Source organism: Salvelinus fontinalis, chromosome 4 (assembly GCF_029448725.1).
Source record: "Salvelinus fontinalis isolate EN_2023a chromosome 4, ASM2944872v1, whole genome shotgun sequence".
In the NCBI taxonomy this organism is placed as follows: Eukaryota; Metazoa; Chordata; class Actinopteri; order Salmoniformes; family Salmonidae; genus Salvelinus; species Salvelinus fontinalis.
The window spans coordinates 1,807,810-1,879,898 of record NC_074668.1 but is presented as its reverse complement, the minus strand read 5'-3'; the positions used below and the strand labels follow the sequence as shown (position 1 = coordinate 1,879,898).

The following is a 72,089-nucleotide window of genomic DNA, read 5'->3' as shown; positions in this document are numbered from 1 at the left end:
TAGTTACCAGGGCGTATACCACCCCCCCCCCCTTCCTTCACCCAGTTTAAATAGTTACCTGGGCGTATACCACCACCCCCCCCCCCCCCTTCCTTCACCCAGTTTAAATAGTTACCAGGGTGTATACCACCCCCCCCCTTTCCTTCACCCAGTTTAAATAGTTACCAGGGCGTATACCACCACCCCCCCCCCTTTCCTTCACCCAGTTTAAATAGTTACCAGGGCGTATACCACCACCCCCCCCCCCCCCTTCCTTCACCCAGTTTAAATAGTTACCAGGGCGTATACCACCCCCCCCCCCCCCTTTCCTTCACCCAGTTTAAATAGTTACCAGGGCGTATACCACCCCCCCCCCCCCTTCCTTCACCCAGTTTAAATAGTTACCAGGGCGTATACCACCCCCCCCCCTTTCCTTCACCCAGTTTAAATAGTTACCAGGGCGTATACCACCACCCCCCCCCCTTTCCTTCACCCAGTTTAAATAGTTACCAGGGCGTATACCACCACCCCCCCCTTTCCTTCACCCAGTTTAAATAGTTACCAGGGTGTATACCACCACCCCCCCTTTCCTTCACCCAGTTTAAATAGTTACCAGGGCGTATACCACCACCCCCCCCCCCCCTTCCTTCACCCAGTTTAAATAGTTACCAGGGCGTATACCACCACCCCCCCCCCCCCTTCCTTCACCCAGTTTAAATAGTTACCAGGGCGTATACCACCCCCCCCCCCCTTTCCTTCACCCAGTTTAAATAGTTACCAGGGCGTATACCACCCCCCCCCCCCCCCCCTTTCCTTCACCCAGTTTAAATAGTTACCAGGGCGTATACCACCCCCCCCCCTTTCCTTCACCCAGTTTAAATAGTTACCAGGGCGTATACCACCACCCCCCCTTTCCTTCACCCAGTTTAAATAGTTACCAGGGTGTATACCACCCCCCCCCCCCTTTCCTTCACCCAGTTTAAATAGTTACCAGGGTGTATACCACCCCCCCCCCCTTTCCTTCACCCAGTTTAAATAGTTACCAGGGTGTATACCACCCCCCCCCCCTTTCCTTCACCCAGTTTAAATAGTTACCAGGGTGTATACCACCCCCCCCCCTTTCCTTCACCCAGTTTAAATAGTTACCAGGGTGTATACCACCCCCCCCCCCCCTTTCCTTCACCCAGTTTAAATAGTTACCAGGGCGTATACCACCCCCCCCCCTTTCCTTCACCCAGTTTAAATAGTTACCAGGGCGTATACCACCCCCCCCCCTTTCCTTCACCCAGTTTAAATAGTTACCAGGGTGTATACCACCACCCCCCCCCTTTCCTTCACCCAGTTTAAATAGTTACCAGGGTGTATACCACCCCCCCCCCCCTTTCCTTCACCCAGTTTAAATAGTTACCAGGGCGTATACCACCCCCCCCCTTTCCTTCACCCAGTTTAAATAGTTACCAGGGCGTATACCACCCCCCCTTTCCTTCACCCAGTTTAAATAGTTACCAGGGCGTATACCACCACCCCCCTTTCCTTCACCCAGTTTAAATAGTTACCAGGGCGTATACCACCACCCCCCCTTTCCTTCACCCAGTTTAAATAGTTACCAGGGCGTATACCACCCCCCCCCCCCTTTCCTTCACCCAGTTTAAATATTTACCAGGGCGTGTACCACCACCCCCCCCTTTCCTTCACCCAGTTTAAATAGTTACCAGGGCGTATACCACCACCCCCCCCCTTTCCTTCACCCAGTTTAAATAGTTACCAGGGCGTATACCACCACCCCCCCCCTTTCCTTCACCCAGTTTAAATAGTTACCAGGGCGTATACCACCCCCCCCCCTTTCCTTCACCCAGTTTAAATAGTTACCAGGGCGTATACCACCCCCCCCCTTTCCTTCACCCAGTTTAAATAGTTACCAGGGCGTATACCACCACCCCCCCTTTCCTTCACCCAGTTTAAATAGTTACCAGGGCGTATACCACCCCCCCCCCCCTTCCTTCACCCAGTTTAAATAGTTACCAGGGCGTATTCCACCACCCCCCCCCTTTCCTTCACCCAGTTTAAATAGTTACCAGGGCGTATTCCACCCCCCCCCCCCCCTTCCTTCACCCAGTTTAAATAGTTACCAGGGCGTATTCCACCACCCCCCCCCTTTCCTTCACCCAGTTTAAATAGTTACCAGGGCGTATTCCACCCCCCCCCCCCCCTTCCTTCACCCAGTTTAAATAGTTACCAGGGCGTATACCACCACCCCCCCTTTCCTTCACCCAGTTTAAATAGTTACCAGGGCGTATACCACCCCCCCCCTTTCCTTCACCCAGTTTAAATAGTTACCAGGGCGTATTCCACCCCCCCCCCCCCCTTCCTTCACCCAGTTTAAATAGTTACCTGGGCGTATACCACCACCCCCCCCCCCTTTCCTTCACCCAGTTTAAATAGTTACCAGGGCGTATACCACCACCCCCCCCCCCCTTTCCTTCACCCAGTTTAAATAGTTACCAGGGCGTATACCACCACCCCCCCCCCCCCCTTCCTTCACCCAGTTTAAATAGTTACCAGGGCGTATACCACCCCCCCCCCCCCCCCCCTTTCCTTCACCCAGTTTAAATAGTTACCAGGGCGTATACCACCCCCCCCCCCTTTCCTTCACCCAGTTTAAATAGTTACCAGGGCGTATACCACCCCCCCCCCCCCCTTCCTTCACCCAGTTTAAATAGTTACCAGGGCGTATACCACCACCCCCCCCCTTTCCTTCACCCAGTTTAAATAGTTACCAGGGCGTATACCACCAACCCCCCCCTTTCCTTCACCCAGTTTAAATAGTTACCAGGGCGTATACCACCCCCCCCCCCCCCCTTTCCTTCACCCAGTTTAAATAGTTACCAGGGCGTATACCACCACCCCCCCCCCTTTCCTTCACCCAGTTTAAATAGTTACCAGGGCATATACCACCACCCCCCCCCCCCTTTCCTTCACCCAGTTTAAATAGTTACCAGGGCGTATACCACCAACCCCCCCCTTTCCTTCACCCAGTTTAAATAGTTACCCGGGCGTATACCACCCCCCCCCCCCCCCTTTCCTTCACCCAGTTTAAATAGTTACCAGGGCGTATACCACCCCCCCCCCCCCCCTTTCCTTCACCCAGTTTAAATAGTTACCAGGGCGTATACCACCACCCCCCCTTTCCTTCACCCAGTTTAAATAGTTACCAGGGCGTATACCACCACCCCCCCTTTCCTTCACCCAGTTTAAATAGTTACCAGGGCATATACCACCACCCCCCCCCCCTTCCTTCACCCAGTTTAAATAGTTACCAGGGCGTATACCACCACCCCCCCCCCCCCCTTCCTTCACCCAGTTTAAATAGTTACCAGGGCGTATACCACCCCCCCCCCCCCTTTCCTTCACCCAGTTTAAATAGTTACCAGGGCGTATACCACCCCCCCCCCCCCCCCCCCCTTTCCTTCACCCAGTTTAAATAGTTACCAGGGCGTATACCACCCCCCCCCCCTTTCCTTCACCCAGTTTAAATAGTTACCAGGGCGTATACCACCACCCCCCCTTTCCTTCACCCAGTTTAAATAGTTACCAGGGTGTATACCACCCCCCCCCCCCTTTCCTTCACCCAGTTTAAATAGTTACCAGGGTGTATACCACCCCCCCCCCTTTCCTTCACCCAGTTTAAATAGTTACCAGGGCGTATACCACCCCCCCCCTTTCCTTCACCCAGTTTAAATAGTTACCAGGGCGTATACCACCACCCCCCCCCTTTCCTTCACCCAGTTTAAATAGTTACCAGGGCGTATACCACCCCCCCCCCCCTTTCCTTCACCCAGTTTAAATAGTTACCAGGGCGTATACCACCCCCCCCCCCTTTCCTTCACCCAGTTTAAATAGTTACCAGGGCGTATACCACCACCCCCCCCTTTCCTTCACCCAGTTTAAATAGTTACCAGGGCGTATACCACCCCCCCCCCTTTCCTTCACCCAGTTTAAATAGTTACCAGGGCGTATACCACCACCCCCTCCTTTCCTTCACCCAGTTTAAATAGTTACCAGGGCGTATACCACCACCCCCCCCCCCCCCCCCCTTTCATTCACCCAGTTTAAATAGTTACCAGGGCGTATACCACCACCCCCCCTTTCCTTCACCCGGCACTTATCATTCTAGCGTGTCTTCTTCAGATATCGTTTACAGTTCATTTTCCCAACGGCACATGTAAATTTTACCTGTCACATTTCATGGCCCTTGATAATGTCCCGATTTTAATATCCAAGGAGATACTTCCGTTTCTCCCAGGTACACAAGTCTCTCACCTGAACTTGTTCTCTCTCTCCACACTCACTCCACACGGGCTCTCAGCACTCCGGACCTGGTTTATGGCTCGGACTCAGATAGGAGTGGTAAAAGTCACCGACTCTCATTGCGCGCCTTTGTCGCTCTTTCTTCAGCCGGTTAGGGAGGGTTTTGAGGTTTACACACACTATCTGTGGTCAAATTATTCCTACCATGCATTAAGACACGATCTGACGTCACCTTCCATGATAACCTCAACAAAGCACAGATCACTACAACAGTTAAGTTCATTACATTTCTGTTCCAGGGAATTCAGACAAACATTGACTATATGACAAATTATGACATTAATCTTTTCTTAAAACTTCTTATGACTGGGGGCAGTATTGAGTAGCTTGGATGAATAAGGTGCCCAGATGTTCCCAGAGTAAACGGCCTGCTCCTCAGTCCCAGCTGCTAATATGCATATTATTAGTACATTTGGATAGAAAACACTCTGAAGTTTCTAAAACTGTTTGAATGATGTCTTAGATTTAGATACTTGTCATTAGATTTAAATAATGTTTCCATATCTCAGTATCTTTAGAGTCTCCTGTGAGGCAGATCAAGTTGCACTATGGTCAGGAGGAGAGCAGCTTCTTGAAGGTTTTGGGGGAAACATTCCCCCAGATGAATCCAAATGTAGAGGCCTTTAAGACAGACAGGAGGAGGAGGCTCGTTCTCCTACAGCTGGACAGGATGTGTCCAGCAGCAATCAAATCAGCTGGACTATGGAGGTGCAGACCAGGAGAAGGTATGTATATAATATTATTTGAGTAAATCTGTTCAGATCACATCAACGGCATTCCAACAGGAAACACTTACTTTTTCAGACACAAAACAGATGAATTCAATACTTTATTATTGCCACAGGAGATGAAACGTCGTCGTTTTGAGGAGTGGGAGAGCAGGCGGAGGAAGGTAAGGGATTTCACCAAGTTGATATCATCTGTATATTATGTAAGAGATAAACGCAGACGTTCTGTACATTACCTTGGAGATAATGGACGACGCAGCGGGACAAGGTGGAGCCGAGTCCCTTTGTGGAGTTCATTTTACCAAGGTAATGTACAGAAAGGAGGCGTTTATCCTGCTAATACTACAGTTACCAAAGACAATAATACTAAAGCACACATTTATCTGCAGAAACTCTGCTGCTGCTGCTGCTACTGCTACTATGCACTGTCTTCTTGCTCCCAGCACCACCCCAGACTCCACCTGTTAGGTTCTGGGTTCTTGCTCCCAGAACCACCCCAGACTCCACCTGTTAGGTTCTGTGTTCCTGCCGGGGGCTTTGGTATAGCTTACCACACTCACTGCTGTAGGCTATTTTATATTGATGCTTTTGTTCATCAATTTCTTCAACAGATGATCAGGTCTATCTTATCAGCAGTTAAAAGCTCAGAAGTGGGTTTGACTGAAACTTGACCTTTCATCACAGTATCTGGTCATAACAAGGTGAACGAGTCCAAGCATCTTCTGACAGGTGTCTGTTTTCATCAGGCCTGCTGCAGCCCTGTGTTCTCAGACAACCAGTCGTATTGTCAGAACCTCAGATAGACAGGTGGGGTCCAGACAGGAGGACTATGAACGTAGACTGGTTTCTACCTTCTGATAGTGTCTGAAGGGCACAACACTCAGAACAGGTGTTAATACACACACAGAGGTCCGCTAGAAGAGGAGACCTTACAGTTTATCATAACACCATTTATTAACCCTTTAAAAGGTATGAGACCTTGGTTTAACCCCTTCACTTTGCTTGGGCAGTGAGCCTCCCTGAATGAGCAGAGCCTATATCACCAAGGCATTATTCATTACTAAATAAATGTTTAAATGTATTTCTACGTGCTGTTTTCTTTCTGAACTGGTTTTAATGCCCATTCTAGAATTCAACAATGCTGTGGTATAAATATATTTATAACTCAACACTGACAGTAATGCATATTGTAGTCAATAGAGGAGAGAAGACAGAGGGGGGTCTCTCATCCAGAGCAGCCTGATGGAGGGCCCTTTAAGATCAAATACCAGGATGGGAGGGAGCAGATTAGGAGATTCCTGCTCTCTGAATCCATTCAGGTAAATCATTAATTTACTTGTTGATAAACTCTCTACTATTAATGTACATTTCAGGCTGAATTACAATTGTTAATGTTGGTCTTTTGTTATATAGATGTTGTTTGAGTTTGTGGGGGAGGATGATGCCTGGAGTGAGGTTTTTACCCTCCAGGCAGCAGCGGACTTCACAACCCTGAAGAGCACCATTAATGGGTCATTGGAGGACCATGACATTAGGGAGTCCACAACACATGTCTGTGGAGGATGTACAGGTCACTAGCATGACAATACTTAATAATAATGTATTTGATGTTTGTATCGGACTACATTTGAACTACTTGATAGTTACAACCTTTGTGTCTGGTTGTTTCTGTCCATTTACAGGTAATCCTATCGCCTCATCTCTCACCTGCCCCCTCTCCTCACCTCTCACCTCGCCTGTCCCCTCTCCTCATCTCTCACCTGCCCCCTCTCCTCACCTCTCACCTCGCCTGTCCCCTCTCCTCATCTCTCACCTGCCCCCTCTCCTCACCTCTCACCTCGCCTGTCCCCTCTCCTCATCTCTCACCTGCCCCCTCTCCTCACCTCTCACCTCGCCTGTCCCCTCGCCTCATCTCTCACCTGCCCCCTCTCCTCACCTCTTACCTCGCCTGTCCCCTCTCCTCATCTCTCACCTGCCCCCTCTCCTCACCTCTCACCTCGCCTGTCCCCTCTCATCACCTCTCGCCAGCCTCCTCTCCTCTCCACTCACCTCCTTCATCAGCAACCTTTCCTTCTCATCACCTCTCACCCTGAACGTTCTCACTCTTTTCTTCTTTCCACCCCTCACCTTCTAAATCCTTTCCTCCCTCACCTTCACCTCCCTCATCTCCATCACTTATGTTTTAGTGGTGTGTGTGTTTGGAGTATTCAGGAGTTGTGTTTTAGCTGTGTTTGGAGTATTCAGGAGTTGTGTGTGTGTGCAGGGTAGGGTAGGGTAGGGTAGGGAGGGTAGGGCAGGGCAGGGTAGGGTAGGGGGCATGGTGTAGTAGAGAGCATAGCAGTGCAGACCCCTGGAGGTTGAGTGTTTGAAGGGGTACGGGACGATACAATGTTTGGGAACTACTGGGCTAGATGATTAAAAGACACATTATGATGTGATTGTGATTTTCCTCTACACCTCCGGAGGTAGTCAGACATGCATTGTGTCTGGATATCTAACAAGTGTAGACAGATGTGGAAAAGTAAACTATTTAAATCATCATTATCCTGCCTTTTAAAATCATTGGCAGGTGGCACCATTGACTTATGACGTCAATATGTGTCTTAAATAAATACAGTTTCTGATGTAAAAACAGCCCTCTCAAAGGACAAAGCTCCACTAAATAACCAGAACATTTAAAAGGGGACATCTTACATACATCGTAAATGAAAAGTTACATTATTCACACTATATTGTGAGTATCAAGGTATTTTTGGGGGACAGAAAATGTAATCCAAAGTGTTATTACTACTGTACAACATAACCACTGATATGGTATTTAATGATACTGATTTAATACAATATTGTTGAAGTAACATATACTATGTGTGATACAAAGCAACAAAACATTTTCTATATAGTAAAACAAGCAACATAATACTGATATTTCTCTGTGTGTCTGTTTGGATTTCAAATCAAAAGAGTTGGAATCAAGTATTGGAGTCAGCTGTTGAATGGACAACTGATACTCCTATAGTCCTCATGGTTCCTCCTGATCCTCTGGTGGTGTAACAGAGACATCTGGTGGTCAGAGAAGGTTACTGCATGTCTATTTAATTCCTCACCTATCAGTCATATGGACATCTGCATTCAGACTGATGATCCATCACTTCCTCTGGTCTTCTCAAACTGCTGTCCTTGACTGTTAGTATTACTAGTAGTAGTAGTAGTAGTGTTAGTAGTTGTGGCAGTAGCAGTACTAGTACTAGTAGTAGTAGTAGTAGCAGCAGCAGCACTAGTAGTAGCAGTAGAAGTACGAGTAGTAGCAACAGTAGTAGTATTAGTAGTAGTAGTAGCACCAGTACGTTGTAGTAGTAGTAGTAGTAGTAGTAGTAGTAGTAGTACCAATAGTAGTAGTAGTGGTACCGGCAGTAGTAGTAGTAGTAGTAGCTGTAGCAGTAGTAGTAGCAGCAGTAGTAGTAGTAGTAGTAGTATTAGTAGTTCCAATAGTAGTAGTAGTAGTACCGGTAGTAGCAGTAGTAGTAGTAGCAGTAGTAGCAGTAGTAGCAACAGTAGTAGTAGCAGTAGTAATAGTAGTAGTAGTAGTAGTAGCAGCAGTAGCAGTAGTACCAGTAATAGTAGTACCGGTAGTAGTAGTAGTAGTAGCAGTAGTAGTAGTAGTAGCAGTTGTAGTAGTAGTAGTAGTAGTGGTAGTAGTAGTGGTAGTAGTAGTAGTAGTAGTAGTAGTAGTAGTAGTAGTAGTAGCACCAGTAGTAGTAGCAGTAGTAGCACCAGTAATAGTAGTAGTAGTAGTAGTAGTAGCACCAGTAGTAGTAGCAGTAGTAGCACCAGTAATAGTAGTAGTAGCAGTAGTAGTAGTAGTATTAGTAGCAATAGTAGCAGTAGTAGCAGTAGTAGCACCAGTAGTAGTAGTAGTAGTAGAAGCCTCATGTGGTATCAGAGTTCCATTGGGATAGATTCCCAGCATCAATATGAGACATCACCGTGGTAACTGGAAGCTACATCCAAATTACTCATTACTACCCACTGGGTAATGGGCTCAACTAACAGACCATAATAAACATATGTATCACTCATCAATACATCACTGTGACCTCTGAACCCTGAACCAAATGTTATGTGAGCAGAGCGTTGCCTGTCTGTCCACTAGCGAGAACTGTAGAGATATGTTTAAGTTTTCAACTTGAAACATAACATCACAACAACAGCAGGATCCTGATGAACTTTGATTGATGAAGGTCAGCAAATAGAAAACAACAGTGTGACTGTGGTAAAAAAATAACACTCCTATGTTTCTCTCACAGTGGAGGAAAATACAGTGGGATTCTCTCTAACTAGTCTCCTCTCTAACCCCTACACAAAACAGTTGTCTCTAACTAGTCTCCTCTCTAACCCCTACACAAAACAGTTGTCTCTAACTAGTCTCCTCTCTAACCGCTACACAAAACAGGTGTCTCTAACTAGTCTCCTCTCTAACCCCTACACAAAACAGTTGTCTCTCTAACTAGTCTCCTCTCTAACCCCTACACAAAACAGTTGTCTCTAACTAGTCTCCTCTCTAACCCCTACACAAAACAGTTGTCTCTAACTAGTCTCATCTCTAACCCCTACACAAAACAGTTGTCTCTCTAACTAGTCTCCTCTCTAACCGCTACACAAAACAGTTGTCTCTCTAACTAGTCTCCTCTCTAACCCCTCCACAAAACAGTTGTCTCTAACTAGTCTCCTCTCTAACCGCTACACAAAACAGGTGTCTCTAACTAGTCTCCTCTCTAACCCCTACACAAAACAGTTGTCTCTCTAACTAGTCTCCTCTCTAACCCCTACACAAAACAGTTGTCTCTAACTAGTCTCCTCTCTAACCCCTACACAAAACAGGTGTCTCTCTAACTAGTCTCCTCTCTAACCCCTACACAAAACAGGTGTCTCTCTAACTAGTCTCCTCTCTAACCCCTACACAAAACAGTTGTCTCTCTAACTAGTCTCCTCTCTAACCCCTACACAAAACAGTTGTCTCTAACTAGTCTCCTCTCTAACCCCTACACAAAACAGGTGTCTCTCTAACTAGTCTCCTCTCTAACCCCTACACAAAACAGTTGTCTCTCTAACTAGTCTCCTCTCTAATCCCTACACAAAACAGTTGTCTCTAACTAGTCTCCTCTCTAACCCCTACACAAAACAGGTGTCTCTCTAACTAGTCTCCTCTCTAACCCCTACACAAAACAGTTGTCTCTCTAACTAGTCTCCTCTCTAACCCCTACACAAAACAGTTGTCTCTAACTAGTCTCCTCTCTAACCCCTACACAAAACAGGTGTCTCTCTAACTAGTCTCCTCTCTAACCCCTACACAAAACAGTTGTTTCTCTAACTAGCCTCCTCTCTAACCCCTACACAAAACAGTTGTCTCTCTAACTAGTCTCCGCTCTAACCCCTACACAAAACAGTTGTCTCTCTAACTAGTCTCCTCTCTAATCCCTACACAAAACAGTTGTCTCTAACTAGTCTCCTCTCTAACCAATACACAAAACAGTTGTCTCTCTAACTAGTCTCCTCTCTAACCCCTACACAAAACAGTTGTCTCTATCTGGTCTCCTCTCTAACCCCTACACAAAACAGTTGTCTCTATCTGGTCTCCTCTCTAACCCCTACACAAAACAGTTGTCTCATCCAACTCATCCTTCTTCCTTCTCTTACTCCTCCTCTAATTTCTATCGTCTCTTGATCTACATGTTGCCTGCTCATCTCACTGGTTACCTGCTCTGAGTTCTGTTTCAGTCTCTTTATCTCTCTATCCTTCTCCTCCATCTGTCTATTCTTCTCCTTCATCTGTCTATTCTTCTCCTCCATCTGTCTACTGAACTCTCTCTGTATCTTTGTCCGTGAGATCATGATGTTCCTCTGTAACTCAGGTAGGACTATCTTCATCAGGTTTCTCTCTGCTTCAACTCTGGCCTCTCCTTCATAGTTCTCCATCATCTCCTCTATCTCCTGTTGGTGTCTCTCCTCCATCTCCCTCTTCTCATTCTCTCTCTTCTCTCTAAATCTCTCCATCTCCTCCCTCCTATCATACTCCCTCTTCAGCTCCCTCTCAAGTTCTATTTTCTTCTCCTCATCCCTCTCGTCTTTCAACTGTCTCTCCAGTTCTGTTATTCGTTCTCTGAGAATTCTGATATCTCTCTTGAGCTTCTGGATTTCTCCATCTTTCTCCTTCAGAGAATCCTGCAGCTCTTTCTCAAGCCTCTCTCTCAAGTCTCTCTCCTCCATTTGTTTCCTCTCTACGTTCACTCTCTGGATCTTTCCCTCCATCTCTCTAACCTGGTCCTCTGCCTCCTGGTAGGTCTGACTGCTGTAGAATCTCTCTCTGTTTCCTGCCACCATCTCCTCTACCTGCTCCAGCAGCTCTGATACCTGAGTGCCATGGGCCCTGTCCTTAATGTTGAGGACGTGGTACCTGCTCCCACTTTTCTCTACAAGCTGCTGGAGGTCCTGACTTCCTGCTTGGAGAAACTCCTCAATGCTCTGCTCTTTCAGGACATCATCATGGGTGAATAGAATCACAGTGTGTTCCCAACAACCCTCCCCAAACATCTCCTCTATTCTCTCCAGCACCCCTCTCTCCTCCCCCTTGGAGGGATCAACTGGTATGACCAGGAGAAAGGCGTGGGGTCCCGGGGCAGACAGACGGACACAGAGCCCCACATCCTGTCTTATCTCCTCCAGAGAGAGTCCAGGACAGAACCAGTCTGGAGTGTCCACCAGCACCAGCCGTCTCCCACACACGTCCCCCTCTCTCCTCTTACTCCTCTGGGTCACTGCAGAGGGGCAGGCCTGGGCCCCAAACTCCTCTCTGCCCAGGATGGTGTTTCCTGCTGCACTCCTCCCAGCCCCAGTCCTCCCCAGCAGCACCAGTCTCAGCTCAGACACACTGGGAGACACTGGGGAGTCTGGACTGCTGCTCTCTGCTCCCACTGCAACACAACACACAGCACTGATCAACACACTGACTCTCTGGAGGATGTACAACAGAGTCAAATATAATATAATCTACATCCATAACTCACTATCTGGAGGATGTACAACAGAGTCAAATATAATATAATCTACATCCATAACTCACTATCTGGAGGATGTACAACAGAGTCAAATATAATATAATCTACATCCATAACTCACTATCTGGAGGATGTACAACAGAGTCAAATATAATATAATCTACATCCATAACTCACTATCTGGAGGATGTACAACAGAGTCAAATATAATATAATCTACATCCATAACTCACTATCTGGAGGATGTACAACAGAGTCAAATATAATATAATCTACATCCATAACTCACTATCTGGAGGATGTACAACAGAGTCAAATATAATATAATCTACATCCATAACTCACTATCTGGAGGATGTACAACAGAGTCAAATATAATATAATCTACATCCATAACTCACTAAGTGGAGGATTAAACTCCATGCTGTTTGTCCTCCTCAGTGCAAGTGTGGGGTCTGTATCTGAGGTCTCTCCTCCCACTGTAACACAACATAGAGAACTGGTCAACATACTGACTCATCAGAGACACTTCTTCTTAATAGGGGGGCGCTGTTTCACTTTGGAAAAAATCGTGCCCAAATTAAACGGCCTCGTACTCTGTTCTAGATCTTACAATATGCATATTATTATTACTATTGGATAGAAAACACTCTGAAGTTTCTAAAACTGTTTGAATTATATCTGTGAGTAAAACAGAACTCATTTGGCAGCAAACTTCCATACAGGAAGTGAAAAATCTGAAAATGAGGCTCTGTGTCAGGGCCTGCCTATTCAACTGGCTTTTATTTATGGATCTGTATGCACTTCATACGCCTTCCACTAGATGTCAACAGGCAGTAGAAGGTTGAATGGGGTTTCTAGCTTGATGTGAGGCCGAATAAGAGCTTTTGGAGTGACAGGTCAGCTCTTTTGTCAGTTTTCGACGGCGCGCGGGGAAACTCCACATTGTCTTCTGAAAAGCGTTCGGTATACACGGCGAAATGCTCCGGCTCTGATTTTATTTTATATATATGAGAAAAACATCATAAAGTAGGATTTTTCAACCGAGTTTGACCAGTTTATTCAACGTTTATTGGGAATTTTGGAATTTTTCGTTCCATGCGCTAAGAGCTGATGGGCATGTTCGCGCCACAATGCTAGCCAAAGTTGCTAATTCGACAGAAGAAATGGACATTCTAAAACCAAACAACGATTTATTCTGGAAATAGGACTCCTTGCACAACATTCTGATGGGAGATCAGCAAAAGTAAGAGAATATTTATGATGTTATTTCGTATTTTTGTGTAATATGTTGGCTCCAACACGGCGGAGAATAGGTGAGCGCTGTCTCACAATAATGCATGCTGTATGTTGTAGTAAAGTTATTTTTAAAAATCTAACACAGCGGTTGCATTAAGAACCAGTGTATCTTTCATGTGCTGTACAACATGTATTTTTTAGTAAAGTTTATGATGAGTTCTTTGGTTAGATTAGATGACTGTCCAACAAACTCCGGACAATTTGGTGACTTGTTGCTACGTATTCACAATGTATAACCACGATTTGCAGCTCTAAATATGCACATTTTCGAACAAAACATAAATTTATTGTATAACATGACCCTATAAGACTGTCATCTGATGAAGTTGTCCAAAGGTTAGTGATTAATTGTATCTATATTGCTGGTTTTTGTGAAAGCTATGTTGGCGGTGAATAAATTACTTTGTGTGTTTGGCTATTGTGGTAAGCTAATATAATTCTATATTGTGTTTTCGCTGTAAAACACTTAAAGAATTGCAAATATTGGCTGTATTCACAAGATGTTTATCTTTCATTTGCTGTACACCATGTATTTTTCATAAATGTTTTATGATGAGTATTTATGTATTTCACGTTGCTCTCTGTAATTATTCTGGCTGCTTTGGTGCTATTTGTGATGGTGGCTGCAATGTAAAACTACGATTTATACCTCAAATATGCACATTTTCGAACAAAACATAAATGTATTGTAAAACATGATGTTATAAGACTGTCATCTGATGAAGTTGTTCAAGGTTAGTGATTCATTGTATCTCTATTTGTGGGTTTTGTGAAAGCTACCTTTGTGGTGGAAACATGGTGAAAACATGGCGTTGTGTGTTTGGCTATTGTGGTTAGCTAATATAAATATATATTGTGTTTTCGCTGTAAAACATTTTAAAAATCGGAAATGATGGCTGGATTCACAAGATGTTTATCTTTCATTTGCTGTATTGGACTTGTGATTTCATGAAATTATATTATATGATATCCCTGTCGCGTCAGGCTAGGATATGCTAGTCAGCTTTTTTGATGAGGATGCTCCCGGATCCGGGATGGGTATCACTGAAAGGTTAAAACATAGTATAAACAAACTACAAATACATTACACGTCATAGTGAAATATAGATTATTGGAGAAAATAGAGAATATCAAGAGTGATGACAGTTTGAGAAAACATGTATAACTCACTAAGTGAAGGATGGTCCACTATAGACTAGAAACAGTAGGCGACAACAGGACAATAGTGATAACTCACTAAGTGAAGGATGGTCCACTATAGACTAGAAACAGTAGGAGACAACAGGACAATAGTGATAACTCACTAAGTGAAGGATGGTCCACTATAGACTACAAACAGTAGGAGACAACAGGACAATAGTGATAACTCACTGTCTGGAGGAAGGTTCAAGCTCAGTCTCCTCCTGACTGGGAGTATGGAACCTGTATCTGACGTCTCTCCAGGTTCTAAAATAATAGAAGAACCATTTAGAATGGGAACATTTACCTCAGTGACACATGAAGGCACATAGACCTACTGAAGGGGAGTTCTGGGTTTCTATTGAAATGTTAAGTATCACATATCTCACTCACCAGTCATCTGGGCTGAGATCTCTCTTCTCAGTCTCTCTACCTCAGTCTTCACATCACATATCTGTTGAGCTGAAATAACAAAGGAGGACTAGGATCTGAATTCTGTGTTAAAGACTTTAGACAGAAATATGATGCAGAGGGAAAGTATGAAGTGATGGACAACAATATTCACAACTCAGTGGAGAGTCGACAATAACCTGAGAATTGAGGAAAGTACAGAAGACTAAATGTATTAATGGTGTGAATAATCTTACCCAGTTCAGCATTTTCATTGTTGACATCCTGCAGCTGTTTGTCTCTTTCCTTTAACTGCTTCTCTCTCTCCTCTAGTAGGTTATCTTTCTCTTCTACTTCCTGTCTCCTCTCTTTTAGTTCATTTGCTTTTCCCTCCAGTTGTTTGTCTCTCTCTTCCAGTAGTTTGTCTCTCTCTTCCAGTAGTTTGTCTTTCTCTTCCAGTAGTCTGTCCTGCTCTCCCAGTCTATAGTTTCTGTCCTCTAGTTGAAGTTCTCTTTCCTTTAGTTGGTTCTCTTTCTCTTCCAGTAGTTTGTCTTTCTCTTCCAGTAGTTTGTCTCTCTCTTCCAGTAGTTTGTCTCTGTCTTCCAGTAGTCTGTCCTTCTCTCCCAGTCTGTGGTTTCTGTCCTCTAGTTGAAGGTCTTCTTCCTGCAGTAGGACTCTGAAGTTCTCTACTTGGCTGTTCTTGTCCTGCAGGTTCTTTTTCAGTGCCTCTAGTTGAATGTCTCTATCCTCTAGTTGCTTGTCTTTCTCTTCCAGTTGGTTTTCTTTCTCTTCTAATAGTTTCTCCCTCTGTCCCATTATCTGGTTCTTCTCCTCCAGGAGTCTCTCTTTCTCTCTCACTTCCTGGGTCATATCATCCAGTTGTGTGTATTTATCCTCTAGTTGTTTCATCATCTGTCCTAATGTCTCTTTTAAGACATTATCATTTGATGGAGGTGGTACAATTATTAGTAATTATTTTCTCCAGTCAACAGTTATCTGAGCAGAACCAATCATCAACTGGTCTATTGACTATTTGATACATTACAAATGAATTAGTCTGAAAAACTGAATGACATCACTCATGTTCCCTGATTCAATCCTCTCTCCTCCAGACTCTCTCATACTTACCAAGCTCACCAGCTGATTTCTCCCTCTTCAGCTGGTCCCCATAGGTCTCATTTTGTAAATACCACAAACCTGATCCTATGGTGTAAAACAGAGAGGTGAGTTCTGTGTGGTAGACTAAATCACTATATACAGAACAAACAGACCAATCAGATTTCTCCTGTCACTCAAGCCTCCCTCATGTAGGGACTGTGGGCACCAATGAGATCTGGTTAACTTCATAAATAATGTTGTTTTGTTATTGTCCTATCTCTGATCAAATGATTATGTTCAGTGTTAGTGATAACCAGCATTGGGCTCTATGGCAGATACAGGATATTGTGTCAGGAGGCAGGGTTCTATGGAATATACATTCAGTAGAATCTGAAGAACATCTGACATCATAATCCAACCTACCTTGAGAACATTTGGGGAGAGTATTGATAAATGTAAAGAAACTGATTTAAATTGTAGCCTTGAAGAAGACACACTGCTGTTCACAAGGCCTGTAGTTTTTATAGTATCAGATTAACACTCTGGTCTGTTCTTTGTCTTGTGTTATTGGTTGTCAATAAATAAAACAGACAAATAAGTAATTACCCACCATTTCCTGATCATCCATTATCCAAGATGGAGGGTTATGAATATTGATCATGTAAAACAGAATGCATTAGTTATTATTGTTCATTGAATTTCTGTCTCATTACATAATTTAAAGAAATACCATACATCATATTGGAATGACTGTTCATCACCTTCATTACTAATGTACATCTAGGGAAAGGGATGTAAGCAGCACTACTATGTGAGCAGTCTGAGAATGACTGAATGCTTCATAATAAGACATCAAGATAAATTCAAGCTGATTCTATTTTAATTTTGGTGTGTGAAATGTTGAGCTATATGGCAGATATATTGTGGGAGGTTTATGGTAATGATCCTGATCATCCATTATCCAAGATGGAGAGGAATGAATATTGATAATGTATAACAAAATGTATGAGTTATTACAGTTACATTCAATCTCACTAAAATGTTGACCTCTATGGTAGATATTTTGTGTGAGATCTATGATGTGAAAATTCTTGATAATTTAATGAACATCTATACATCTTAATCCAACCTACCTTGACAACATTTGGGGAGAGTTTTGATAAATGTAAAGAAACTGATTTAATTTGTAGCCTTGAGGAAGACAGACTGCTGTTCACAAGGCCTGTAGTTTTTATAGTATCAGATTAACACTCTGGTCTGTTCTTTGTCTTGTATTATTGGTTGTCAATAAACAAAACAGACAAATAAGTAATTACTCACTTCTTGCTGATCATCCATTATCCAAGAAGGAGAGTCATGAATAATGATCATGTAAAACAGAATACATTAGTTATTATTGTTCATTGAATTTCTGTCTCATTACATAATTTAATGAAATACCATACATCATATTGATATGACTGTCCATCACATTCCTTACTAATGTACATCTAGGGAAAGGGATGTAAGCAGCACTACTATGTGAGCAGTCTGAGAATGTCTTTTGACGCCCTGAATTTGTCTGAACCGTCTCAGTGATTCTCCTTCCAATAGGGCGCTTCCCCTTTAATTACATATTAAATAGCATCAGCTGCTCAAAAGTGGGGTTGTTATGGAGACGCAAATGAGGATGTGTTCAACCCTCAGTTCTGAATCGTCTTTACTCCGTTTGTTTTGTTGTATTTAAAAGTGTGCTTTGTAGCCTAGTCGCAAGTTTAACCAGGATCGGATCCACTCACTGCTTCCTTTAGACTAAACATCTCAGTTGTTCTCTGCTGGAGATCTGTTGGCGGATTGGAAGGTCTGACTGACCGATTGACTAACTGCTACAACTATTTTGCATACGGTATTTCATTAGTTTTAGAGTGATGCATACCGTGATGATTCAAGACTTATTGAGATGTTATTTATCTCATTGAGAAAAAGACATCAGTAATTACTCAACAAATGCTGATCATCCATTATCCAAGATGGAGAGTCATGAATAATGATCATGTAAAACAGAATGTATTAGTTATTATCATTACCTTCAAATCACCATCTGTCACATTATCCTCTCAAATACCATAGTGATGTGATATACATCAGAGGGGTATGAGTGTTCATCACATTCATTACTAATGACAATCAAGGGACGTGACAGTAATGTTGGAATGGTTCTAATGCTTTAGGACCAGCTCAAAGCTCAGAGTGATGGTAATATGCATTGTAACTAGTTGATATTCAGAATGAATCTAGTCTATTCATCTGTAACTCCTACTATGAACTCCTACCTACATGAGAAAGTACAAGTGTTCTGTACAGGGAAAGAGACTGGTTGTTATTGTTGTTGTTTAGGTGTTTAGAAACATTACTGGAGTTCTAGAACACTTACCTCCTCTGACCCATAAAAACACTCCAGCCTCCTCCTTCTGTTCTCCATGGATGACCTGACATATGTAGTCTCCTGTATCTGACTCCCTGAAGTCTCTCAGCCTCAGAGACACGTTGCCTCTCTCCAGCTCCTGGGTGATCAGACTCACTCTGCCCTCATAGCCACTCCTCTCTGTTACCTGGCCATTCTGATACAGGTAAATACACTCTGTCTCTTTAAACCACCTGATCGTCATGGCAACAGCACTGGTGTCAGGTGAGAGGTGACAGGGGAGGGTGACCTCTTCACCAACATCAGCCCACCACTTGTCTTCTGAGGTGAGTTTAAACTGAGCTGTTCAGAAAGAGAGAACATTTCATGTTTAATGACATCATCTGTGTCAGGAACACAAATCCTCTCAGTACATGTATAAACACAGCTGAATTAAAAACTAAAATCGACATACAACAACCAGGACCATGTCAATTCTAAATACAACCCCCACAATCCCAGACAGACATATTCATTTGAAGGAAAGTATATATGTCATAGAAGAATGTGATGCTACAATCTAGAATGATATTATCCCATTTGTTCCCACATCTTTCCCAGACATGCCACTATGCTAATCTTATGTCACTAGTAAGCCTAACATGTCATATAAAACAGGTCTACCCCAGTGTCCAAGCCTCAACATTCATACTAACCAGGTCTACCCCAGTGTCCAAGCCTCAACATTCATACTAACAAGGTCTACCATTGTGCAAGAGACACTAAACAAACCTAATAACATTAAATATCACTTCAATTATTATACTAATTCACTTTATGGGTCTATACACGGCCAATTCCCCCTGAAATAACAACATATGATGTTTTACAGTAAAAATCTCTGATTTAAACATCAGTAAAGGTAATGGATAATGGTAAAATCATCTGTAACATCATTTAGAACAAGTAAATCCTGAACCGAACTCAACTTAAATCTACTGAAGAAAGAAAAGGGATCTGCTATGACTAAATATATAGAATAAATTAGAGGCACTGTATTTTCCTATTAGTCAGACATGTTTGGCAGGTAGCCTAGCGCTTAAGAGCATTGGGCCAGTAACCGAAACGTCGCTGGTTTGAATCCCTGAGGAAACTAGGAAAACATTTGTTGATATGCCCTTGAGCAAGGCACTTAATCCTAATTGCTCTGGATACATATTTTATTTATTTAACCAGGCAAGTCAGTTCAGAACAAGTTCTAATTTAGAATGACAGCCAACCCCAGACGATGCTGGACCAATTGTGCTCCCCCCTTTGGGACTCCCAATCATGGGCGGTTGTGATACAGCCTGGAATTGAACCAGAGTCTGTAGAGACACTTCTTGAGATGCAGTGCCTTAAACCGTTGCGCCACTCAGGAGCCCAACTTACTTGTTGATATGTACAACTTTAACTTCTCTAGATCCAGCAAAGTACAAAAGGTTTATTTTCTTCCGTATTGTGTCCGGCTGGATTAAATGGGTTCTATAATAAAGAGATGTTTGGAGGGAGAGGTCACTGTGGAGCAGTAGAGCTGTTTCTCACAGACACAAACTCAGCTACAACTCCTCATTTTACAAACACATTTCATCCAGACACACATTTACACATAAAGACAAATAAAACCACAAACACATTTCATTTTCAATAGTTGGTTCAGTTCTGTTCTCCCAAATACATGAAAGAAATGTTCATCATTAATTATAGCATGGTGACTTACTATGAACTCTGGACTCTGCCATTTTAACTGCAATAAAAAGAGAAAACATTCATATTTACATCATTACCATTCATCAAATTCTCTCTTTTGCTCAATCACACAGATACAAACATCACTTCCTCTTTCTCCAGTCCTCATTGTTTTAAAACAGGACTTTTGTGTCTAGTTTGGAAAGTGAAATATACTGACATCTCCTCTTACCTTTACTGGACTTCACATCCTCCACTTCACATTCAAAATAGTTGATTTAAATCCATAACCACTCAAATAGTAACTATATGTGCATATCTACACGTTTTTACAGAACAATCTACACCTCAGGCCTAAACTGAGACACAACTTTCACCTTCACCTTTACACAGGTACTTGGAGTAAACTCCTCCCCCCAGCCTCTCTGGTTATTAGAAAACCCAGTCACAAAGTCTAAATTGTCTATAGGCCTATCGTAAAATGTCATGAAAACAAAAATGTATATTTCTGATCTTAATTTAAGTTTAAGGTTAGGCATAAGGTTAGAAGTGTGGTTTAGGGTTAAATCTGTTTTTAAGAATGTAGCTCAGTTGGTAGAGCATAGTGCTTGCAATGCCAGAGTTGTGGTTTCGATTACTAAAAAAGTATGAAAATGAATGACTCACTACAGAGCGTCTGGTAAAATGTAAAAATGGTCAGGGTTTGTGACTTTGTTAACTAGTGACCAACATTAGAGGGTTTATGCTATCGTACAGCATGGTGCTGTCTTCTATCATCATATTTTAGTTAATCATCTCTAAAGTTCTAAAAACTGTTTCAATTCAATTCAGAAGACCGATCCAGCCAGCAGATTGTAGTGATGTTCTTTAATTATAGTCATATTATCCTGAGCTGTAAAGATTTAACAGTGCATATCAATATTAGCTTCTCTTATCTCTTTGGACCCATTCACATGAGTAAATGAGTGAAATTGCTTCCATGACAAATAGTCTCAATGCTTTTCCATCCCCTCCTAATAAAATTAATGTAGCTGACTGGTGGTCATTTACTGTCTGAGAAGAGAGTATCATTGCCACCTGCTGGTACATGTTGGAAACTGCAGTGAATTTACAAATCAGAAAGTCAGACATACCATATATGGGACTGGGAGTAAAGGCTGAGTTTGGGTTAGGGTGTGTAGGGGACAGGGCTGGGGGTAAAGACTGTGTTTGGGTTAGGTGTGCAGGGGACAGGGGACAGGGCTGGGGGTAAATACTGAGTTTGGGTTAGGGTGTGCAGGGGACAGGGCTGGGGGTAAAGACTGAGTTTGGGTTAGGGTGTGCAGGGGACAGGGGACAGGGCTGGGGGTAAATACTGAGTTTGGGTTAGGGTGTGCAGGGGACAGGGCTGGGGGTAAAGACTGAGTTTGGGTTAGGGTGTGCAGGGGACAGGGCTGGGGGTAAAGACTGAGTTTGGGTTAGGGTGTGCTGGGGACAGGGCTGGGGGTAAAGGCTGAGTTTGGGTTAGGGTGTGCAGGGGACAGGGCTGGGGGTAAAGGCTGAGTTTGGGTTAGGGTGTGTAGGGGACAGGGCTGGGGGTAAGGGCTCAGTTTGGGTTAGGGTGTGCAGGGGACAGGGGACAGGGCTGGGGGTATAGACTGAGTTTGGGTTAGGGTGTGCAGGGGACAGGGCTGGGGGTAAGGGCTGAGTTTGGGTTAGGGTGTGCAGGGGACAGGGCTGGGGGTAAAGACTGAGTTTGGGTTAGGGTATGCAGGGGACAGGGGACAGGGCTGGGGGTATAGACTGAGTTTGGGTTAGGGTGTGCAGGGGACAGGGCTGGGGGTAAGGGCTGAGTTTGGGTTAGGGTGTGCAGGGGACAGGGCTGGGGGTAAAGACTGAGTTTGGGTTAGGGTATGCAGGGGACAGGGCTGGGGGTAAGGGCTGAGTTTGGGTTAGGGTGTGCAGGGGACAGGGCTGTGGGTAAAGACTGAGTTTGGGTTAGGGTGTGCAGGGGACAGGGCTGGGGGTAAAGGCTGAGTTTGGGTTAAAACCATTACAATCTGGGCACTTACAGACAGTATCCATGTCAGCACCTTAAGTTAATCAAGACTTTAATTTTCAAAAAAGACACCGGAAACCATATACTTTTTTTGGTCAATTATCTTTAAATTTAGTCTCAGTATGACAATTTTCAACAAGTTTCTACTGTGACATTCTGCACAATGCTGTGTCATGTGGTAGTCCCTGGCAACAGTGTTTACCCTGTTCATCCTCAAACCCAAACCAGTATGTTCTAACCCAGCTGTAGATGTGGAGTATAGCAGCAATTCACTAGAATAGGAGGCTTTTTCTGCAACTGAATTCAATTTATTTTGTCATGTTTTTTATTTTGAGTACAAAATATACAAGTGATGCTAGATCTTATGTTTTACAAGTAGATATTTAAAGTTGCATTTGATTTCAACGGTTTGTTTTTAAGTTAATTGTCTGAATTATTTTGGTTAGGTCAGGGTGTGACGAGGGTGGTTTGTTTAGTTTTTGTATGTCTAGGGGGTTTTGTATGTCTAAGGGGTTTTGTAAGTCTAGGTATATGTATGTCTATGGTGGCCTGGTATGGTTCCCAATCAGTGGCAGCTGTTTATCGTTGTCTCTGATTGGGGACCATATTTAGGTAGCCATTTAGGTAGTTTGTGGGTTCTTGTTCTATGTTTAGTTGCCTGTCTGCACTAGCCATTTTAGCTTCACGGTTCGTTTATTTTGTTTGTTTGTTCAGTGTTCGTTCTTTCAATAAAGAAGAATGTACGCTTACCACGCTGCACCTTGGTCTCCTCCTTACAACGACCGTGACAGTTCTCTATCTAGACAATATTACCATGTCGTCTTAGAAGGTTAATCGTGATTTGTCATTAACTATTTCTCATTGAGCCCCATTCAGTGAAACAGTTCATTCAGCCTCATTTACTGCCTTTTAAAAAACATAGCTGATATGGCTGACTTGCTTAAACAAATGTGGTTTCTACTGACAATGGAGATGTACAAACTATGGCATAATGGGACGACAAGCGGATAAGAGGCAATCCATAATTTCGATTAAGACGTTAATGAGCGAGCAAGGACGGACGAAGTCAATATATAAAATGGCACCGATATAGAGGGCAGCCGTGCTTCTAGCCCCGAGGAAACTTTGCAGTGTTATTTCTTACATTGTTAGCCTAGACATTTTAGTGTGTTATTACATACAGCCGGGAAGAAGAAGTGTATGTTTCATGATTAACTACACATGGTGTGATTGTGATATCATAATGGAACTCAAGTCCTTTTGTTCACCCGACTTAGAATAAATACCTCACAATGAAATGCCGACCGTATTACCTCCCAAGAGAATTATCTTCGGTTATAGTCACAGCCGTGTATATTCCCCGTTACACCTGTTCAGTGTGCATTTACAGGTGATTAGAATGCTTGTTATGGTCATTTTTACATGCCTTCATTACACCTGTCCAGTGTGCCTTTACAGGGGATATTAATGCTCTACTCAGACTCTGTCTAGAGTCTCGCTCCAGAGACTGGGTGGACCGGCCCCTGGGCACGGGGGCCAATCCAGCCAGCTCACTTCCCCAGGGATATGGGGGGAGGGGCCGGAGAGAGCTGAGGCTGACCCAGGGAGGGGGGCCCGACCCCCGGAGAGGGGTGCCTACTTCCGCCAACGGCCACCAGGGGGCACAGTACATCCAGCCAGCTCCCTGCACGGGCTGGGGCAACCCAGGGGGAGCCACTACATTCAGCCAGCTCCCTGCACTGGCTGGGGCAACCCAGGGGTCGCCACTACATTCAGCCAGCTCCCTGCCCCAAGGAGAAGAGGGGAGATGGCCCAATGAGGGCCACCAGGGGTCGCCACTTCATCCAGCCAGCTCCCTGTTCCAGCTATAGAGAGAAATAGTAATGATTTGTTGGACAGCCTATGGACATCCCAATGCTGCCCATTCTGTCTCATCAAAATTCCCCAAAATGCAAACAGGTATGACCTTTGACCCCCCAAGGTGGACCCATGGAGATGTCATTAACATTCCAATTATTTTATACTTAATTTCATACCTTATACCTTATTTCATACCTTAAGTTAATAACATATCAATTGCCTGAAAATAAAAACTGAAATATTTAAACAAAAACAAAAGAATAACAATTTTAAACTAAAAGACTAAAAAAGCACGTTAAGGAAAAGTAAAGCTGAAAAGGTGTGTTTTAAGATCCCTTTTAAATATGTCCACAGTTTCAGACCTCCTCGGGTTCTCTGGCAGGCTATTCCAGAGGCTGGGGGCATAATAACTAAAGGCTGCCTCTCCATGCCTCTTGGTCCTAGACTTCAGGATAGTTAAAAGGCCAGTGCCAGAGGCCCTGAGGGACATACTGGGTACATAACTTAAAAGCATGTCTGACATGTATTGAGGTGCACTATGAAACGCCTTTTGGGTCTTTGCGTGTCAAAAAGATACACGTCAAATAACACTATGTAAACTATATGCAAATGTTGGCCGATCACAAATAAGGTGCATGTGAAAACAGCTATATGAAAAACATCTCATTCATCATCACCAACAAACAACTAAATCATGTCGAACCTTGAAAACATGAGAGACCTCTTTTTAAGTTTTACCAGCCAAGTGCAACCACCTTTACAACCAGCCCAGGAGGATCAGGTGGTTCAAAGGTAGGATTCATTCTGGTAGGTTAGGTAATACCTGGCAAAAGTCAACATTAAACGGTACAACTACCTAGTAACTTTAACACGTAACGCTCCCCTGTCTATTATTAGTCTATCTAGCTAGCTATGTTATCGTGTGTTATTTTACAGTATGTCCGTTCCAGTAAACTAGGCCTTGTGGGGTTTTGTTAGGCTTAGCGTGCTAAAATAACTATAAACTAGATGGATTTTACATTAATTAAAGTTTAGGCTACTGACTCATGTAGGCCTGACAATTTGTCTTTGTTCTCAAGAGTAACAGGTTCTCACAGCCTAACCATGGGGCCACAGCCTGAAAGAATGTGTTGTGTATGCAACAATGTACAAGGGCATAAGATATGAACAGCAGTGTGAAGTGTGTGTGTGTTATAATTGTGCAACAAAGTGTGGCTACTCTACTGTGAGGTTCTGAATTATGCACTATAACCCAATTCTGAATTATGCACTATAACCCAATACTATAACACATGTGATTGAATATTAGCAACTGTTGGCCTGGGAGACTGGGTGTCTGTGTGTGTGTGTGCTGAAAGTAACAGTTAGCCCCAGATAAGTGTGCTGGGAAGCTGTGGTTAGCCTTGAGCGAGAACAGTGGCCATTGTATACAGGTGCGAATAGCTCAGACAATATTACAGAGCTGTCTGACCTCAGTCTTTGGGGTGAAGGAGCGTAATCTACACAGCAACAGCGTCGGGACATCACATGCGCTAAGGGGCCAGGACTGGCTTAAGGCGCCAACATCAACGATAGGCTGGGTAAGTCTAAACCATGCCCAGTCTCTACTCTGACAGGCCGGCTCGGAAGTGGGAACTATCTCTGTCATGAGTATAATATACTATCTTTGTCAGGACAAATCAGTTCTCTGTCTTATCCTGCGTGATGAAACATTGAACCCGTATATACGGAAATTGCATTTGCCATTTATTACTTAGTTAATAAAAAGTACATAGCATACAATTAGTGACTCATTGTCATACTTGTCCTTATACCAGATTGAATTGACGCAACCCTAACAGCCTGTCTATTATTATCTATCTAGGTAGCTATGTTATCGTTTGTTATTTTACAGTTTGTCTGTTCCAGTAAACTAGGCCTTTCTGTTATTAATCTATCTAGCTAGCTATGTTATCGTGTGTTATTTTACAGTTTGTCCGTTCCAGTAAACTAGGCCTGTATATTATTAGTCTGTCTAGCTAGCTATGTTATCATTTGTTACTTTACAGTTTGTCCGTTCCAGTAAACTAGACCTGTCTATTATTAGTCTGTCTAACTAGCTATGTTATCGTTTGTTATTTTACAGTTTGTCCGTTCCAGTAAACTAGACCTGTCTATTATTAGTCTATCTAGCTAGCTATGTTATCATTTGTTACTTTACAGTTTGTCCGTTCCAGTAAATGAGGCCTTTCTATTGCTATTATGTTGTGTTATGATGTTGACTTTTCTTAAAATATCGCTGGAACATGAAGCGTCGTTGGACTGGACTGAACAAACTAACGTTAGCTAGCTAACGATAGCAGCAGCTACCGTGGGGTGTGAGAGTCTGGACGCCGTCGATTAGGCTGAGTGTCATTATTGTAACTTTTATAACGTTTACACATGTCAGATTTCAGTCGTTCAGGAGACGGAATAATGCTGGAATCTAAAGGCGTCAACCCGGGAGAAGCAGGCTGATAACTATGAGTGTTTGTCTGATCGCTGAGTCTAACATCCAGCAGCTGAACAGGAGAGGTACATTTTCCCCTTATCCCTGCAGTACATGAGGACACAGTGCGGTCCACAGTGCTTGCTTTGTAAGTAACCTAGGTGTGAATCTATCTTGTGATTTAACATAGACTTATTGAAGGTTATTTTACTGATTTAAAGATCATGGACCGTTTCCCTGTTTTAGATTAGGATGTTTTTCATTAGATTGAAATAATGTTTCCATATCTCAGTAGAAAACAAAGATAACTAAGGCCAGGGCGTGACAAAAAGCATGTCTGACATGTATTGAGGTGCACTATGGAAGGCCGTTTGTGTCGTTGCGTGTCAAAAATATACACGTCAAATAACATTATTTGAACGTGTTAAATTATTATGTGTGACGTGGTGTCATATTCAGGTCCTGATTGGTCAAGAAGCTTATTGAAGTGTATCTTTTTGACACGCAAAGACCCAAACGGCGTTCCTTAGAACACGGCGTGTCGTTTCCAATGTGAACAAATGAGTCATAGTGGGCGGAACAAGGAAGGAGGTGGGCATGGCCAGGCACGAGCTAGTGAGATCCTATTGGCACGTTCTAGCATTGTTTGAATAAGTAATTTATTTATTCATTCAATAGTATGCCTATAAAGACATTATCATTTGATGGAGGTGGTACAATTATTAGTAATTATTTCCTCCAGTCAACAGTTATCTGAGCTGAACCAATCATCAACTGGTCTATTGACTATTTGATACATTACAAATGAATTAGTCTGAAAAACTGAATGACATCACTCATGTTCCCTGATTCAATCCTCTCTCCTCCAGACTCTCTCAAACTTACCAAGCTCACCAGCTGATGCCTCCCTCTTCAGCTTGTCCTCCTGGGTCTCATGTTGTAAGTACTCTGATCCTGAGGCTATGGTGTAAAACAGAGAGGTGAGTTCTGTGTGGTGGACTACATCACTATATACAGAGCAAACAGGACCAATCAGATTTCTCCTGTCACGCAAGCCTCCCTCATGTAGGAACTGTGGGCACCAATGAGATCTGGTTAACTTCATAAATAATGTTGTTTTGTTATTGTCCTATCTCTGATCAAATGATTATGTTCATTGTTAGTGATAACCAGCATTGGGCTCTATGGCAGATACAGGATATTGTGTCAGGAGGCAGGGTTCTATGGAATATACATTCAGTAGAATCTGAAGAACATCTGACATCATAATCCAACCTACCTTGAGAACATTTGGGGAGAGTATTGATAAATGTAAAGAAACTGATTTAATTTGTAGCCTTGAAGAAGACACACTGCTGTTCACAAGGCCTGTAGTTTTTATAGTATCAGATTAACACTCTGGTCTGTTCTTTGTCTTGTGTTATTGGTTGTCAATAAACAAAACAGACAAATAATTACTCACCTAATGCTGATCATCCATTATCCAAGATGGAGAGTCATGAATAATGATCATGTAAAACAGAATGCATTAGTTAATATTGTTCATTGAATTTCTGTCTCATTACATAATTTAATGAAATACCATACATCATATTGGAATGACTGTTCATCACATTCATTACTAATGTACATCTAGGGAAAGGGATGTAAGCAGCACTACTATGTGAGCAGTCTGAGAATGACTGAATGCTTCATAATAAGACATCAAGATAAATTCAAGCTGATTCTATTTAAATGTTGGTGTGTGAAATGTTGAGCTATATGGCAGATATATTGTGGGAGATCTATGATATGAAAATTCTGGATAATTTGAAGAACATCTATACATCTTAATCCAACCTACCTTGAGAACATTTGGGGAGAGAATTGATAAATGTAAAGAAACTGATTTAATTTGTAGCCTTGAAGAAGACACACTGCTGTTCACAAGGCCTGTAGTTTTTATAGTATCAGATTAACACTCTGGTCTGTTCTTTGTCTTGTGTTATTGGTTGTCAATAAACAAAACAGACAAATAAGTAATTACTCACCCTCTTCTGATCATCCATTATCCAAGATGGAGAGTCATGAATAATGATCATGTAAAACAGAATACATTAGTTAATATTGTTCATTGAATTTCTGTCTCATGTCATAATTTAATGAAATACCATACATCATATTGGAATGACTGTTCATCACATTCATTACTAATGTACATCTAGGGAAAGGGATGTAAGCAGCACTACTATGTGAGCAGTCTGAGAATGACTGAATGCTTCATAATAAGACATCAAGATAAATTCAAGCTGATTCTATTTTCATTTTGGAGTGTAATGTTGACCTCTATGGCAGATACAGTTGAAGTCGGAAATTTTCATTCACCTTAGCCAAATACATTTAAACTCAGTTTTTCACAATCCCTGACATTTAATCCTGGTAAAAAATGCCCTGTTTTAGGTCAGTTATGATGTCAGTGTGTCAGAAGTTTACATACACACAATTAGTATTTGTGTGCATTGCCTTTAAATTGTTTAACTTGGGTCAAACATTTCGGGTAGCCTTCCACAAGCTTCCCACAATAAGTTGGGTGAATTTTGGCCCATTCCTGCTGACAGAGCTGGTGTAACTGAGTCAGGTTTGTAGGCCTCCTTGCTCGCACACCCTTTCAGTTCTGCCCACACATATTCTGTAGGATTGAGGTCAGGGCTTTTTGATGGCCACTCCAATACCTTGACTTTGTTGTCCTTAAGCCATTTTGCCACAACTTTGGAAGTATGCTTGGGGTCATTGTCCATTTGGAAGACCCGTTTGCGACCAAGCTTTAACTTCCTGACTGATGTCTTGAGATGTTCAATATATCCACATAATTTTCCTACCTCATGATGCCATCTATTTTGTGAGTGCACCAGTCCCTCCAGCAGCAAAGCACCCCCACAATATGATGCTGCCACCCCCAATGCTTCACGTTTGGGGTTGATGTTCTTCGGCTTGCAAGCCTCCCCCTTTTTCCTCCAAACATAACGATGGTCATCAAGGCTAAACAGTTCTATTTTTGTTTAATCAGACCAGAGGATATTTCTCCAAAAAGTACAATCTTTGTCCCCATGTGCAGTTGCAAACCGTAGTCTGTTTTTTTATGGCGGTTTTGGAGCACTGGCTTCTTCCTTGCTAAGTGGCCTTTCAGGTTATGTCGATATAGGACTCGTTTTACTGTGGATATAGATACTTTTGTACCTCTTTCCTCCAGCATCTTCACAAGGTCCTTTGCTGTTGTTCTGGGATTGATTTGCACTTTTCACACCAAAGTACGTTCATCTCTAGGAGACAGAAAGCGTCTCCTTCCTGAGTGGTATGACGGCTGCGTGGTCCCATGGTGTTTATACTTGCGTACTATTGTTTGTACAGATGAACGTGGTACCTTCAGGAGTTTGGAAATTGCTCCCAAGGATGAACCAGACTTGTGGAGGTCTACAATTTTTTCTCTGAGGTCTTGGCTGATTTCTTTTCATTTTCCCATGATGTCAAGCAAAGAGGCACTGAGTTTGACAGTAGGCCTTGAAATCCATCCACAGGTACACCTCCAATTGACTCAAATGATGTCAATTAGCCTATCAGAAGCTTCTAAAGCCATGACATCCGTTTCTTGAATTTTCCAAGCTATTTAAGGGCACAGTCAACTTAGTGTATGTTAACTTCTGACCCACTGGAATTGTGATACAGTGAATTACAAGTTAAATAATCTGTCTGTAAACAATTGTTGGAAACATTACTTGAATCATGCACAAAGTAGATGTCCTAACCGACTTGCCAAAAATATAGTTTGTTAACAAGAAATGTGTGGAGTGGTTGACAAACAAGTTTTAATGACTCCAACATAAGTGTATGTAAACTTCTGACTTCAACTGTATATTGTTGGAGGACTATGTGAAATGTTGACCTCTATGGCAGATATATTGTGGGAGATCTATGATATGAAAATTCTGGATAATTTGAAGAATATCTATACATCTTAATCCAACCTACCTTGAGAACATTTGGGGAGAGTATTGATAAATGTAAAGAAACTGATTTAATTTGTAGCCTTGAAGAAGACACACTGCTGTTCACAAGGCCTGTAGTTTTTATAGTATCAGATTAACACTCTGGTCTGTTCTTTCAATAAACAAAACAGATTTCATTACTCACCCCGTACTGATCATCCATTATCCAAGATGGAGAGTCATGAATAATGATCATGTAAAACAGAATGTAATAGTTATTATCATTACCTTCAAATCACCATCTGTCACATTATCCTCTCAAATCCCATAGTGATGTGATATACATCAGAGGGGTATGAGTGTTCATCACATTCATTACTAATGACAATCAAGGAACGTGACAGTAATGTTGGAATGGTTCTAATGCTTTAGGACCAGCTCAAAGCTCACAGTGATGGTAATATGCATTGTAACTAGTTGATATTCAGAATGAATCTAGTCTATTCATCTGTAACTCCTACTATGAACTCCTACCTACATGAGAAAGTACAAGTGTTCTGTACAGGGAAAGAGACTGGTTGTTATTGTTGTTGTTTAGGTGTTTAGAAACATTACTGGAGTTCTAGAACACTTACCTTCTCTCTCCCATAAACCCATTGCAGCCTCCATCTTCTGTTCTCCATGGATGACCTGACATATGTAGACTACTCTATCTGGCCTCCTGAAGTCTGTCAGCCTCAGAGACACGTTGCCTCTCTCCAGCTCCTGGGTGATCAGACTCAGTCTGCCCTCATAGCCACTCCTCTCTGTCACCTGGCCATTCTGATACAGGTAAATACACTCTGTCTCTTTAAACCACCTGATCGTCGATGCAACAGCACTGTTATCAGGTGAGAGGTGACAGGGAAGGGTGACCTCTTCACCAACATCAGAAAACACATAGTCTTCTGAGGTGAGTTTAAACTGATCTGTTCAGAAAGAGAGAACATTTCATGTTTAATGACATCATCTGTGTCAGGAACACAAATCCTCTCAGTACATTGATAAACACAGCTGAATTAAAAAATACAATAGACATACAACAAACAGGACCATGTCAATTCTAAAATACAACCCCCACAATCCCAGACAGACAGATTCATTTGAAGGAAAGTATATATGTCATAGAAGAATGTGATGCTACAATCTAGAATGATATTATCACATTTGTTCCCACATCTTTCCCAGACATGCCACTATGCTAATCTTATGCCACTAGTAAGCCTAACATGTCATCCATTTTGATTATTTATTTATTTATTTAAAAGTATGTTTTATTCTTGGTCACAGTTGTGACAGAGTGTTCTGCCTATAATAACATGAACAGATATTTATCCCTATTCCTCAACCTCAATATCTATATACCTCAGTCCACTTACCCACACACCTAAACTCAATGACCCACACACCCCAGCCCTGTTACCCCCATGTGTAACAGTATAACTTTAAACCGTCCCCTCGCCCCGACACGGGCGCGAACCAGGGACCCTCTGCACACATCGACAACAGTCACCCACGAAGCAGCGTTACCCATCGCTCCACAAAAGCCACGGCCCTTGCAAAGCAAGGGGCAACACTACTTAAGTCTCAGAGCAAGTGACGTAACTGATTGAAATGCTACTAGCGCGTACCCGCTAACTAGCATAGAGACAAATAAAACCACAAACACATTTCATTTTCAATAGTTAGTTTAGTTCTGGTCTCCCAGATACATGAAAGAAAAGTTCATCATTAATTATAGCATGGTGACTTACTATAAACTCTGGACTCTGCCATTTTAACTGCAATAAAAAGAGAAAACATTCATATTTACATCATTACCATTCATCAAATTCTCTCTGTTGCTCAATCACACAGATACAAACATCACTTCCTCTTTCTCCAGTCCTCATTGTTTTAAAACAGGACTGTTGTGTCTAGTTTGGAAAGTGAAATATACTGACATCTCCTCTTACCTTTACTGGTCTTCACATCCTCCACTTCACATTTAAAATAGTTTATTTAAATCCATAACCACTCTAATAGTCACTATATGTGCATTTCTACACGTTTTTACAGAACTATCTACACCTCAGGCCTAAACTGAGACACAACTTTCACCTTCACCTTTGCAGAGGCACTTGGAGTAAACTCCTCCCTTCAGCCTCTCTGGTTATTAGAAAACCCAGTCAAAAAGTCTAAATTGTCTATAGGCCTATCGTAAAATGTCATGAAAACAAAAATGTACATTTCTGATCTTTATTTAGGTTTAAGGTTAGACATAAGGTTAGCAGTGTGTAGAATCGGGTTCAAATCAGAAGACCGATCCAGCCAGCAGATGGTAGTGATGTTCTTTAATTATAGTCATATTATCCTGAGCTGTAAAGATTTAACAGTGCCTATCAATATTAGCTTCTCTTATCTCTTTGGACCCATTCACATGAGTAAATGAGTGAAATTGCTTCCATGACAAATAGTCTCATTGCTTTTCCATCCCCTCCTAACAAAATAAATGTAGCTGACTGGTGGTCATTGACTGTCTGAGAAGAGAGTATCATTGCCACCTGCTGGTCAATGTTGGGAACTGCGGTGAATTTACAAATCAGAAAGTCAGACGTGATTTAGGGGGCTGTTGTTGTGGGCAGTCCGGCTCTTTTTGGCTCCCAAACTGCTCTTTAATAAAAATATGTTTTGTATTTTTTCAAGTCAAACAGTTTGCAATAGTTTGACTATGATTGTTATGAAATCAATTCTAATTAAATTATTAAATGAAATCATTCTCTACCTTAACCACAATGTATTTAAAAATGCATTGGATTTTTATGATAAAGAATGCTATTAAACATGTGCATTTAAAGTATAACTTTTTAATGTATATAAACAAAGTGCATATAAATGTAACAATTCAAAACGAATACAATCTGAACAACATAATAATAGAATATTGCACCATATCAAAGAGAAATAAATAACAATGTGCAAAACTGCAGCATCCCACTTAAAACATTAAACTGGTCCCTCTTTTCTCTCTCTCCTTTATTACCATGTTATAACCAGCATCCCACTTAAAACATTAAACTGGTCCCTCTTTTCTCTCTCTTCTTTATTACCATGTTATAACCAGCATCCCACTAAAACATTAAACTGGTCCCTCTTTTCTCTCTCTTCTTTATTACCATGTTATAACCAGCATCCCACTAAAACATTAAACTGGTCCCTCTTTTCTCTCTCTTCCTTATTGACATGTTATAACCAGCATCCCACTTAAAACATTAAACTGGTCCCTCTTTTCTCTCTCTTCTTTATTACCATGTTATAACCAGCATCCCACTAAAACATTAAACTGGTCCCTCTTTTCTCTCTCTTCTTTATTACCATGTTATAACCAGCATCCCACTAAAACATTAAACTGGTCCCTCTTTTCTCTCTCTTCTTTATTACCATGTTATAACCAGCATCCCACTTAAAACATTAAACTGGTCCCTCTTTTCTCTCTCTTCTTTATTACCATGTTATAACCAGCATCCCACTTAAAACATTAAACTGGTCCCTCTTTTCTCTCTCTTCTTTATTGCCATGTTATAACCAGCATCCCACTTAAAACATTAAACTGGTCCCTCTTTTCTCTCTCTTCTTTATTACCATGTTATAACCAGCATCCCCCTTAAAACATTAAACTGGTCCCTCTTTTCTCTCTCTTCTTTATTACCATGTTATAACCAGCATCACACTTAAAACTTTAAACTGGTCCCTCTTTTCTCTCTCTTCTTTATTGCCATGTTATAACCAGCATCCCACTTAAAACATTAAACTGGTCCCTCTTTTCTCTCTCTTTTTTATTACCATGTTATAACCAGCAGCACACAGTAATGCTGACTATATTTAACTTTTATGAGAGATTTGCATTCATAAATGCAAGCTGCCTCACTTTCGAGTGGCTGATGCGGTTTCTTCTCCCAGTAATTATTTGTTCTGTTTTCGAGAAGACCCTCTCAGAGGGAAGGGATGTGGCCACTATGCAGTGTCTCCCTGTCATGACTTTAGTAAGCGGTGGGTAGACAGAGACCTTGTTCTTCCACCAACTCAGAGGATCTGCAGATCGTTGGAGGAGGGGATCCTCCAAATAGGATCGGACCTCCATTATGGCATCTGCTGAGGGATTCCTTCGTGCTGCATCCCCAGATGCTCTCTCGTCAAACAGCATCCAAACAGCAGACGTTGGCTCGTTCTAGCATCTATCTGCATGTTTCCGTTAGGAAAAGCCTACGTTGTGAAGTGCGCATGTGTATTAACTCAATTCTCCTGTGCACTCCTTCTAATCAGCGCGTTTTTGAAAAACCTTTGCAAAGGGTAAAGTCTACAAAACTTTGTCCACTCTGTTCATAACATATTCTAGTTTTGGGAACAAAAAAACGGTATTGCGATAAATAGTTTAATCGATGAGAAAATGTGCCACTTCAACAGTAACATCTGTAACGGCACAATAACCTTCAACCTGGCATTTCTGCTTTCCACAAACCCGAGTCGGATTGATAACCTTACCAATAAAAGCTATGAAGTCAACTTTATTCATTATCAAAGTGTCCTTTGACGCAGCACATTCATGAGCACCAGATTGCTGAACAGGCGTCGAAACAATGACAAGGCCGTTGTGTCTAGTTTGGAAAGTGAAATATACTGACATCTTCTCTTACCTTTACTGGGCTTCACGTCCTCCACTTCACATTCAAAATAGTTGATTTAAATCCATAACCATTATAATAGTCACAATATGTGCTTATCTACACGTTTTTACAGAACAATCTACACCTCAGGTCTATACTGAGACACAACTTTCACTTTCACCTTTACACAGGCACTTGGAGTAAACTCCTCCCCCCAGCCTCTCTGGTTATTAGAAAACCCAGTCATAACGTCTAAATTGTCTACAGGCCTATCGTAAAATGTCATGAAAACAAAAATATATATTTCTGATCTTAATTTAGTTTTAAGGTTAGGCATTAGGTTAGCAGTGTGTAGAACAGGGTTCAAATCAGAAGACCGATCCAGCCAGCAGATGGTAGTGATGTTCTTTAATTATAGTCATATTATCCTGAGATGTAAAGATTTAACAGTGCCTATCAATATTAGCTTCTCTTATCTCTTTGGACCCATTCACATGAGTAAATGAGTGAAATTGCTTCCATGACAAATAGTCTCAATGCTTTTCCATCTCCTCCTAACAAAATAAATGTAGCTGACTGGTGGTCATTTACTGTCTGAGAAGAGAGTATCATTGCCACCTGCTGGTCAATGTTGGGAACTGCAGTTAATTTACAAATCAGAAAGTCAGACATATGATTTAGGGGGCTGTTGTTGTGGGCAGTCCGGCTCTTTTTGGCCCCCAAACTGCTCTTTAATAAAAATATGTTTTGTATTTTTTCCAAGTCAAACAGTTTGCAATAGTTTGACTATGATTGGTATGAAAACAATTCTAATTAAATTATTAAATGAAATCATTCTCTACCTTAACCACAATGTATTTAAAAATGCATTGGATTTTTATGATAAAGAATGCTATTAAACATGTGCATTTAAAGTATAACTTTTTAATGTATATAAACAAAGTGCATATAAATGTAACAATTCAAAACGAATACAATCTGAACAACATAACAATAGAATATTGCACCATATCAAAGAGAAATAAATAACAATGTGCAAAACTGCAGCATCCCACTAAAACATTAAACTGGTCCCTCTTTTCTCTTTCTTCTTTATTACCATGTTATAACCAGCATCCCACTAAAACATTAAACTGGTCCCTCTTTTCTCTCTCTTCTTTATTACCATGTTAAAACCAGCATCCCACTAAAACATTAAACTGGTCCCTCTTTTCTCTCTCTTCTTTATTACCATGTTATAACCAGCATCCCACTAAAACATTAAACTGGTCCCTCTTTTCTCTCTCTTCTTTATTACCATGTTATAACCAGCATCCCACTTAAAACATTAAACTGGTCCCTCTTTTCTCTCTCTTCTTTATTACCATGTTATAACCAGCATCCCACTTAAACATTAAACTGGTCCTACTTTTCTCTCTCTTCTTTATTGCCATGTTATAACCAGCATCCCACTTTTAACATTAAACTGGTCCCTCTTTTCTCTCTCTTCTTTATTGCCATGTTATAACCAGCATCCCACTAAAACATTAAACTGGTCCCTCTTTTCTCTCTCTTCTTTATTACCATGTTATAACCAGCATCCCACTAAAACATTAAACTGGTCCCTCTTTTCTCTCTCTTCTTTATTACCATGTTATAACCAGCATCCCACTAAAACATTAAACTGGTCCCTCTTTTCTCTCTCTTCTTTATTACCATGTTATAACCAGCATCCCACTAAAACATTAAACTGGTCCCTCTTTTCTCTCTCTTCTTTATTACCATGTTATAACCAGCATCCCACTAAAACATTAAACTGGTCCCTCTTTTCTCTCTCTTCTTTATTACCATGTTATAACCAGCATCCCACTAAAACATTAAACTGGTCCCTCTTTTCTCTCTCTTCTTTATTACCATGTTATAACCAGCATCCCACTTAAAACATTAAACTGGTCCCTCTTTTCTCTCTCTTCTTTATTGCCATGTTATAACCAGCATCCCACTTAAAACATTAAACTGGTCCCTCTTTTCTCTCTCTTCTTTATTGCCATGTTATAACCAGCATCCCACTTAAAACATTAAACTGGTCCCTTTTTTCTCTCTCTTCTTTATTACCATGTTATAACCAGCATCCCACTAAAACATTAAACTGGTCCCTCTTTTCTCTCTCTTCTTTATTACCATGTTATAACCAGCATCCCACTAAAACATTAAACTGGTCCCTCTTTTCTCTCTCTTCTTTATTACCATGTTATAACCAGTATCCCACTTAAAACATTAAACTGGTCCCTCTTTTCTCTCTCTTCTTTACTACAATGTTATAACCAGCAGCACACAGTAATGCTGACCATATTTTGCTTTTATGAGAGATTTGCATTCAGAAATGCAAGCTACCTCACTTTCGAGGGGCTGATGCGGTTTCTTCTCTCAGTAATTATTTGTCCTGTTTTCGAGAAGACCTTCTCGGAGGGAACAGATGTGGCCACTATGCAGAGTCTCCCTGTCATGACTTTAGTAAGCCGTGGTTAGACAGAGACCTTGTTCTTCCACCAGCTCAGAGGATCTGCAGATCGTTGGAGGGGCTCCTCCAAATAGGATCAGACCTCCATTATGGCATCTGCTGAGGGATTCCTTCGTGCTGCATCCCCAGTTGCTCTCTAGTCAAACAGCATCCAAACAGCAGACGTTGGCGCGTTCTAGCATCTATCGGCATGTTTCCGTTAGGAAAAGCCTACGTTGTGAAGTGCGCATGTGTATTAACTCAATTCTCCTTTGCACTCCTTCTAATCAGCGTGATTTTGAAAAAACCTTTGCAAAGGGTAAAGTCTACAAAACTTTGTCCACTCTGTTCATAACATATTCTAGTTTTGGGAACAAAAAAAAGGTATTGCGTTAAATGAAACTTCTTATGGCTGCAGGGGCAGTATTGAGTAGCTTGGATGAAAGGTGCCCATTTCAAACGGCCTGCTCCTTAGTCATAGTTCCTAATATTTGCATAGTATTATTAATATTGGATAGAAAACACTCCAAAGTTTCTAAAACTGTTTGAATTATTTCTCTGAGATTAACAGAACTCATATTGGCAGGCAAAATCCTGAGTTGAAATCAAACCGGAAGTCAGAAATCTGAGATTGTCTGTATTCAACAGAGTCCCAAAAGAATTCCAAATGACGTATGGCAGGGGTTGCACTGCCTAGGGGTTCCACTAGATGTCAGCAATAAATAGAAATTCCAGTGAGACTTCTATGGTGTTCTGGGAGAGAATGAGAGCAGAATCAGTCAGGTGTCCATCAAGCACCCATTTCCTGATCATGCATTTTCTTCATGCAAGTCACTTGCGTTCCATGGCTCACGCAGACACGAAGGAATACTCCGGTTGGAACTTTATTGAAGCTATATGTTAAAAACATCCTAATGATTGATTCAGTACTTAGTTTGAAATGTTTCTTCGACTGGTAATATCACATTTTGAAGTTTTTGTCCTATATGAAGCTGACCAGAATTAGCATTTGGATATGTTTACCAAACGCGCTAACAATTGGACATAAATAACAGATTTTTTCGAACAAAACAAACATTTATTGTGGACCTGGAGTTTCTGCTAAGCCTTCTGATCGAAACCAACAAAGGTAATGAAATATTTATAATATATTTTGTTGTTTATAGTGACGCTATCTGTGCAGCTGTGACATGCTAATTTGAGCGCCGTCTCAGATTATAGCGTGCAGTTATTTTTCCTTAAAGTTTTTTAAAAATCTGACATTGCGGTTGCATTAAGGAGAGGTATATCTATAACTCAATGTGTATAACTTGTATTATCATCTATATTTATGATGAGTATTCATGTTGACACGACGGGCTATGCAAAGTGACTTGATGTTTTTGCATTTAGTGATTCTTGTAGCCTCAATGTAAACTCAGATTTTTTTATATAAATATGAATTGAATCAAACAAAACACGCATGTTTTGTGTAACATGAAGTCCTATGAGTGTCATCTGATGAAAATAATCGAAGGTTAGTGAATCATTTTATCTCTATTCTGGTTTTTGTGATGCTATCATTAGCTGGGAAAAATGCTATGATTATTTTTAGTTTTGTGGTGACCTAACATAATCGTTTGTAGTGCTTTCGTTGAAAAGCCTATTTGAAATCGGACAGTTTGGTGGGATTAACAACATGATTACCTTTAAAATTATATAAGACACATGTATGTTTGAGGAATTTTAATTATAAGATTTATGGTTTTTGAATTTGGCGCCCTGCACTTGGACTGGCTGTTGTCATATTGATCCCGACTTAGGGCTTGCAGCCATAAAAATAAAGCTGCCGGTTGAGGACATTTCTAAGTGACCCCAAACTTTTAAACGGTAGTGTATATACAAATATACAAGGTCCCATATAGGACAAGAGTCCATTGATCTCAGTCTCAGAGTTCAAGTGTTCAACATCCAAAAATGTCAAGAGTTTGTCATCCAAGAATCAGAGGTGCACTTGACTCAAAGATGGATCACTGTGTGTGTGCGAGTGTGTGTGTGTGTGTGTGTGTGTGCGCGAGTGCGTGCGTCTCACTCAGCTGCCTCCAGGAGCCCTGTAAGATGTTGATCTTGGTCTTTAACCATGACGCTCCGGACAAGACCTTTGACCCCTGGAAAAGCCTCCACCACATGTCCCATTAGCCAAGAGTTCCTTGGGGCGGTGTCATCGACGATGACCACAAGGTCACCAGTACTGAGGTTTCTCTTAGTTTTTGTTCCACTTCTTCCTCTCCTACATGTGGAATATACTTCTGTATCCATCTCTTCCAGATGAGGTCAGTGATATATTGTACTTGCTTCCATCTCCTTGGTGAGTATAGGTCACTTCTCTGGAATAGTCCTAGTGGCAGGACTGGCTTTGTTTTCAGATGAAGCAGATGGTTAGCAGTCAGGGATTCTAGATCATTATGGTCATTTGTTATAGTCTGTTGTTCATGATCACCTCAACTTCTGCAAAGCCTCATCATCCAGTACTTGCTATTTAGGGACTGAATAGAGGATATTTTTCCACCAGTCGGATCAACCTCTCCCACACCATACCCCCCATGGTGGGCTACAGAGCGAAGGTTGAATGACCATGTCACTCCTTCAGTAATTCATTTTGAATCTTGTTGTGATCCAGCTCTTTCAGAGCTTCTCCTAGCTCTGTGTATTCCAAAGAAGTTGGTGCCATTGTCTGTTCTGAAACTTGTTACTGGGCCCCTTCGACAGATGAACCCGCGCAGGGCATTGATGCAGGAATCATTACCCAGATAGCTAGAACCTTTTAGATGGACAGCTCGACTTACAAAGCATGTAAAGATCACACCATACCACTTCACATGAACGCAGCCTCGCTTCACCTCTATGGTGCCGAAGTAATCTATGCCCACATGGGTGAATGGCGACAAATCAGGTGACACCTGATCTTGTGGAAGGTTGACCATCTTCTGTTCTCTAGCTTGTAACCGCCTGCATAAGACACATCTCTTAAGGATCTTCCTTGCTAAGAGGTTGGCACAGGGTATCCAATATCTCTGGTGAAGTCTGGAAAGCATGTGACCTCTCCCAGAGTGGCCAACCTGCTCATGGATGTGGAGTAAGATCAGTCTGGAGATGTGGGAGTCTTTGGGCAGGATCATAAGATTCTTTAGTTCCGTAGACATATCAACTTTGCTTAACCTTCCTTCCACCCTACCGCTTATCCAAACGTCAGTTTGAACTTGTCAATTTGTTCCTTCAGTGAGTTTGTTAAACTCTGATCCTGGATCAGTTTGCGAGAACTGGCTTTTCTGGCTTAACTGTAGAAGAAGCCTCATCAGTTTCAGCATCGAGGCAACTGCTTTCTTCAAGCTGTTCCATGTTGAATAGTACTCAGTTTGCCGGCAGACTCTTTTCATCCACACTTGTACTGTTCACGATGATGTCCTTTCTCAACTCTGGATCATCCGGAGGGATGGAGCCAAGCTCCTCGGGGACTTTCTGCCATTGTGTTTCTGCTTTCTTCAGGAATTCTGGTCCTTTGCGCCATCTCTTTGAGTTCAGGAAAGTTTCAGCATGTAACCATCGAGGCGTTATCGGCTGGGTTGTGTTGGGAGTTCAAATACCTCCACTGTGTTGCTTTCGACAGGTCACGGATCACAGCAACCCTATTAGCCACAAAGGTATGGAATCTCTTGGTATCGTTGAGGATGTAATTTAGCACAGACTGGCTGTCTGTCCATAAAGTGAGAGAGCAAACATCTGAGGGATATTTGTGTGAGCTGTGGCTTGTTCCTCTGTGGCCACTGATTTGAGGCAGTCATCAACATAGAAGTTGGACTTGACTGTTTGATTCACCTCTTCGTCGTACTTCACACAGTTGTCTTCTGCCGTCTTTCGCAGTGCAAAGGTTGCGCAACTTGGAGAGGATATAGCACTGAAAAGATGTACCATCATTCCACCATAGGAATCACAGGAAGTCTAAGTCATCTTCATGGACACGTACTTGATGGCACATTCCTTCGATGTCAGACATCATGGCAATATGCTCTTGCAGAAATCTTAGCAAGACTCCTAAGAGCGTGTTTGCCAGGTCAGGGCCTTGAAGGAGTTCACTGTTGAGAGATGTGCCTTTATATGATGAGCAGTCCAACACCACTCGTATTGTTCCTTTGCGCTTATGGTGAACGCCATGGTGTGGTATGTACCATACCTTGCCTTTCTCTCTGGGGAGCTGTTCTTGTGGTACCTTCTCGGCGTAACCTTTTGTTATTACCTCTTCCATGAAGCCTTTGTACTCTGCAGCGTAACCTTTGTCCTTCTTAAACTTAGAATAAAATATTTTGACCCCTCTGCTCTGCCATGTCACGGCTGTTTGGCAGGACTCCATCTTTGTTGCGAAAGGGCAACGGTAAGTTGTAGTGACCTGTCTTTAAGGATTACGGAGCTTGATTCCATCTCCATAAACTTACAATCCTCAGCTGACATCTCACTTTTCTCTTCATACTCTCTCTCAGGGAAGTCACGGTTGTACTGATTTACAAGAAGAACACCCAGGTCGGCCATTGAGATTCGATTGGCCATCACCTTAGGATGCCCAGATTCTTCTGCCATAGTACAAGTGTTAAGAGGACCGTTCATCACCCATCCAAAGTGTGTTTTCACTGCATACGGTCTGTTGCCTTGGCTATTTATGATTTGCCAGGGTTCCATTGCCTTTAGAGCATTTATGCCAATCAGGAGTTCAGCGTCGGCATCAATCTCCTTCAACTGAACCCCTTTCAGGTATGGCCACCTTTTGAGATCTTTCTGAGTGGGAATGTTCTCTCGTCACAGGGATCTTATGCTGGGTGTAGACCTTTGAAAATGCAAGAAATGTCTTCTTCCACGTTGCCAATCTGTAATCCAGATATCTCAAAGCTCCTGGTAGGACTCTCCTGCTCCATTGTGTATAGCAGAATATCAGTCTCACTGGCTTTAGCTTTCAGCTGCATCATGAGTCTCTCAGTACAAAATGTTGCTGAACTACCAGAATCAACAAACACATAGATTAACACAGACTGACTTCTATTTACCAGCTTTACTTGAACTGGCACAAGTGCACCATCTGTACCGGCCTCGGTATCTTCACCAGCTTCCAGTGAAACAAGAGCACTGCTGACAGTCTCCTACCGCTTTACTGCTACACCACTCATATCCGCCTTCAGAGATCTACTTCTCTCTCTTCCTTCAATGTGCAGGATAGTGGGGTGCTTTCTTTGACAGCTCTGACAGGACATCCGTATTTTAGATTCTTTGCTTAAGTGTTCTCTCATCAAACAGCCAAAACAAAGACCTCTTGATCTTAGAAACTCAACCTTGGATTTGTGTGGCTGTACCTTCACCTGTTGGCAGTCGACCAATAAATGCCCAACAGCACAAAATACACAAGATGCTGGGGGCATCAGAAGGACAGGTGTCTGGTCTCTTTACTACTGGGAGCATCAGAAGGACAGGTGTCTGGTCTCTTTACTACTGGGAGCATCAGAAGGACAGGTGTCTGGTCTCTTTACTACTGGGAGCATCAGAAGGGCAGGTGCCTGGTCTCTTTACTACTGGGAGCATCAGAAGGACAGGTGTCTGGTCTCTTTACTACTGGGAGCATCAGGAGGACAGGTGTCTGGTCTCTTTACTACTGGGAGCATCAGAAGGGCAGGTGCCTGGTCTCTTTACTACTGGGAGCATCAGAAGGGCAGGTGTCTGGTCTCTTTACTACTGGGAGCATCAGAAGGACAGGTGTCTGGTCTCTTTACTACTGGGAGCATCAGGAGGACAGGTGTCTGGTCTCTTTACTACTGGGAGCATCAGAAGGGCAGGTGTCTGGTCTCTTTACTACAGGGAGCATCAGAAGGGCAGGTGTCTGGTCTCTTTACTACTGGGAGCATCAGAAGGGCAGGTGTCTGGTCTCTTTACTACTGGGAGCATCAGAAGGGCAGGTGTCTGGTCTCTTTACTTTGAATGTTTGTTCTTTTAGAGGTTTTTCACAGTCGCAATCTGACACTACATCTACTGCAGTGTCAAAGCTGCTTCCCCTACTCTTGGACATAAACTGCTGTTTAGAGTCTGCTGCCGTTTTTTAAATTTATTTTTTTACCTTTTGTTGGACAGGGGATGTTGAATATCTCCATAAATCGGATCCTGCAATATTTTGGCATGTTTTTCCATGAACGTCACAAGGTCACTTTACTGGGCTGTCAGGTGGCTTCTCTCTAAAATATCACATCTCCATTTTCCCTCAGTTTGAAGGTTAGTTTTGACATGATCAACTTTATGTCGGAGGGAAGATTTCGCTGTTCCATTTTCTGTAGGTCTTGCATAGCGTTACAGCAACCTCTAAGATAGAGTGCATAGCGTTACAGCAACCTCTAAGATAGAGTGCATAGCGTTACAGCAACCTCTAAGATAGAGTGCATAGCATTACAGCAACCTCTAAGATAGAGTGCATAGCATTACAGCAACCTCTAAGATAGCGTGCATAGTGTTACAGCAACCTCTAAGATAGAGTGCATAGCGTTACAGCAACCTCTAAGATAGAGTGCATAGCATTACAGCAACCTCTAAGATAGAGTGCATAGCATTACAGCAACCTCTAAGATAGAGTGCATAGCCACCAGTCCCTTTCCATCATCCGGTTTGATGTAAGCAGTGGTGACTTTGATTTCATTGCCAAAGTGTTCCTTTAACAACCTCGTAGCCTCTTCTGGCTTCCATATGCAGACAACTACAGACCAGATCCTTGGGCTGACCAGAGGTGTACTGTTCCAGGTAATAGAGCCTATCCTGGTGGCTGCTGGTCTTCTCTTCTATGCCATGCTCAAATGCACGCAATAATGACCTGAAGTTTAGAGGATCCCCGTCATACATAGTTATCTCCCTAACAGGGAGTGTGGCCTGTTTGTGCTGTAGTACAAGGAGGTCAGTAATTTCATTCTGTCTTTGCATGACAGTAGAGTTTATCATGGCTGGTATTGTGGCTGATACCCATAGTGTTGATTCTGTGTTGATTGCTAGACCTTGCTGTTGACTGCTGAGGGGTGTGGTTTATGACTGTTTTCTGAATAGGTTTTGATGGCTTTGTTGTCGGTTGTTGTAAACCTCTTTGTAGTGGGGTCTTTGGAACTGCACCTAATGCAGCAAACTCAACAGGTGATGGTTCAGGTTCCTCATAGACCTCAGGTTCCTGGTTCTCAAAACAGGACTTCATTCCATCTTGTTGGCTTAGTAAGTGGGCTGCCACAGCATGGGATTGAGAAGTTGACTCAACACTCTCCAGGACCTTCAGTCTGACACTATATGCTGCTATGTCCGTTTCCAGTTCCATTTTTTACATTCTAACATTCAGTTGAGCTTTCTCCAGTTCCAATGCATGCTTGTCCTGTAATGATGCTTGGCGAGCGAGTAGGGCTGCTCGTTCTGCCTAGGCTTTTAGGCGTGCAGAGGACACTGAGGATGATGCAGCCTTAGAATACTTTGTTTTCTTGATATTTTTGACACATTGGAAATGCTGTCATGTGGTTGAATGAGCGTTTGTAGCTCAACTTCAGCATTTTTCCATATTTCCACCTCTTTCAGGAAATATTCATAAGTCCTCATTCTTGATTGATAATAGTTAATGCTCTCATTTTCCTGTTCCTGCTCTGTGAACAGCTCTAGTACAGATTCATGAGCATTCTGAAAGTAATTTTCCTGTTCCTCCTCTGTGACTAGCTCTAGTACAGATTCATGATCATTCTGAAAGTAATTTTCCTGTTCCTCCTCTGTGACCAGCTCTAGTACGGATTCATGAGCATTCTGAAAGTCATTTTCCTGTTCCTCCTCTGTGACCAGCTCTAGTACAGATTCATGAGCATTCTGAAAGTCATTGAGAACAGCATCAAAAGCTTCAAGACCCTCATTCACAGCTTCAATATTTCCTCCATCAACTAGAAGGACTTTTATTTAATTAATTGTGCGTGTACACTCTCCAAGTTGGCCTTTCAGGGCTGGGTAGGGTGAATTTCAAATGCTCCTCTGTCCTCTCCAGTGGGGTCTTATTTGGGATTTCATCTTCCATCATTCACTTTTAATTTACGAGGACACAGTTGAAGATTTGATTGTTAAACGCAATGCCTCTTTAGACCTCCATTAATGCTTTAAAGACACAGTCATCCATTTCAGCATATTGACCCATTTAGCATTGAACATGTGGAAGTTCGGCATTTTAAACACACAGTATCTTTAGATCCTTTAGTTGTGTTTCATTGTTGCATTGTATTTCCACATTATACCTAATAATAGACATCTGACTAGGCTTCATTTGTCACGGCTGTTGAAAGAACTGGACCAACGTGCAGCGTGGTGAGCTTACATATTCCTTTTTATTTTGGATGACGCCGACAAAAACAATAAACAATACAAAAACAAGCTTAAGGCTATAGTGCCAACAAACAAAGACAACTTCCCACACAGAAAGGAGGGAAAAGGGCTACCTAAGTATGGTTCCCTATCAGAGACAACGATAGACAGCTGTCCCTGATTGAGAACCATACCCGGCCAAAACATAGAAACACAAAATCATAGAAAACGAAACCTAGAATGCCCACCCCAAATCACACCCTGACCAAACCAAATAGAGACATTAAAAGGCTCTCTAAGGTCAGGGCGTGACAACATTGTTGCATTGTAATTCCACATTATAACTAATAATAGACATCTGACTAGGCTACATTGTTGCATTGTATTTCCACATTATCTCTAATAATATATTTCTGACTTGGCTACATTGATGCATTGTATTTCCACATTATAACTAATAATAGACATCTGACTTGGCTACATTGTTGCATTGTATTTCCACATTGTAACTAATAATAGACATCTGACTTGGCTACATTGTTGCATTGTATTTCCACATTATCTCTAATAATAGACATCTGACTTGGCTACATTGATGCATTGTATTTCCACATTGTAACTAATAATAGACATCTGACTTGGCTACATTGATGCATTGTATTTCCACATTGTAACTAATAATAGACATCTGACTTGGCTACATTGATGCATTGTATTTCCACATTATAACTAATAATAGACATCTGACTAGGCTACATTGATGCAGAGGATCTCAGTGTTTCCCAAACTCAAACTTCATTGTTTTCACAGCGCTGTGTTTTGAATTCCATTCCCAAGTTTATCAAACATTCCAATTATTAGCACATTTGCGCTTCCATAATATACTTGATCAAACTATGGCATAAGGGGACGACAAGCGGACAAGAGGCAATCCGTAATTTCGATGAAGACAAAAATGAGCGAGCTAGGACGGACGTAGTCAATATATAAAATGGCGCCGATAGAGAGCCGTGCTTCTAGCCCCGAGGAAACTTTGCAGTGTTATTTCTTACATTGTTAGCCCAGACATTTTAGTGTGTTATTACATACAGTGAGGGGGGGGGGGGGGGGGCACTACATTCAGCCAGCTCCCTGGTCCAGCTATAGAGAGAAATAGTAACGGCATATTTTTGTAGGTACTAACTCCGCCATGATTCGTTCGACAGCCTATGGGGTAATGAATGGCGTTTTTGTAGTTTTTTAAAATTATCGCCGAAAATGAGTTATTTGGTAAATACAGGCTGAGGAAATGTTATCCACTTTGTTCGATGAGATAATCTTCATCAGCTAACGTCACATTTTGTGATTACTTTAATAATTTCTGCACATAAAGCACATAAAGGCTTCATAATTGATAAAGGTCATGTTAAATGACTGATATTATCTCATAGAAAGAAACCTATCAGATCTCCTCAGTCCGTCTTAACTTCAGACATTATTTTTGGTGTTTTGTCATATTTCTACCATTATTACATTTACATTTTAGTAATTTAGCAGACGCTCTGGTAATATTTTACTAAATACATATACTGGGACATCTTTTAACACTTTCCTCACAGTAACACACATTTTCAGTCTTTATTAGTCTTATTAAACCAATTATTTATTCATTTCTGCCCTGAGAAATATATTCAGTTCCTCCACATTGAAATGAATGGCGGCCAATTTTAAAATAGGTTGTTGTGACTGATTTTACACTGAATCCATGATGACTCTATGAAACTTTTCAAATGGGTCTCCTTGTTCTGTGGGGAGTTTGTTGTAGTTATCATCTATGGTACGATGTGATAATAAAACACATCCCAATGCTGCCCATTCTGTCTCATCAATATACCCCAAAATGCATACAGGTATGACCTTTGACCCCCCAAGGTGGACCCATGGAGATGTCATTAACATTCCAATTATTTTATACTTAATTTCATACCTTATACCTTATTTCATACCTCAAGTTAATAACATATCAATTGCCTTATTTTGCAAAGATTGTTCCCTGATAATACATTAATTTCTATTTTCTGGATATCAACAGATTTGCTTCTGAAGTAACAAGCTATAAATCCATGTGAAAACAAATCCCCTCCAAGAGTGTATTTTGTTACAAAATACAGCACTGAAGCAGAGAACATTAAAATAATAATTAAAAATAATTGGGGAATAATCCAAAGTGATACGCTACTACGCCAAGTCTTTCCTGAGCCACCAGTCGTCATAAGCTTTCTTTGGGACTGGGGGGCAGTGTTGAGTAGCTTGGATAAAAAGGTGCCCAGAGTAAACTGCCTGCTACTCAGGCCTAAAAGCTAGAATATGCATATAATTAGTAGATTTCGATAGAAAACACTCTGAAGTTTCTAAAACGGTTTAAATGATGTCTGTGAGTATAACAGAACTCATATGATAGGCAAAAACCTGAGAAAAAATCCAACCAGGAAGTGGGAATCTGAGGTTTGTAGTTTTTTAAGTCATTGCCTATCAAATATACAGTGTCTATGGGGTGATATTGCACTTCCTAAGGCTTCCACTAGATGTCAACAGTCTTTAGAACCTTGTTTGAGGCTTCTACTATGAAGGGGGAGAGAAAGAGAGCTGTTTCAACCAGGTGTCTGCATTGAGCTGATCACGCGCGCGTCCGTGAGAGGTAGCTGCGTTCCCTTTAATTTCTAAAGACAAAGAAATTCTCTGGTTGGAACATTATTGAAGATTTATGAATAAAACATCCTAACGATTGATGCTATACATCGTTTGACATGTTTCTACGAACTGTAACGGAACTTTTTTACTTTTCGTCTGGACCTAGTGCTCGCGCCTCATGAATTTGGATTTGTGAACTAAACGCGTGAACAAAAATGAGGTATTTGGACATAAATGATGGACTTTATCGAACAAAACAAACATTTATTGTGGAACTGGGATTCCTGGGAGTGCATTCTGATGAAGATCATCAAAGGTAAGTGAATATTTATAATGCTATTTCTGACTTCTGTTGACTCCACAACATGGCGCGTATCTGTATGGCTTGTTTTTGTGTCTGAGCGCTGTACTCAGATTATTGCATGGTGTGCTTTTTCCGTAAAGTTTTTTTGAAATCTGACACAGCGGTTGCATTGAGAAGTGAATCTAAAATTCCATGCATAACACTTGTATCTTTTAGCAATGTTTATTATGAGTATTTCTGTAAATTGATGTGGCTCTCTGCAAAATCACCAAATGTTTTGGAACTACTGAACATAACGCACCAATGTATACGGAGATTTTTGGACATAAATATGAACTTTATCGAACAAAACATACATGTATTGTGTAACATGAAGTCCTTTGAGTGTCATCTGATGAAGATCATCAAAGGTTAGTGATTCATTTTATCTCTATTTCCGCTTTTTGTGACACCTCTCTTTGGCTGGAAAAATGGCTGTGTTTTTCTGTGACTAGGTGCAGACCTAACATAATCGTTTGGTGTGCTTTCGTCGTAAAGCCTTTTTGAAAACGGACACTGTGGCTGGATTTACAACAATTTTATCTTTAAAATGGTTTATAATACTTGTATATTTGAGGAATTTTAATTATGGGATTTCTGTTGTTTTGAATTTGGCGCCCTGCAATTTCACTGGCTATTGGCGAGGTGGGATGCTACCGTCCCACATATCCCAGAGATTAAGAGATGTCCTACCCTAAATGACAAATTAGTCCACAGTTATCTTCCGGGTGACTCTCAAAAACTTGGCTTGACCACAAACCCAAGGGCTCTTTTAAATGTAACCAGTGCAACCATTGCAGAAATATTGCACAGAAAAAGTATTTTGTTGACACAGCTTCCAAAATGGAGTATTACATCAAGCATTTCATTAACTGCAAAACCACTCATGTCATCTATAGATTGGAATGTGCACAGTGCAAGGTGTTCTACATTGGAAGGATGAAGAGACGCCTTCAAGACCGCTTAACGGAACACAAGGACGCCATACGGGTAGGCAATGAAGACTACCCCATGGCAAGGCACTACAAGTCCTTACACCATGGCAACCCTGCCTCCCTACAAGCTATGGGTATTGATCATGTTCCGGCCTCTATTAGAAAAGGGGAGCGTCTTAAACAGTTTTTGGATTTACAAACTACAGGCCATTAAATACCCTGGTCTAAATGAAGATATGGATTTACAAACTACAGGCCATTAAATACCCTGGTCTAAATGAAGATATGGATTTACAAACTACAGGCCATTAAATACCCTGGTCTAAATGAAGATATGGATTTACAAACTACAGGCCACTAAATACCCTGGTTTAAATGAAGATATGGATTTACAAACTACAGGCCACTAAATACCCTGGTTTAAATGAAGATATGGATTTACAAACTACAGGCCACTAAGTACCCTGGTTTAAATGAAGATATGGATTTGCAAACTACAGGCCACTAAGTACCCTGGTTTAAATGAAGATATGGATTTACAAACTACAGGCCACTAAATACCCTGGTTTAAATGAAGATATGGATTTACAGACTACAGGCCACTAAATACCCTGGTTTAAATGAAGACATGGGATTTACAAACTACAGGCCACTAAATACCCTGGTTTAAATGAAGACATGGATAAAACAAACTACAGGCCACTAAATACCCTGGTTTAAATGAAGACATGGGATTTACAAACTACAGGCCACTAAATACCCTGGTTTAAATGAAGACATGGATAAAACAAACTACAGGCCACTAAATACCCTGGTTTAAATGAAGACATGGGATTTACAAACTACAGGCCACTAAATACCCTGGTTTAAATGAAGACATGGATAAAACAAACTACAGGCCACTAAATACCCTGGTTTAAATGAAGACATGGGATTTACAAACTACAGGCCACTAAATACCCTGGTTTAAATGAAGATATGGATTTACAAACTACAGGCCACTAAATACCCTGGTTTAAATGAAGACATGGATAAAACAAACTACAGGCCACTAAATACCCTGGTTTAAATGAAGACATGGGATTTACAAACTACAGGCCACTAAATACCCTGGTTTAAATGAAGACATGGGATTTACAAACTACAGGCCACTAAATACCCTGGTTTAAATGAAGACATGGATAAAACAAACTACAGGCCACTAAATACCCTGGTTTAAATGAAGAGATGGGATTTACAAACTACAGGCCACTAAATACCCTGGTTTAAATGAAGACATGGGATTTACAAACTACAGGCCACTAAATACCCTGGTTTAAATGAAGATATGGATTTACAAACTACAGGCCACTAAATACTCTGGTTTAAATGAAGATATGGATTTACAAAATACAGGCCACTAAGTACCCTGGTTTAAATGAAGATATGGATTTACAAACTACAGGCCACTAAATACCCTGGTTTAAATGAAGATATGGATTTACAAACTACAGGCCACTAAATACCCTGGTTTAAATGAAGATATGGATTTACAAACTACAGGCCACTAAATACCCTGGTTTAAATGAAGATATGGATTTACAAACTACAGGCCACTAAATACCCTGGATAAATGAAGATATGGATTTACAAACTACAGGCCACTAAATACCCTGGTTTAAATGAAGATATGGATTTACAAACTACAGGACACTAAATACCCTGGTTTAAATGAAGATATAGATTTACAAACTACAGGCCACTAAATACCCTGGTTTAAATGAAGATATGGATTTACAAACTACAGGCCACTAAATACCCTGGATAAATGAAGATATGGATTTACAAACTACAGGCCACTAAATACCCTGGTTTAAATGAAGACATGGATAAAACAAACTACAGGACACTAAATACCCTGGTTTAAATGAAGATATGGATTTACAAACTACAGGCCACTAAATACCCTGGTTTAAATGAAGATATGGATTTACAAACTACAGGCCACTAAATACCCTGGTTTAAATGAAGATATGGATTTCTCACCCTTCCTGTAGGGTCGTGATGGGTCCATTTGCTGCCATCTAGTGGACATTTTGCTCAATTGCCCTCAGCTATGTTTAGACTGTTGTTGTTCATGTTTGCTGTGTTCTATGGAATATATTGCTGTGTTCTAGTGTTCTATGGAATATATTGCTGTGTTCTAGTGTTCTATGGAATATATTGCGTACTTAGTCTTGACACTTCTCCCAGTCATATCTAAGTGTTCTGATACTTCTAGCTTGGAGTTGTATTTTTATGGTAACATAGCTACAGTATTTCACTTTTTAATGTGTATAGTATTGCTTACTAGTTGTGTCCAATCAATTTTGTAACCACTCCCTCTACAAATTAGGGCTAAGCTGTTCAATAGAGGACATTGTTTTATTTCTTTGTACTTCCTGACGAAGGCCATGCAGCCGAAACGCGTCGGATTTTTAAAAACGTTGTTTCTATTGAACATGCCATAACAAATAAAGGCATTTTAATTAATTATATGACGAGTGCCTTGGTCCTCCTTTCTTTTTGATGACCAATTCACCCCTTTTACCAAAGAGCACCTTCTGTCTACCAAAATGTACTATTGTGTACCTTAGTAGCGCTTCCCTTCCTCCTCTTTCTACTGTAGAGATATGTTTAAGGTTTCAACTTGAAACATTACATCACAACAACAGCAGGATCCTGATGAACTTTGATTGATGAAGGTCAGCAAATAGAAAACAACAGTGTGACTGTGGTAAAATAATAACACTCCTATGTTTCTCTCACAGTGGAGGAAAATACAGTGGGATTCTCTCTATCTGGTCTCCTCTCTAACCCCTACACAAAACAGTTGTCTCTCTAACTGGTCTCCTCTCTAACCCCTACACAAAACAGTTGTCTCTCTAACTAGTCTCCTCTCTAATCCCTACACAAAACAGTTGTCTCTAACTAGTCTCCTCTCTAACCCCTACACAAAACAGTTGTCTCTCTAACTGGTCTCCTCTCTAACCCCTACACAAAACAGTTGTCTCTCTAACCAGTCTCCTCTCTAACCCCTACACAAAACAGTTGTCTCTCTAACTAGTCTCCTCTCTAATCCCTACACAAAACAGTTGTCTCTAACTAGTCTCCTCTCTAACCCCTACACAAAACAGTTGTCTCTCTAACTGGTCTCCTCTCTAACCCCTACACAAAACAGTTGTCTCTCTAACTAGTCTCCTCTCTAATCCCTACACAAAACAGTTGTCTCTAACTAGTCTCCTCTCTAACCCCTACACAAAACAGGTGTCTCTAACTAGTCTCCTCTCTAACCACTACACAAAACAGGTGTCTCTAACTAGTCTCCTCTCTAATCCCTACACAAAACAGTTGTCTCTAACTAGTCTCCTCTCTAACCACTACACAAAACAGGTGTCTCTAACTAGTCTCCTCTCTAACCCCTACACAAAACAGTTGTCTCTATCTGGTCTCCTCTCTAACCCCTACACAAAACAGTTGTCTCTAACTGGTCTCCTCTCTAACCACTACACAAAACAGTTGTCTCTAACGGGTCTCCTCTCTAACCACCACACAAAACAGTTGTCTCTAACTGGTCTCCTCTCTAACCCCAACACAAAACAGTTTTCTCTCTAACTAGTCTCCTCTCTAACCCCAACACAAAACAGTTTTCTCTCTAACTAGTCTCCTCTCTAACCCCTACACAAAACAGTTTTCTCTCTAACTAATCTCCTCTCTAACCACTACACAAAACAGTTGTCTCTATCTGGTCTCCTCTCTAACCCCAACACAAAACAGTTGTCTCTCTAACTAGTCTCCTCTCTAACCACTACACAAAACAGTTGTCTCTCTAACTAGTCTCCTCTCTAACCACTACACAAAACAGTTGTCTCTAACTAATCTCCTCTCTAACCACTACACAAAACAGTTGTCTCTAACTAATCTCCTCTCTAACCACTACACAAAACAGTTGTCTCTAACTGGTATCCTCTCTAACCCCTACACAAAACAGTTGTCTCTAACTGGTATCCTCTCTAACCCCTACACAAAACAGTTGTCTCTAACTGGTATCCTCTCTAACCACTACACAAAACAGTTGTCTCTAACTGGTATCCTCTCTAACCACTACACAAAACAGTTGTCTCTAACTGGTATCCTCTCTAACCACTACACAAAACAGTTGTCTCCACAGCAACAGAACAATAATCTAATGCATTACTCATCAATTCACTGTAGACATACACTGTGTGTACAAAACATGAAGGCCACTTGATCTTTCCATGATATAGACTGACCAGGTGAATCCAGGTGAAAGCTATGATCCCTTATTCATGTCACTTGTTAAATCCACTTCAATCAGTGTAGATGAAGGAGAGGAGACTTGTTAAATTCACTTCAATCAGTGGAGATGAAGGGGAGGAGACTTGTTAAATCCACTTCAATCAGTGTAGATGAAGGGGAGGAGACTTGTTAAATTCACTTCAATCAGTGGAGATGAAGGGGAGGAGACTTGTTAAATCCACTTCAATCAGTGTAGATGAAGGGGAGGAGACTTGTTAAATCCACTTCAATCAGTGTAGATGAAGGGGAGGAGACTTGTTAAATCCACTTCAATCAGTGTAGATGAAGGGGAGGAGACTTGTTAAATCCACTTCAATCAGTGTAGATGAAGGAGAGGAGACTTGTTAAATTCACTTCAATCAGTGGAGATGAAGGGGAGGAGACTTGTTAAATCCACTTCAATCAGTGGAGATGAAGGGGAGGAGACTTGTTAAATCCACTTCAATCAGTGGAGATGAAGGGGAGGAGACTTGTTAAATCCACTTTAATCAGTGTAGATGAAGGGGAGGAGGAAGGTTAAAGAAGGATGTTGAGACATGGATTGTGTATGTGTGCCATTCAAAGGGTGAATGGGCAAGATACAATATATAAATGCCTTTGAACAGGGTATGGTAACGGGTGCATGGAGCACTGGCTTGTGTAAAGAACTGCAACGCTGCTGGGTTTCCTGTGTGTATCAAGAATGGTCCACCACCCAAAGGACATCCAGACAACTTGACAACTGTGGGAAGCATTGGAGTCAACATGGTACAGCATCCGTGTGGAAGGCTTTCGACACTGTGTAGAGTCCATGCTGTTTGGAGTGTAACTCAGTATTAGGAAGGTGTTCTTAATGTTTTGTCCACTCGGTGTATATTTAAAGTTTCAACATGAAACAATTTGATAAAGAACAGGAAGTAGTGTATGGTAAATACAGCATGGTTCTCTCTGTTCAATAGTAGACCTCCTCAAACACTGAGTAAAAGTCTCACTCAGATCTTTAGAGTTCTCAGTCTCTGACTCCGCCCGCTGACCTCCTGACCCCCCACAACCCTCTCCATTCTAAAAGGCTGCAGTGCAAAGGTCAATAATCTACGTTGGTTTGGAATTCTGTTTTACGTCTCATCAAGATCTTTACAGACCTCCCTCCCCTCCTTCTCTAGACACTGTAGACTGGACCAGACATTATTCTGACCTGTTTTCCCCATGACCACCATGATCCATGGTCACTCACCACGGTACAGTGGACAGTAGACCTGGTCTGGTTCTACACATAGACGGTGATGGTGAATCATGTCAGATTGTGGAGAAGCCAACTTGATGAGTTTCTCCTGACCCAGCCCAACAACCCTATCAGTGCCCTCTGACCTCTCCCTTCTTGCAGCAGTCTCCCCTCCAACACTGAGTGAGCTTCACTGACCTCTTTCAAGTTCTGTCTCAGTCTCTCCACCTCTCCACCTTTCTCCTCCATCTGTCTATTCTTCTCTTTCATCTGTCTGCTGAACTCTCTCTGCATCTTTGTCTGTGAGATCATGATGTTACTCTGTAACTCAGGTAGGACTATCTTCATCAGGTTTCTCTCTGCTTCAACTCTGGCCTCTCCTTCATAGTTCTCCATCATCTCCTCTATCTCCTGTCTGTGTCTCTCCTCCATCTCCCTCCTCTCATTCTCTGTCTTCTCTCTAAATCTCTCCATCTTTCTCTCCATCTCCTCCCTCCTATCAGACTCCCTCTTCAGCTCCTTCTCCAGCTCTATTTTCTTCTCCTCATCCCTCTCTTCTTTCACCTGTCTCTCCAGTTCTGTTATTCGTTCTCTGAGAATTCTGATATTTCTCTTGAGCTTCTGGATTTCTCCATCTTTCTCCTCCATAGAATCCTGCATCTCCTTCTCAAGCCTCTCTCTCAAGTCTCTCTCCTCCCTCTGTTTCCTCTCTCCTCTCTCTCTCTGGATCTTTCCCTCCATCTCTCTAACCTGGGTCTCTGCCTCCTGGTAGGTCTGACTGCTGTAGAATCTCTCTCTGTTTCCTGCCACCATCTCCTCTACCTGATCCAGCAGCTCTGATACCTGAGTGCCATGGGCCCTGTCCTTAATGTTGAGGACGTGGTACCTGCTCCCACTTTTCTCTACTAGCTGCTGGAGGTCCTGACTTCCTGCTTGGAGAAACTCCTCAATGCTCTGCTCTTTCAGGACATCATCATGAGTGAATAGAATCACAGTGTGTTCCCAACAACCCTCCCCAAACATATCCTCTGTTCTCTCCAGCACCCCTCTCTCCTCCCCCTTAGAGGGCTCCACTGGTATGACCAGGAGGAAGGCGTGGGGTCCCGGGGCAGACAGACGGACACAGAGCCCCACATCCTGTCTCATCTCCTCCAGAGAGAGTCCAGGACAGAACCAGTCTGGAGTGTCCACCAGCACCAGCCGTCTCCCACACACGTCCCCCTCTCTCCTCTTACTCCTCTGGGTCACTGCAGAGGGGCTGGCCTGGGCCCCAAACTCCTCTCTGCCCAGGATGGTGTTTCCTGCTGCACTCCTCCCAGCCCCAGTCCTCCCCAGCAGCACCAGTCTCAGCTCAGACACACTGGGAGACACTGGGGAGTCTGGACTGCTGCTCTCTCCTCCCACTGCAACACAACACACAGCACTGATCAACACACTGACTCTCTGGAGGATGTACAACAGAGTCAAATATAATATAATCTACATCCATAACTCACTATCTGGAGGATGTACAACAGAGTCAAATATAATATAATCTACATCCATAACTCAATATCTGGAGGATGTACAACAGAGTCAAATATAATATAATCTACATCCATAACTCAATATCTGGAGGATGTACAACAGAGTCAAATATAATATAATCTACATCCATAACTCACTCTCTGGAGGATTTAACTCCATGCTGTTATCAAGACTCCATGAGAATATCAAGATTGATGACAGTTCGAGACAACATGTATAACTCACTAAGTGAAGGATGGTCCACTATAGACTAGAAACAGTAGGAGACAACAGGACAATATTGATAACTCACTAAGTGAAGGATGGTCCACTATAGACTAGAAACAGTAGGAGACAACAGGACAATAGTGATAACTCACTAAGTGAAGGATGGTCCACTATAGACTAGAAACAGTAGGAGACAACAGGACAATAGTGATAACTCACTAAGTGGAGGAAGCTCCTTGCTGTGTCTCCTCCTGACTGGGAGTATGGAACCTGTATCTGACGTCTCTCCAGGTTCTAAAATAATAGAACAACCATTTAGAATGGGAACATTTACCTCAGTGACACATGGAGGCACATAGACCTACTGAAGGGGAGTTCTGGGTTTCTTTTGAAATGTTAAGTAACACATATCTCACTCACCAGTCATCTGGGCTGAGATCTCTCTTCTCAGTCTCTCTACCTCAGTCTTCACATCACATATCTGTTGAGCTGAAATAACAAAGGAGGACTAGGATCTGAATTCTGTGTTAAAGACTTTAGACAGAAATATGATGCAGAGGGAAAGTATGAAGTGATGGACAACAATATTCACAACTCAGTGGAGAGTCGACAATAACCTGAGAATTGAGGAAAGTACAGAAGACTAAATGTATTAATGGTGTGAATAATCTTACCCAGTTCAGCATTTTCATTGTTGACATCCTCCAGCTGTTTGTCTCTTTCCTTTAACTGCTTCTCTCTCTCCTCTAGTAGGTTATCTTTCTCTTCTACTTCCTGCCTCCTCTCTTTTAGTTCATTTTCTTTTCCCTTCAGTAATTTGTCTCTCTGTTCCAGCTGTTTGTCCTTCTCTTCCAGTAGTCTGTCTCTCTCTTCCAGTAGTCTGTCCTTCTCTCCCAGTCTGTGGTTGCTGTCCTCTAGTTGAAGGTCTTTTTCCTGCAGTAGGACTCTGAAGTTCTCTACTTGGCTGTTCTTGTCCTGCAGGTTCTTTCTCAGTGCCTCTAGTTGAATGTCTCTATCCTTTAGTTGCTTGTCTTTCTCTTCCAGTTGGTTTTCTTTCTCTTCTAATAGTTTCTCCCTCTGTTCCATTATCTGGTTCTTCTCCTCCAGGAGTCTCTCTTTCTCTCTCACTTCCTGGGTCATATCATCCAGTTGTGTGTCTTTCTCCTCTAGTTGTTTCATCATATCCTGTCTTAATTTCACTTCTTCCATCTTCAACTCTGAGAGAGAGCAATTAACATATTTAATTGGTTGTTTGAATAAGTAATGTATTAATTCATTCAATAGTATGCCTATAAAGACGTTATCATTTGATGGAGGTGGTACAATTATTAGTAATTATTTCCTCCAGTCAACAGTTATCTGAGCTGAACCAATCATCAACTGGTCTATTGACTATTTGATACATTACAAATGAATTAGTCTGAAAAACTGAATGACATCACTCATGTTCCCTGATTCAATCCTCTCTCCTCCAGACTCTCTCATACTTACCAAGCTCACCAGCTGCCTCCCTCTTCAGCTTGTCCTCCTGGGTCTCATCTTGTAAATACTGTGAACCTGATCCTATGGTGTAAAACAGAGAGGTGAGTTCTGTGTGGTAGACTACATCACTATATACAGAACAAACAGGACCAATCAGATTTCTCCTGTCACTCAAGCCTCCCTCATGTAGGAACTGTGGGCACCAATGAGATCTGGTTAACTTAATAAATAATGTTGTTTTGTTATTGTCCTATCTCTGATCAAATGATTATGTTCATTGTTTGTGATAACCAGCATTGGGCTCAATGGCAGATACATGATATTGTGTCAGGAGGCAGGGTTCTATGGAATATACATTCAGTAGAATTTTAAGAACATCTATACATCTTAATCCAACCTACCTTGAGAACATTTGGGGAGAGTATTGATAAATGTAAAGAAACTGATTTAATTTGTAGCCTTGAAGAAGACACACTGCTGTTCACAAGGCCTGTAGTTTTTATAGTATCAGATTAACACTCTGGTCTGTTCTTTGTCTTGTGTTACTGGTTGTCAATAAACAAAACAGACAAATAAGAAATTACTCACGTGGTCCTGATCACCCATTATCCAAGATGGAGAGTCATGAATAATGATAATGTAAAACAGAATGCATTAGTTATTATTGTTCATTGAATTTCTGTCTCATTACATACTTTAATGAAATACCATACATCATATTGGAATAACTGTTCATCACATTCATTACTAATGTACATCTAGGGAAAGGGATGTAAGCAGTGCTACTACTGGAACAGTCTGAACATCACAGAATGATTCATACTAGGACATCAAACTGAATTCATGTCACGTTTGTTGAAAGATGGATTGGACCAAGGTGCAGCGTGGTAGGCGTACATCATCAATTTATTAAATCAACACCAAAAACAAGAAAGAATAAACGACACGTAAAGTTTTGTAGCGCTAACACAGCAACTAACCAAAAACAAGAACCATACCCGGCCAACAAAGAAATAGAAAAACTAGAATGCCCACCCAAATCCTACCCTGACCTAACCAAATAGAGAAATAAAAAGGCTCTCTAAGGTCAGGGCGTGACAATTCAAGATGATTCCATGTTCATTTTGGAGTGTGATATGTTGAGCTCTATGGAAGAAAAATTGTGGGAAGGCTATGTGAAATGGTGACCTCCTATAGCATATATATTTTGGAAGATCTATGATATGAAAATTCTGGATAATTTGAAGAACATCTATACATCTTAATCCAACCTACCTTGAGAACATTTGGGGAGAGTATTGATAAATGTAAAGAAACTGATTTAATTTGTAGCCTTGAAGAAGACACACTGCTGTTCACAAGGCCTGTAGTTTTTATAGTATCAGATTAACACTCTGGTCTGTTATTTGTCTCGTGTTATTGGTTGTCAATAAACAAAACAGACAAATAAGTAATTACTCACCTGGAACTGATCATCCATTATCCAAGATGGAGAGTCATGAATAATGATCATGTAAAACAGAATGCATTAGTTATTATTGTTCATTTAATTTCTGTCTCACTACATAATTTAATGAAATACCATACATCATATTGATATGACTGTTCATCACATTCATTACTAATGTACATCTAGGGAAAGGGATGTAAGCAGTGCTACTATTGGAACAGTCTAAACATCACAGAATGATTCATACTAGGACATCAAACTGAATTCATGTCACGTTCGTTGAAAGATGGATCGGACCAAGGTGCAGCGTGGTAGGCGTACATCATCAATTTATTAAATCAACACCAAAAACAAGAAAGAATAAACGACACGTAAAGTTTTGTAGCGCTAACACAGCAACTAACCAAAAACAAGAACCATACCCGACCAACAAAGAAATACAAAAACTGGAGTGCCCACCCAAATCATACCCTGACCTAACCAAATAGAGAAATAAAAAGGCTCTCTAAGGTCAGGGCGTGACAATTCAAGCTGATTCCATGTTCATTTTGGAGTGTGATATGTTGAGCTCTATGGCAGAAATATTGTGGGAGATCTATGATTTGAAAATTCTGGATAATTTGAAGAACATCTATACATCTTAATCCAACCTATCTTGAGAATATTTGGGGAGAGTATTGATAAATGTAAAAGAAAACGTATTTAATTTGTAGCCTTGAAGAAGACACACTGCTGTTCACAAGGCCTGTAGTTTTTATAGTATCAGATTAACACTCTGGTCTGTTCTTTGTCTTGTGTTATTTGTTGTCAATAAACAAAACAGACAAATAAGTAATTACTCACGTGTAACTGATCATCCATTATCCAAGATGGAGAGTCATGAATAATGATCATGTAAAACAGAATGCATTAGTTATTATTGTTCATTGAATTTCTGTCTCATTACATAATTTAATGAAATACCATACATCATATTGGAATGACTGTTCATCACATTCATTACTAATGTACATCTAGGGAAAGGGATGTAAGCAGCACTACTATGTGAGCAGTCTGAGAATGACTGAATGCTTCATAATAAGACATCAAGCTAAATTCAAGCTGATTCTATTTTAATTTTGGTGTGTGAAATGTTGAGCTATTGTTACGTTCCCCAGTTTCTGTGTTGTAGCTTGTGTATTTGAGTGTGTGTGTTTCAGGAGATGGCTTCCTGAAATTCTCCCCAAGCAGCTGATTGGTCGGCCCCAATTGTTGATTGGAGAGCTGACCCCGCCCCCTCGTCAAGACGCAGCTGTTTCTCATTTCCAAATGCCTTCTGAAGCTATATAAAAGCCAGTGTTCTGTTGTTCAGGGGAGAGAGATCATAGGCAGCCTGAGATTATAGGCAGCCTGAGATTATAGGCAGCCTGAGATTATAGGCAGCCTGAGATTATAGGCAGCCTGAGATTATAGGCAGCCTGAGATTATAGGCAGCCTGAGATTATTGGCAGCCTGAGATCATTGCTGGAGAGATTGAATGTGATATAGATCATTGCTGAGAGAGGAGGTTGATGGCTGAGGGTTATAGCATGTTGGTCGTTGGTATGTACTGTATTAGTTGTTGGTATGTTCTGTGTTAGTTGTTGCTGGGAGCAGTTGGTATGTTCTGTGTTAGTTGTTGCTGGGATCAGTTGGTATGTACTGTGTTAGTTGTTGCTGGGAGCAGTTGGTATGTACTGTGTTAGTTGTTGCTGGGATCAGTTGGTATGTACTGTGTTAGTTGTTGCTGGGATCAGTTGGTATGTTCTGTGTGAGATTGTTGCTCAGATAGAGTTTATTTGATGTCCTTTGTTTATTAGTTTGTTTGAGATATTGTTTGTTATTCTGTTTCATTTGTTCCCAGGGGGGAAGGGGAAGGCACCTAGGGAGTGCTTAGGCAAGAGAACTGTGGGCATACATATACCTGTAGTATATTCACTGTCTAGGCACACTAGGTAAGACCTGGGCGGACCACCCCCTGTATTGTTAGGTAAGTAGTGGGTAGGCAGGTTAGATAGGAGAGGGGGGCTTTGACATTTACTTTCTTTGCTTTGGTTCCGTCCAGCCCCTTTTCCCCATATTACCGTGTAAGGAATAAAATCCTAGTAAACGGTCAATTCTGCCGTTTGTTGTCCTTCCTCACACCTACAGTCCCATACCTCTTTCACGGGGAGTTGAGTTGTAGCAGGGTGTTGCGTTCCCTCTTCACAGAGGCATGCGTAACACTATATGGCAGATATTTTGTGGGAGGACTATGTGAAATGTTGACCTCTATGGCAGATATATTGCGGGAGATCTATGATATGACATTTCTGGATAATTTGAAGAACATCTATACAGCATAATCCAACCTACCTTGAGAACATTTGGGGAGAGTATTGATAAATGTAAAGAAACTGATTTAATTTGTAGCCTTGAAGAAGACACACTGCTGTTCACAAGGCCTGTAGTTTTTATAGTATCAGATTAACACTCTGGTCTGTTCTTTGTATTGTGATATTGGTTGTCAATAAACAAAACAGAAAAATAAGTAATTACTAACCTGATCCTGATCATCCATTATCCAAGATGGAGAGTCATGAATAATGATCATGTAAAACAGAATGCATTAGTTATTATTGTTCATTGAATTTCTGTCTCATTACATATTTTAATGAAATACCATACATCATATTGGAATGACTGTTCATCACATTCATTACTAATGTACATTTACATTTACATTTAAGTCATTTAGCAGACGCTCTTATCCAGAGCGACTTACAAATTGGTTCTATCTAGGGAAAGGGATGTAAGCAGCACTACTATGTGAGCAGTCTGAGAATGACTGAATGCTTCATAATAAGACATCAAGCTAAATTCAAGCTGATTCTATTTTCATTTTGGAGTGTGAAATGTTGAGCTCTATGGCAGATATATTGTGGGAGGTTTATGGTAATGCTCCTGATCATCCATTATCCAAGATGGAGAGGAATTAATATTGATAATGTAGAACAAAATGTATGAGTTATTACAGTTACATTCATTCCAATTTGAGTCACATTACATAATTTAATGAAATACCATACATCATATTGATATGACTGTTCATCACATTCATTACTAATGTACATCTAGGGAAAGGGATGTAAGCAGTGCTACTATTGGAACAGTCTAAACATCACAGAATGCTTCATACTAGGTCATCAAACTGAAATCATGTCACGTTCGTTGAAAGATGGATCGGTCCAAGGTGCAGCGTGGTAGGCGTACATCATCAATTTATTAAATCAACACCAATAACAAGAAAGAATAAACGACACGTAAAGTTTTGTAGCGCTAACACAGCAACTAACCAAAGACAAGAAACATACCCGGCCAACAAAGAAATAGAAAAACTAGAATGCCCACCCAAATCATACCCTGACCTAATCAAATAGAGAAATAAAAAGGCTCTCTAAGGTCAGGGCGTGACAATTCAAGCTGATTCCATATTCATTTTGGAGTGTGATATGTTGAGATCTATGGCAGAAATATTGTGGGAAGGCTATGTGAAATGGTGACCTCTATAGCAGATATATTGTGGGAGGACTATGTGAAATATTGACCTCTATGGCAGATATATTGTGGGAGGACTATGTGAAATATTGACCTCTATGGCAGATATATTGTGGGAGGACTATGTGAAATATTGACCTCTATGCCAGATATATTGTGGGAGGACTATGTGAAATGGTGACCTCTATAGCAGATATATTGTGGGAGGACTATGTGAAATATTGACCTCTATGCCAGATATATTGTGGGAGGACTATGTGAAATGGTGACCTCTATAGCAGATATATTGTGGGAGATCTATGATATGAAAATTCTGGATAATTTGAAGAACATCTATACATCTTAATCCAACCTACCTTGAGAACATTTGGGGAGAGTTTTGATAAATGTAAAGAAACTGATTTAATTCGTAGCCTTGAAGAAGACACACTGCTGTTCACAAGGCCTGTAGTTTTTATAGTATCAGATTAACACTCTGGTTTGTTCTTTGTCATGTGTTATTGGTTGTCAATAAACAAACAGACAAATAAGTAATTACTCACCCATTACTGATCATCCATTATCCAAGATGGAGAGTCATGAATAATGATCATGTAAAACAGAATGCATTAGTTATTATTGTTCATTGAATTTCTGTCTCATTACATAATTTAATGAAATACCATACATCATATTGATATGACTGTTCATCACATTCATTACTAATGTACATCTAGGGAAAGGGGTGTAAGCAGTGCTACTATGGGAACAGTCTAAAAATCACAGAATGCTTCATACTGGGACATCAAACTGAATTCAAGCTGATTCCATGTTAATTTCGAATTGAGAAATGTTCACCTCTAAAGCAGATATATTGTGGGTGGGAGAGCTATGCAAAATGTTGACCACTTTGGCAGATATATTGTGGGAGGACTATGTGAAATATTGATCTCTATGGCAGATATATTGTGGGAGAACTATGTCACACCCTGGCCTTAGTTATCTTTGTGTTCATTATTATTTTAGTCAGGTCAGGGTGTGACATCATGAAGTATGTGTTTTTGTATTGTCTAGGGCACAGGTGTCAAACTCATTCCACGGGGGGCCGAGTGTCTGCGGGTTTTCGCTCCTCCCTTGTACTTGATTGATGAATTAACATCACTAATTAGTTAGGAACTCCCCACACCTGGTTGTCTAGGGCTTTATTGAAAGGAAAAACCAAAAACCTGCAGACACTAGGCCCTCCGTGGAATGAGTTTGACACCCCTGGTCTAGGGGGTTGTATGGTTTAGAGGGTTAAGGAGTATAGATGGTTTAGTGTTGTGTGTAGTTGTCTAGGAAAGTCTATGGTTGCCTGAATGGGTTCCCAATTAGAGACAGCTGGTTACTGTTGTCTCTGATTGGGAGCCATATTTAAGACAGCCATAGGCTTTAGCTGTTGTGGGTCATTGTATATGTCTAGTCTATGTCGAACGTAAGTAGTTTGTGTGCGCACTTGCGTTTGTAGTTTCACGGTCGTTTGTTGTTTTTGTTAGTTTGAATAAGTGTTTCGTGTTCCGTCTTCTATATAATAAAAAGAAGATGTATTCATATCATGCTGCGCCTTGGTCCTCTCACTCATATCAAGACGATCGTGACAAACTATGTGAAATATTGACCTCTATGGCAGATATATTGTGGGAGGACTATGTGAAATATTGACCTCTATGGCAGATATATTGTGGGAGAACTATGTTAAATATTGACCTCTATGGCAGATATACTGATGGAGGGCTTTGTAAAAGGGAAAGGAAAGGGGGATACCTAGTCAGTTGTCCAACTGAATGTATTCAACTAAAATGTGTCTTCCGCATTTAACTCAACCCCTCTGAAATGTTGAGCTCTATAGCAGATCTTTTGTGGGGGGACTATGATATAAACATTCTGGAAAATTTGAAGAACATTTATACATCTTAATCCAACCTACCTTGAGAACATTTGGGGAGAGTATTGATAAATGTAAAGAAACTGATTTAATTTGTAGCCTTGAAGAAGACACACTGCTGTTCACAAGGCCTGTAGTTTTTATAGTATCAGATTAACACTCTGGTCTGTTCTTTGTCTTGTGTTATTGGTTGTCAATAAACAAAACAGAAAATAAGTAATTACTCACCCGATGCTGATCATCCATTGTCGAAGATGGAGAGTCATGAATAATGATCATGTAAAACAGAATGCATTAGTTATTATTGTTCATTGAATTTCAGTCTCATTACATAGTTTAATGAAATACCATACATCATATTGGAATGACTGTTCATCACATTCATTACAAATGTACATCTAGGGAAAGGGATGTAAGCAGTGCTACTTTTGGAACAGTCTAAACATCACAGAATGCTTCATACTAGGACATCAAACTGAATTCATGTCATGTTCGTTGAAAGATGGATTGGACCAAGGTGCAGCGTTGTAGGCGTATATCATCAATTTATTAAATCAACACCAAAAACAAGAAAGAATAAACGACACGTAAAGTTTTGTAGCGCTAACACAGCAACTAACCAAAAACAAGAACCATACCCGGCCAACAAAGAAATAGAAAAACTAGAATGCCCACCCAAATCATACCCTGACCTAACCAAATAGAGAAATAAAAAGGCTCTCTAAGGTCAGGGCGTGACAATTCAAGATGATTCCATGTTAATTTTGGAGTGTGATATGTTGAGCTCTATGGAAGAAATATTGTGGGACAACAATGTGAAATGTTGACCTGAATGGCAGATATGTTGTGGGAGATCTATGATATGAAGATTCTGGATAATTTGAAGAACATCTGACATCATAATCCAACCTACCTTGAGAACATTTGGGGAGAGTATTGATAAATGTAAAGAAACTGATTTAATTTGTAGCCTTGAAGAAGACACACTGCTGTTCACAAGGCCTGTAGTTTTTATAGTATCAGATTAACACTCTGGTCTGTTCTTTGTCTTGTGTTATTGGTTGTCAATAAACGAAACAGACAAATAAGTAATTACTCACCCAATTCTGATCATCCATTATCCAAGATGGAGAGTCATGAATAATGATAATGTAAAACAGAATGTATTAGTTATTATCATTACCTTCAAATCACCATCTGTCACATGATCCTCTCAAATCCCATAGTGATGTGATATACATCAGAGGGGTATGAGTGTTCATCACATTCATTACTAATGACAATCAAGGGACGTGACAGTAATGTTGGAATGGTTCTAATGCTTTAGGACCAGCTCAAAGCTCACAGTGATGGTAATATGCATTGTAACTAGTTGATATTCAGAATGAATCTAGTCTATTCATCTGTAACTCCTACTATGAACTCCTACCTACATGAGAAAGTACAAGTGTTCTGTACAGGGAAAGAGACTGGTTGTTATTGTTGTTGTTTAGGTGTTTAGAAACATTACTGGAGTTCTAGAACACTTACCTTCTATGACCCATACACCCACTGCAGCCTCCTTCTTCTGTTCTCCATGGATGACCTGACATATGTAGACTACTCTATCTGACCTCCTGTAGTCTCTCAGCCTCAGAGACACGTTGCCTCTCTCCAGCTCCTGGGTGATCAGACTCACTCTGCCCTCATAGCCACTAGTCTCTGTCACCTGGCCATTCTTATACAGGTAAATACACTCTGTCTCTTTAAACCACCTGATCGTCGTGGCAACAGCACTGGTGTCAGGTGAGAGGTGACAGGGGAGGGTGACCTCTTCACCAACATCAGCCCTCACAGAGTCTTCTGAGGTGAGTTTAAACTGATCTGTTCAGAAAGAGAGAACATTTCATGTTTAATGACATCATCTGTGTCAGGAACACAAATCCTCTCAGTACATTTATAAACACAGCTGAATTAAAAACTACAATAGACATACAACAACCAGGACCATGTCAATTCTAAAATACAACCCCCACAATCCCAGACAGACAGATTCATTTGAAGGAAAGTATATATGTCATAGAAGAATGTGATGCTACAATCTAGAATGATATTATCCCATTTGTTCCCACATCTTTCCCAGACATGCCACTATGCTAATCTTATGTCACTAGTAAGCCTAACATGTCATCCATTTTGATTATTTATTTATTTATTTAAAAGTATGTTTTATTCTTGGTCACAGTTGTGACAGAGTGCTATGTCTATAATTACATGAACAGATATTTATCCCTATTCCTCAACCTCAATATCTATATACCTCAGCCCACTTACCCACACACCTAAACTCAATGACCCACACACCCCAGCCCTGTTACCCCCATGCCCTAACCCTAACACCCACATGCCAATACCCTCAAATCTATACAATCAAGTACAGATACAGGCATATCCTGGCCCTAAATTACCTGTGTGTTACTCAAGACCCCAGTTCCTTTGCCAACACACCTCATCCCTGTTACTTTCCTATCTCAGTCCTGTTACCCACTTTCCTTAGGCCTGTATTCCCCAAGTCACCAACAGTAACCTATATCCAGCTATTCGCTGCACACCCCAACCCTGTTATCGGCATGTTTTAGTCCTGTGACCTCTGACCTGTATACACTAATCATTTCATAGATAAACTAATATTACAGTGGTATAACACATGTGACCCAGCCCCAATCTCTTGTTTCTACCACAAACGTTGTTGCCAGAAAGGATTTGATTGGACAATAGACGTCCATCCAGCCCCATTACCTGTATGAACCTTGTGTATCCCTACACCCCATTATAAACCAGGGAAATCCATGGGCATACTCATATAAAACAGGTCTACCCCAGTGTCCAAGCCTCAACATTCATACTAACCAGGTCTACCATTGTGCAAGAGACACTAAACAAACCTAATAACATTAAATATCACTTCAATTATTATACTAATTCACTTCATGGGTCTATACATGGCCAATTCCCCCTGAAATAACAACATGTGATGTTTTACAGTAAAAATCTCTGATTTAAACATCAGTAAAGGTTAATGGATAATGGTAAAATCATCTGTAACATCATTTAGAACAAGTAAATCCTGAACTGAATTCAACTTAAATCTACTGAAGGAAGAAAAGTATCTGCTATGACTAAATATATAGAATAAATTAGAGGCACTGTATTTTCCCATTAGTCAGACATGTTTGGCAGGTAGCCTAACACTTAAGAGCATTGGGCCAGTAACCGAAACGTCGCTGGTTTGAATCCCTGAGGAAACTAGGAAAACATTTGTTGATCTGCCCTTGAGCAAGGCACTTCATCCTAATTGCTCTGGATACATATTTTATTTATTTAACGAGGCAAGTCAGTTAAGAACAAATTCTTGCACACAATTGGTCCAGACGACGCTGTGTGCAGCCCTATGGGACTCCCAATCATGGCCGGTTGTGATACAGCCTGGAATTGAACCAGAGTCTGTAGAGACACCTCTCTCACTGAGATGCAGTACCTTAGACCGCTGCGCCACTCGAGGGCCCAACTTATTTGTTGATATATGTACAACTTTAACTTCTCTAGAGCCAGTAAAGTACAAAAGGTTTATTTTCTTCCATATTGTGTCCGACTGGATTAAATGGGTTCTATAATAAAGAGATGTTTGGAGGGAGAGGTCACTGTGGAGCAGTAGAGCTGTTTCTCACAGACACAAACTCAGCTACAACTCCTCATGTTACAAACACATTTCATCCAGACACACATTTACACATAAAGACAAATAAAACCACAAACACATTTCATTTTCAATAGTTGGTTTAGTTCTGTTCTCCCAAATACATGAAGGAAAAGTCCATCATTAATTATAGCATGGTGACTTACTATGAACTCTGGACTCTGCCATTTTAACTGCAATAAAAAGAGAAAACATTCATATTTACATCATTACCATTCATCAAATTCTCTCTTTTGCTCAATCACACAGATACAAACATCACTTCCTCTTTCTCCAGTCCTCATTGTTTTAAAACAGGACTGTTGTGTCTAGTTTGGAAGGTGAAATATACTGACATCTCCTCTTACCTTTACTGCTCTTCACATCCTCCACTTCACATTCAAAATAGTTGATTTAAATCCACAACCACTCTAATAGTCACTATATGTGCATTTCTACACGTTTTACAGAACAATCTACACCTCAGGCCTATACTGAGACACAACTTTCACTTTCACCTGTGCACAGGTACTTGGAGTAAACTCCTCCCCCCAGCCTCTCTGGTTATTAGAAAACCCAGTCACAAAGTCTAAATTGTCTACAGGCCTATCGTAACATGTCATGAAAACAAAAATGTACATTTCTGATCTTAATTTAGGTTTAAGGTTAGGCATAAGGTTAGCAGTGTGTAGAATAGGGTTCAAATCAGAAGACCGATCCAGCCAGCAGATGGTAGTGATGTTCTTTAATTATAGTCATATTATCCTGAGCTGTAAAGATTTAACAGTGCCTATCAATATTAGCTTCTCTTATCTCTTTGGATACATTCACATGAGTAAATGAGTGAAATTGCTTCCATGACAAATAGTCTCAATGCTTTTCCATCCCCTCCTAACAAAATAAATGTAGCTGACTGGTGGTCATTTACTGTCTGAGAAGAGAGTATCATTGCTACCTGCTGGTCAATGTTGGGAACTGCGGTGAATTAAGGCTCAAAACTAAGGTCCATTTATAACAAAGGAATATACCTCAATCAGGTCAATATAAATCATCAAGGTACCTGATATTTCATCAAATACATTCATATTTCATATATTTACACGTACATGGAGCTCTGTATGTTCTGTCTTTCATACAAATATGTCCACATCGGCTCTAACAACAATGTTTTGTGATGTTCATTTTTTTTATCGTTTTGGATTTCTAAATACAATTTAAAAAATGGGATTAACGATCTCCCTCAAACCCGCGACATTCAAAAAATAGCAGTTAGACATATTTTGGAGGGTTTTCATTTGTTGTATATTTTTGGTAAGAGATGTTAACTGAGTATAAAACATTTTAGTTTGTTTTGAAATGCACTATCAAAGATTGTATTTTATACCCAATGTCTATGATTTGGCTTTGCTAATTCCGGTTCACTGTCAAATTCCTCCATAGTCCTCTGGATGGCAGTATTGCTTAGTTTCTGTAATAGTCACAGTGCCCTTTCCAGAGGGAAGACAACTCATCTGTTTATCAAATCCACAGTATTTTATTTAAAACCATTACAATCTGGGCACTTACATACAGTATCCATGTCAGCACTAATCAAGACTTTACTTTTCAAAAAAGGCACTGGAAACCATATACTTTTTTTGTTCAATTATCTTTAAATATGTTCTGTCTTTTACACAAATATGTCCACATCGGCTCTAACATACCGGCCCCTAATTGTTAACTGCACTGAATACATAACAGTTACTTAATATTCCAAAAATAGAGCCAATTCCCAAAACATTCTACACCAGAGCACTATTACGGTTCATAGCTACACCACCGTTCAAAAGTTTGGGGTCACATAGAAATGTCCTTGTTTTTGAAAGAAAAGCAAATTGTTTTTGTTCATTCAAATAACACCAAATGTATCAGAAATACAGTTTAGACATTGTTAGTGTTGTAAATGACTATTGTAGCTGGAAACGGCAGATTTTTTTATGGAATATCTACATAGGCTTACAGAGGCCCATTATCAGCAACCATCATTCCTGTGTTACAATCGCACATTACGTTAGCTAATCCAAGTTTATCATTTTAAAAGACTAATTGATCATTAGAAAACCTTTTTGCAATTATGTACAACGCTGTGTACTACTCCCTTCACAGAACAGTGCAAACAGGCTCTAACCAGAATGGAAAGAGGAGTGGGAGGCCCCGGTGCACAAATGAGCAAGAGGTCAAGTACATTAGTGTCTAGTTTGAGAAACAGACTCCTCACAAGTCCTCAACTGGCAGCTTCATTAAATAGTGCGCGCAAAACACCAGTCTCAACGTCAACAGTGAAGAGGCGACCCCGGGATACTGGCCTTCTAGGCAGAGTTGCTAAGAAAAAGCCATATATCTGTCCAGTGTCTGTGTTCTTTTGCCCGTCTTAATATTTTATTTTTATTGGCCAGTCTTGAGATATGGCTTTTTCTTGTTCACTCTTTGCAACTGTATACTTGTTTTGTTCAATTAGCTTAAAATGTAGTCTGTAACAGTTTAACTTTACGGCGTCCCCTCGCCCCGACACGGTCGCCCACGAAGCATCGTTACCCATCGCTCCACAAAGGCCGCGGCCCTTGCAGAGCAAGGGGAACTACTACTTCAAGGTCCCAAAGCGAGTGACGTAACCGATTGAAAGGCTATTAGCGCGCACCTCCGCTAACTAGCTAGCCATTTC

At 41.1% G+C, this 72,089-nt stretch overlaps 2 protein-coding genes and 1 long non-coding RNA gene across 3 annotated transcripts; all 3 read right to left on the bottom strand.

The window, feature by feature from the left end:
- Positions 1 to 7,887: 7,887 nt before the first annotated feature.
- Positions 7,888 to 16,554, bottom strand: LOC129852982 (WD repeat-containing protein 87-like). The gene is made up of 6 exons (XM_055918590.1): positions 16,124 to 16,554; positions 15,253 to 15,921; positions 14,999 to 15,067; positions 14,798 to 14,872; positions 12,529 to 12,606; positions 7,888 to 12,043 (listed from the first exon to the last, which is right to left on the bottom strand). The coding sequence occupies exons 2-6, from the start codon at positions 15,905 to 15,907 to the stop codon at positions 10,698 to 10,700; spliced, it is 2,223 nt and encodes a 740-aa protein (XP_055774565.1). The 5' UTR covers positions 15,908 to 15,921; positions 16,124 to 16,554; the 3' UTR covers positions 7,888 to 10,697.
- A 2,602-nt stretch (positions 16,555 to 19,156) lies between these two features.
- Positions 19,157 to 30,706, bottom strand: LOC129852987 (uncharacterized). The gene is made up of 3 exons (XR_008759060.1): positions 27,455 to 30,706; positions 20,236 to 20,262; positions 19,157 to 20,000 (listed from the first exon to the last, which is right to left on the bottom strand). It is a non-coding gene; the product is annotated as an uncharacterized LOC129852987 (long non-coding RNA).
- Positions 30,707 to 46,066: 15,360 nt separating this feature from the next.
- Positions 46,067 to 58,954, bottom strand: LOC129852983 (myosin-11-like). Its single transcript, XM_055918591.1, has 5 exons — positions 58,775 to 58,954; positions 57,958 to 58,500; positions 57,704 to 57,772; positions 57,503 to 57,577; positions 46,067 to 56,952 (listed from the first exon to the last, which is right to left on the bottom strand). Exons 2-5 carry the CDS (start codon positions 58,490 to 58,492, stop codon positions 55,619 to 55,621), a joined length of 2,013 nt encoding a protein of 670 aa, XP_055774566.1. The 5' UTR covers positions 58,493 to 58,500; positions 58,775 to 58,954; the 3' UTR covers positions 46,067 to 55,618.
- Positions 58,955 to 72,089: the final 13,135 nt, after the last annotated feature.

What these genes read in the sequence shown, in the direction of transcription:
- LOC129852982 (XM_055918590.1), bottom strand. Translation starts at nt 15,907, where the DNA reads ATGATGAAACAACTAGAGGATAAATACACACAACTGGATGATATGACC. An exon ending in GATCTCAGCCCAGATGACTG is followed by an intron (nt 14,873 to 14,998) that starts GTGAGTGAGATA and finishes CTATTATTTTAG; the next exon opens with AACCTGGAGAGACGTCAGAT. An exon ending in GGAGTTTAATCCTCCACTTA is followed by an intron (nt 12,044 to 12,528) that starts GTGAGTTATGGA and finishes GTTGTGTTGCAG; the next exon opens with TGGGAGCAGAGAGCAGCAGT.
- LOC129852983 (XM_055918591.1), bottom strand. Translation starts at nt 58,492, where the DNA reads ATGGAAGAAGTGAAATTAAGACAGGATATGATGAAACAACTAGAGGAG. An exon ending in CAATGAAAATGCTGAACTGG is followed by an intron (nt 57,773 to 57,957) that starts GTAAGATTATTC and finishes TTGTTATTTCAG; the next exon opens with CTCAACAGATATGTGATGTG. An exon ending in CAAGGAGCTTCCTCCACTTA is followed by an intron (nt 56,953 to 57,502) that starts GTGAGTTATCAC and finishes GTTGTGTTGCAG; the next exon opens with TGGGAGGAGAGAGCAGCAGT.